Below are 59,656 nucleotides of genomic sequence, written 5' to 3'. Positions count from 1 at the left end.
ACACACACACACACACACACAAAACCTTTCACAACAGGTAGGATCATGCTGTTCGCCCACACACACATTCTTCTCGTTCCACAGCCAATTAAACAACATGGCCCAGAGGACAGAAGCACAACGAGGTATTAACCACACACACACAAATAGATTCAGACCTTTAAGGGCAGTAGTGCGTCTTTCCAGTCGTGCCTGCTTATTTGAATCCTATAGGCATCTGCAGCATGCGTTAGCCCCCCAGTGGAGCCTGTGAGGGAGAGAGAGAGACCACGTGGTTACATGAAAAGTCTCTGCGAGACGGACAGCATATCTTTACCGCCTGCCTTTGGCGATCAACAGCCAGCCAGCCAGGACTGCAGTCCCACAGGAATAAATAGAGCAGGGAGTTACATAAATGCCATTCAGCATTAATACACACACACACACACACACACACACACAGGAGGGGAGAAATAACTGGGCAACAGAATAAGAATAAGAATATTAACTGATTAACAGAATAATCCCTCTGAGATGTGCAGTCTCATGGTGCTTCTGTCTGACACCATCAGACCTCCACCCCCCACACTGCTGCTGTTTGTGCTGCTCATGAAGGATCCCATGATAAGAGCACACTGGACATGTGACGAGGCGAAGCATCACTCAGTGCACAGTGTGGTGCTGATGGGGGGCAGCAACAACTACAGACCATCTAACCAGCAGTCCAACACCAAAACATATCTCCTCACCTATCAAATGAGATATTATGTTATATCATATCATATCATATTATATTATATTATATTATAATATATCATATCATATCATATCATATCATATCATATCATATCATATTATATTATATCATATCATATCATATCATATCATATCATATCATATCATATCATATCATATCATATCATATTATATTATATTATAAATAGGCTGCAGAAGCCCACGTACGGGACAAAACATTACATCCTACATTTCCAACAATTCAACTCAAAAGAATTTCACAAAAGATGCTCAGTTCAGGATCAAGTTCACAATTACGTAAAAACAGATTCGTTCAAACACAAATTGTACATTTGCTATGTGAATGAGGTAAATATCCCTGAAAGTCAGATCTGAGGGCAAAGCATGTCCTGGTCATGTCACAGGTCACTCTCCTGCATGGCCACAGGCAGCTAGACACACACACACACACACACACACACACGTGGCCTTGGATCAGTGATGAACTAATGCATGTGCTGCACAAAGCTGACCAGGGGACAGGAGCAGCACACTGGCACGGGGAAATAGTCCCTGTGTCCTCACGCGTGGACACATTTAGCACGACATCTCGTCTTGTCATCTCTGTACCCTTCGGCTGAACATCTGCTCTGCCAAATGCCCCCATTCCTGCTGCATCATGTGCCCACGATACCTGCAGGAGGGTCGCAAGGAAGTTAACACACACATTTCATCCCTGACAGCTGCTTCTCCTGAGTGCAACACGTTACGCCACACTGACGCTCCTGTGTGTCCAATGTGAAGTTGTTCTATATGTCAATCACTAACCAGCACACACTAACGTCACACCCTGCTCAGCCGTTCTGAGTGACAACATGGCGATGGATTAGAATCCCTCTAAATTCAGCTCTGAGCGCAGCGGCATCGCCCCCTTGTGGATGAGGTTTGGGAATCAGACAGAGTTTCCTTCTCTACACAAGGAGCTGATCATCTGCAGCATGCTGTTGGACACTTCTCCCACTTTACACACAGCCTGCTAAAGAAGACGGTCCCACACTTTCATCCGGTACAAAACACAGATGCTCAACTCTTAGGAAACACTGGGAGACCAGATTACATGGGCCCTGTTGCAGCCTCTCCTCACACACTGTGCTGATCACCTTTACAGCACCTCCTGGCTCTGCTGCCAGCTGCTGAATAGCTGCTGCCGTATAAACCAGAGCTCAGTCTCAGATCCTCAGTCGGGGCTCTGTTAGCTGCTCCTGAGTCCCCATCAACACTAAAGGCTTCTGCAGTGAGCTCCACATCGGAGTCTTTTACATGATGTCTCACAATGTATGTCTTTTAAAAAGCCTTTTATTCATTCTAGCACGCTGTTTTACTGCCAGCAAGTCTTATTTTATCTTTTATCCTTATTGTTGGGAGGTTTATCACATTTTATTTCTGTGTTATTTGAATCGACAGATTTTATTTTTATGATTATTATGATGATGTTGACTATTATTATTATTAGTGCAAGTAGAAGTAGTACTAACAGTAGTACTAACAGTAGTACTAAAAGTAGTAGTACTAACAGTAGTAGTAACAGTAGTAGTAGTAGTACTAACAGTAGTAGTAACTGTAGTAGTAGTAGTACTATCAGTAGTAGTAGTACTAACTGCAGTAGTAGTAGTACTAACAGTAGTAGTAACTGTAGTAGTAGTAGTACTAACAGTAGTAGTAACTGTAGTAGTAGTAGTACTATCAGTAGTAGTAGTACTAACTGCAGTAGTAGTAGTACTAACAGTAGTAGTAACTGTAGTAGTAGTAGTACTAACAGTAGTAGTAGTAGTAGTACTAACAGTAGTAGTAACTGTAGTACTAACAGTAGTAGTAACTGTAGTAGTAGTAGTACTATCAGTAGTAGTAACTGTAGTAGTAGTAGTACTATCAGTAGTAGTAGTACTAACAGTAGTACTAACAGTAGTACTAACAGTAGTACTAACTGCAGTAGTAGTAGTACTAACTGCAGTAGTAGTAGTACTAACTGCAGTAGTAGTAGTACTAACTGTAGTAGTAGTAGTAGTACTAACAGTAGTACTAACTGCAGTAGTAGTACTATCAGTAGTAGTAGTACTAACTGCAGTAGTAGTACTATCAGTAGTAGTAGTACTAACTGCAGTAGTAGTACTATCAGTAGATTTTCACTATGTGAAAAAGCCTTGCTATAGAACCTCTGACACTGGGGGTGTCAGGCTGGGGGTGTCAGGCTGGGGGTGTCAGGCTGGGGGCATCAGGCTGGGGGCGTCAGGCTGGGGGTGTCAGGCTGGGGGTGTCAGGCTGGGGGTGTCAGGCTGGGGGTGTCAGGCTGGGGGTGCTGACCTCTCTGTCACTACACATGGACACAAGAGTGAGGAGCTTGATCGTAGCCTCAGCGTCTCCCCACTATATACAGTATCACTGAGGGTTATAGACAGATTGGATTTTAACGCGGATGCAAAGTCATCATCTCTGGCCACTGCTGGCCGCTGGTTTCCCACACCGAGGGGGGGGGGCGAACCTGAGGAGCGTGGCCGACAGACAGCGGAGGGAAGTCAAGCTAGCAGGGACCATGCAGGCCGTGGCTGCAGCGACACAGAGGAAGTGTTGTTCCCATTGCCCTTGGACTGAGAAACATTTATCCAGCGGGTCTGACAGATGAGCGCCACAGCCAGAGGGAGAGAGCTTCTCATGGGGGGCGAGGGAACTGTCACAGCTCAGCTCAAGTGACTCTGAAGCTGTAACGCAATGAAGCAACTGCAGTGTTAACATGACTGCAGCCGGGGGGGCACAGTCAGCGCCCCACCGGCTGGAGGGAAGCGTCAGTCACTACCAAAGCCAAATAAGGCACCATGGTTTCCTTACTGATGGAACTATGACAAAGCTGCTTCTCCACCAACCGGAGTGTGTGTGTGTGTGTGTGTGTGTGTGTGTGTGTGTGTGTGTGTGTGTGTGCGTGCTGGTTTCTGCTGCATCCAGAGCGCCGTACATTGTGTTCCTGAGCGGCGGCTGACAGCAGTCCTGAACGCTGCCAGAGAATGTGCGTTCCTGGCATCGGGCCGAACCTCTGATACTGTCCTACACACACACACACACACACACACACACACACACAGGTCTGTTCCCCTCTATCAAACACACACCCACTTGCATCTTCCTGATGTCCCTGCCTTCACCTTGTGGTTATTACTTCTGGCCAGAGAATAAGAGTGGCTTGGTATGTGATGCACACACACACACACACACACACACACACACACACACACACACACACACGCACACACACACGCACACACTCAAACCAAAAACAACCCTCCCTTAGAAACTCATCTGTTTTCAGTTATTTCCCATTTCTGATGTTCAGTATGTTTTGTTATTTGATATCTTTTGTCTTCTATTTCCATAATCAATTTCCTACATTTCCCAGGTCCCAGCAAATATTCTATATGTTCCTGAGGGCACAAGGATGTGGACTACAGGGTGCGGCAGGTGAGGAGCAACAGACTTGACAGCAGAGAGGACTTTAACCCTCAAATTCTACATTCCAACCCTGGACCATTCCTGCTGGTCATTACAAGACTTTTTTACTTTTGTGGGAATTTCAATTTAATAGTGGTAGTTGGTAGTGGTAGTCAAGGTCAGTGAAGTTACCATATATGGTTTCTTGCCGGTCTGTCATGTAGCCTGATTGTTGCTGACTGGCTTGGAGAAACCTCATAGTTCTGCTGCCTCATGGTGAGGCAAGGGGGAAGTTAAGTTACCAAATATGGTTGCCCTTGCCCGATAAAGGGTTTGTTGACTAGCTCGCTGTGATTGTCAGGTCTCTCAGCACATCACGCTCAGCTACGGTGGCATCTCATCTCCACCTGGACTCCAACCTGCTGCATCCCAAATCTACAGTGCTACAGAACATACAGCACTACCAGACTCCACCGAAGCTATGAACACAGCGAAATGACAAACCGATGAGACAGAACACATTGGTTCCAGTAATGCAGTAAAATTAAAATCTGATTGTCTAATGAGTAATATTTGAATCAGAAAAATAAAAGTCTAGGGGGGGGGGGGGTTTCTCTGAGGGGATTTTCTTGACTGGACGTGTAAGAAATGAGATATGGACAAAGATGAAGAATGATTCCATTAAGCTGTCACACCATACTTTGAGGTCAGCTGACACACAGTCCCTCTCTGTGTCATCTCTACATGCTCTGCCGTCTTCAGAATGACATCGGGGGGGGTGCAGCTCCGGCTGGGAGCGGGGGTACACGTGTGTTTTCCCCATGTATCCTGCAGGTAGAGGATGCCTATGAAAGGTCTAATCAATACATACATGGCTGTGTGTGTGTGTGTGAATTCTGATATTACTGCTCTCAGGTGAAAGCCCAGGGTCGGCGGTTGATCTGCACACAACAACAGCTGAGTCATAAAACAACAGATGAGCTCTGACACCCACTGGAGCACTTCTCTCATGTCTAACTGCTAAAACCACGAAAGACGAGTGGGTCACGAGAAAAAAAGGACAGTCTGGGCCTCACTTGGTCCCGTAGACCCTTAAACCTTCAGCGCTAAGGTGGGCTGTCTGTGTAGTGTTCCTACATCCTTCATACAAAGAGTGATTTATCAACTCTTAACCAGATATTTCTGTTGCATCAGCTAGTCTCTGTTGTGGACATGTGATTCTATTATTCATAGCCACTTCATTTCCATTTGGCGAATGACTGTACGCTGAGTCAGGACTAATTTGTCTTTTCCAGGAAGCTCCTGGATGATCACCTTTCGAGGGAACTCTTAGTTTTAGTTGTAACAGCGAAACTATTACAGAAATAGTCAAATGCAAGTCCAACAGTCTAAGTTCTAATGACGTGTTAGTAGAAGATGGCTCGGACCCTTCTGTGGCCTGCTCTGTGTTTCAGTCGAGAAGTATGAACATCAAAATCTTTTTTTCTTTGTTATTCCTGCTTTCTTCAGCCAGGGCAGGGAATGTAGTGGGGGCTGTTTTTTTTAAATTGAGCTGCAACGAAAGGGGGGCGCTCCATCACTTAACTTATCTTATCTGCTGAGAATAAACACATTATACAGCAACTTCCCTCATGTCCAGCTAACTCAAAGTGTGTGAGCATCACGCTGCTGTGATCTGCAGGACATTTTGCCCCTTTGAGCGGTGAGTGGGGTTTCTGAGATCATTTCTAGACACATGAAAAGAGTGCAACCCCCCCCCCCCCCCGTTTCAGCAAACTGATCCATGCACCAAGCACACTGTAACCTCACAGCCCCGCTCCCATCCCTCCCAGTCCCACCCACCTGTGAAGGGCAGAGAGACACACTCTGGCAGCAAGCGAGACGCTCGGATCTTTAAACAACAGCCTGAAAAACAGCCGGCAGGCAGACAAAGCATCCCACGTTGTCTCTGAGTACTCACTGCCGTGATGTTACCCAGACAGGAAGACAGCAGAGAGAAATACTCCATCGGCTTGCAACGTTCCCCCCCCTGTTTTCACCCCAGATCCTCCTCTCCTCACTGTCTTCAACATCACAGTGACACTCATGATGAACGAAAAAGAGGAACATGACTCACCGATAGCAGTCCCACTCACAGACCACAAACACACACACACACACACACACACACACACAGATGTCAGTAACCAAACATGCTTACATTTATGTATATGCATCCCTTTGAAGCGCCGCTTTTACCTGGCTGACTGGATGAGTCATAGCAACGAGGCAGATGAAGATGATGGATCTGGGGTCAGGGTCTGACCCTCGCTTGCACGCACGCATCACACACTTGCACACATATTTCGAGATCAACACATTCATGAGAGAGAGAGAGAGAATGGAGAGACAGAGGAGGAGAAAATGTAATTACCTGCACTTTCCTGGATGAATGTTGTTACTTCAAACTCCATAAACCCAAAAAAAGCCTTGACTACAAAGTGAGATGAAGTTTTTTGCGATTGAAAAGAAAGATCAGCTGTCTGAACTCAGGACGGACGCAGTCATAGTTTGTTGCGTCTCCAAATAACAACTGAGAGCATCCTCCAAAACCGTGACGCAAAGGGTGTCAGCAGTCACAGCAACGGTGGCTTTTGGACCCAGGAGAGCCAATAGGCAGCAGGCAGGGTGGAGTGGAATGACACTGGCTCTGCTGAACGAGCCTTAAGGTCAGGGTGGGGGGGTTCACTCAGGTCTCAGTCTAAGTAATGTTTGCTCCTTATTCTGCAGAGAACAGTCCCAAATGATTAGTGATTTTTTTAGCTCACGACAAAAGATACATAAAAGATGAGAAAGCGATGTTGAAAGTAAACGTGAATAATATTAATTGACTAAATCAAAGGGAAGGAAGAAGAAGAAAAAGGTGTGGGGCTAAATGAAAGTGATGGACCCACGATGCCTCTCTAGGGTTAGGGTTAGGAAAAGTGAGTACGGGGTCAGGTTAGGTGCAAAAGCCCATCCTGACAGCTATTTTGCCCTCCAATAGTGTTGGGATTAATCAAATGATACTGATCTGATGGTAAACCGCTGAGGTGAAGGTCAGGAAAGGAAATGGCATACCAAGATGGATAGATAAATGAAACAAGTGCAGCTCATTAATGGCTCTCCATCCGCCGACATCCGTAAAGTGGTGAAAGTTATTTGAGGGCCAAAGAGTGACGACGGCGTGGCATGAGGTGGGAGAGAACTTTTCTTAGAGGCTGTTTTCACGCAAACATCCACAAGTAGAGTGGGTTTTAATGAGCAGCCTTAGAAACAGCCTTTGCAGTCAGATACTGTCCACTCTGTAAAACCTAGACTTTAAAGATAAGTGCGACGTGTTGGGAAAGGCTGATGAAAACCATAATAGTTTAAAACTCAAGTTGGAAACACACACAGGACTGGGGTTAGGGTTCCTACAGATGCAGATTCCACTCCTCTGTAAAAAGAGTGAAGCAAAACAGGGCAGGTCTGAGCGCAGCCAAGGGTCACAAGGAGCCAGGGGGATGACCGGGGAGCAGGAAGACAGCGGAGAGCTGGCAGGAAGAACAACAGCTTCATGTCCTAATGGTCGCAGTGAAAACAGTCGAAGCACATTAACAAGGAACACTTTCTGTAGATACTACAGCCAATCGTTTCCCAAAGAATCCACAGCATTTATGCCAGTACTCGTTGTCGCTGTCCTTCAAACATGCTTCTTCGGGCTGTGCAAACTTTCCAAGCTGAGATAACCCCGATGACATCACTATGACACTATGACAACCACAGAAGAAACCACACAGCTGTGTGCACACGCTGACTACAGCCTATAACCTTAGACCTTCTGGTGAACACACACTGCTTCTAAATGACCAGATTCATCTCCCAGACAGATATTAGACTGCATAAAGATACTGTAGCTTTAAAAAAGGAGTACATCGAAATAGAAAAACATGTACTAAACCTAAACCTATAGTATCTCAAGCAAATGTCTCCAATATTTTCTAAACACAACAAAGCATGGTAGTCTGGAAAGGCAGAGACACACACAAGCTTTTCAAATTAAAGGGACTAAAAGTGTGATAAAGTTCATAAAATGCCACATAAATAAGAAATGATACCATTGTGAGGGAGAATTCCTTTCTGTGGACTTCAGCCTATCTACATGTCACTGTGGTGTCATAAACCACGCCGCCCAGACGTGGAACACCAGGTGTGCAGCCCGAGGCGGCACAGAATCTACGGTACCATGTATGCTTGCATCAACCGTCGCCAAGGGTGTGCTCAGCATTTCAGACCGACACCTCGAACCGAAAGCCACATCATAACTGACCTGGCAGCCCACGTCAAAGCAGGGTCATATCGCGATCACTTTATGACTCGCAAAGAACCGGGTTTGTGTGATAGCTTACGCAGACAGGAAGTGAGAGGTACAAAAACAGAGAGATGAGCTGACAGGAAAAGGTCTGAGGTTTCTCAGTTCTTTGCTCTTGGTACTGCATCTGCAACTGGACTCCATTTTTTCCCATCCTTTGCCAAAGACCTTTTAATATATCACAATATATCTGCCCTCCCTGATTCCTATCCTCCCTCTATATGTATACACATATACATGTGTACTGAAGAGGCTGCCCAGTAATAATAACCATCACAATGTTGGTGATTAGAAAAAGAAATGGCAGTTCTTGCTGTATTATGTGATATTGGTATCGGTAAATTGATCTTGAGAGTAATGAAATCCAGTTCTCAGACACAATCACTATTGAATTTCTATATTCATGTTAACTGGAGTTGGAGAGTATATAATATATACTCAATATATGAATAGAACGTAGAGACGTTTTCTGATTTGGTTGACGTGACATCTTCCCTCCAGTTCTACTGGACACGTTTCATCATCTTTTATTCTACGGATACTGTTTTACTATCTGTTATTTAGAGGTAATCGATAAACCTGTCGTGTGTTCTTCTCCCTTTCCCCGCACAATATTTGATTAGAACTTTTAAAAATCCCATTAACTGTGACTAAAGGGCTGAACTTCAAGTCCAAGCCAAAAAAAGCCTGCAGCACTGGGAGAGAGAAACGCTCTAGAGACTGGACCTGACTGGAGGAGCGCAGCCCACGATTTAAATCTTTTACACAGTCCAGACAATGAAGGCCTATTGATGACACATTAAAACAGAGAAAGAAACCAAATGAAAGAGTTATCAAAATAAAAGTTTATCATCTTCAAGCATCCGGTACTTTTCTCTGTCTGCAGCAGAGAGCACAGAGTGTGGTTTAACCAGTAATTACCGTTGGAGATCTTCTGAGAACAGGTTTCAGACTGACTACAGTGAGAGGTTTTCATATCAAAACGTTCTACAGTATTAAAACCCATTCTCTCATTTCTCACTGGCCCTCAGACGGAGTAGCTCTGTCACTGCTGCACACAAAAAAAAGAGTGTTCTAGAGAAAAAGAAGAGCTTCGGGCGTGATTGTTCCCATGTGAGACTGAAAGGAGTTCAACCACATTCATTAAATGATAAAACAGAAACAAGTGGTTATTCAGAGTTTTCAGAAAACGTACTGTGGTCATGAGTGGTGAAGTGTGCCACTTCAGCCACAAATACCAAAATAAAAGTACACCGTTTATTTTCAGGAGTGGCTGTTGCTCAGTGAATCAGTGGGTCTTCAGAGAGAAAATATTAGTAGTATTTCGATATAATCATATTCATCTTGCAAGTACTTCATTAAGATGAGACCGGCGATAAAGCTTTCCGTTACACAGAGCTGCAGCAGTGAGTTTAAATAGCATTTTAGCACGTTAGTATGGTAGCATTTCACGGCTCCCTTGTCTCGAAGTCAACGGGCTTTTTGAGCAGATTGTTGGTTAGATGCCTGACGTAAGATCTGCGGTTAACAACGTTTTTCCGTGAGCTTAAATGAGACTTCACAGTTTGTCGGTGACGTTGAAGCTCATCTCCCCCTCTCTAGTCCACCTTTACAGCCGCACTTCTGCAAACTGTTCTCTGACTGTACTGTGCATGTATCAGCTTGTAGCAGATTATCAGATTGTAGTGTAAAGTGGTGGTGGTTGTTTGATGCATATTGCCAGTCGGGTCGTCCCTTTACAGCAACGCTACACTGGGAGTCTTAACGAAAAAGAATTAAAAGTGGCACGTGCATTTTTGTATTATACTAATTCTACTCAAAATTCTACTTAATTCCATTGATGGCTGAGACAATTTGCATATACTATACTATACTTGATACTTTAATGTTCAGTTCTAGCATCTCTCCAGTTTATTAGGTACGCATGACTAAAACTAACACAGTCTAATACAACAGTCAATAAATGAGAAGCAATAACTTCTCCTTTTATGAAGCTTTTAACACTTTTTTGGTCAGACTGTTTTAGAGAGCTCCCGCTTCCACTGTATATAATATTAGAGGCGACATTGCACCAAACCAACAGGCGATACTGTTATTTTGTCCACACCACGTGGAGTGTATGGTCAGATGATGGTGTGTATGATTTTTGGTCAAAGGAAAGTTATTTGCTTGTCAACGTTCATCTAAGTTGAACTTTCTGTGACAGTTCCACTGAAATTAGTTGGCACACTCCACTATAAATCCCTGCTGGATGCCCATGTTAACTATGCAGCTGGACACTAAAAGGACACTTTTGAAATAATAAACTGGATGCATGATTGAACTGAGGGAGGCTCTGACAACATCCTTTGATAAATCATTTGAGGACTGCTCGACTTCAATGCCACCGCCTTTTATTTTTCGCTGGAGTTTTCAGGGAGGAAACGAAGCTGCGAATTAATATCTGGGAAAGACGAAGACACACCGCCCGCTTTACTCGCACAGGCCGTCTTCTTCCTGGAGGGCACTCACAGCCTCCCCTTTGATGAACAGAGGCGTCCCGGACACACATGAGTCAGCGCTGCTCGCGACATCTTAGACAGCGATTGATTATTCATTAGCAAAAAGTTGTTTGAGAGGAAAATCTCCTCGTGTTCCTGTGAAATGAATAAGCCTCTTATCCGCGATGGTCACCATGCTTATTCTGGTGCATTATGAATACCTAAAGAGAAAGCTGAGCAACATGGAGGTAGACAGACTATGGGCACGAGCTGCCAGTAATTCAACCAGAAATCATTGATTTGAACACTGACTGACAAGCATCAGCAACATCGGCTCTTTTAAGGATTACGTTTGCATTCAAGTGATTTTGCGTTTTTCTTCCACAAGTGAAAGACTGAAAAGCAGAAGTGCCAGAGGTCAAACATCACCATCACCAGACCGTCTCTGCAGCCACTCTGCCGTCCAAGCAGGCTCCATCTCCACAGATCAAATAACACAAATTAGAGCTTTAGAAAACTATTTCCCACAGAGTTGACAATCAACGCGGCGAAATAGTCCATCAGTCAAGTTTGTGTATTCTCATTATTTCATTGTGCCTCGGTTCAGTGTTTTCATATCAGTGACGTTACACTGTGCATCCTGTAAATCAGCTGACACCCACAGGAAGGCATGAGAGCACCCTCAGGATATACAGCAACAAGGCCTCAGATACTCACTGTCTTTGGACAAAGATTAAATGTGGATTTAACAAATTGATTTGCTTCTTTTCGTAATGTAATCAAAGTTGCAATTGCACATGCAATTACTCTGACAGCGTCAAACCATTTTTTTGACTATGCATTGAATAGTCAAACAAATGTCATTTCAAAGCTGCATCAATCAATATTCTTATTGGTCAAATGAACATGTGTAATGTGAAAGACTACACAGAGACTTATCACCACCTCTGTAGTTCAGTTCTACAGCCCTGTGCAGCATTTCAGAGTTTTTAGATGTTATGTCAGCTGTTTTCAGCTGTTTCCAGCTGTCCAGCACTACCTGTCCAGCAGCTGATCCACACATGCCATATTTCCACTGCATGGTATTCAACTCTACTCGCTTTTGGTACTTTCCTCAATTTCATTTCCCTGCAGACAGACAGTGCTCCCTCAGCATAGGCAGGATTCTTAGCTGATCATCATAGGACACTATCTTTAGTGCAGCACACACAGGGATAACCTCGTTGTTGCTCCATCTGCAGCCAAACAGAGAAACATCTGCACTGATGTGGTTCTCTTTGGTCCAGTGAATGAAAAAACTGCAGTTGGTATCCTGTGTTGTCTAAGCGACAATCTTAGTGACGATTCCCTTTGACCAACGGTCTGCAGTGTTTTCCCTCCACCTTTTGGTCTCGGCTCAGCTCGATTGGAACCTGATACCAAATAAAAGTAAAAGGTAGCAGGTAAACAAAAAAAAAAAAAGGAAAAACAAGTGGAGCAGCGCTGTGCTAATCTGAGCCAATAGCGGAGCATTTAGCAGCTAAAGATCCAGATATTTCCCTCAGGTGGAGCCTTGTTTGTCTCCACCAAACACGACTCCAAAGGAATAATAATGTTGTTCCGTTACTGCTGGATGAGTAAATAAACAACTATGTCAGTGTTGTGTTCACAGCCTGTTTCTGCTGCCCCCCCCCCCCCCCCCCCCCAGTGGCTGTCTGAAGTTTAAAGCTTGTGACTTGTGTTGTATTTTTAAAAGGATTTGTCCCTCCAGTCAGTGCATACCAAAACCTGTATTCGTCATGGCCTTTTTACCGTCGCCTGGCATGCAGACAATGTCTGTGGACAGAGAGGTCAAGCAAGTGAATGCAACACGTGCAAAAGAGAAAGGGAGGCCATTGTAAACTCTCCCTCGACGTCTCCTCTCCTCTCCTCTCCTCTCCTCTCCTCTCCTCTCCTCTCCTCTCCTCTCCTCTCCTCTCTCCCTCTCTGTCTTAGTTTAAGGCCTGTTTACATTTCGCACAGGAAAACAGACAGAGAGACAATAAAACCCAGTTTATTAGGAAATGGTTCCTGTGGCTTCACTGGCGCCTGACCCCCCGTACAGTTGCTATGGAAACACGCCATAAGAGGCAGCGCTTCTGCCTGAGAGTGGAATGAGTCACAGAGAAAACCTGTGGATCCAGGCCAATCCGAGGCTGCCAGGAGGACTGAGGGCCAATTCAGAGAGCCAATCACGTGGCAAGATCACTAAGATAGAAACTAACACGCACATTAGCTTTCACATTAGTCTTCTAGGTATGAGTGAATGTGCCAATTTCACGTCCTCTCTGTTTTTTAATCGCTGCTTCTCTTGAGTTTCTACCCTCCTTGCAACATTCTGACTCCGTGTCACGATGACTCAGGATAAATGATCCCGGCAGCAGGTTATTATAGCAGGTCATAACGCACAGGTCGCCGCCACCGCTACTTCTCTGCAATGAGGAAGTGATACCGAACAAATGGCAGTCAGTCACCCATTGTCTGAAACAAATGTCACACCAGTAAGAAGAGGTTTACACATTAACCATCAAACTCTCAGAGCCAGAAGTCCTGCATGCTACTCATCCTGCGCCCTGAATGATAGCTTGTGCTCATGTTTCAGTGCGTTCACAGCGACCTTCTTCCAGAATGACTGTTCCAATAACTACTTGAGGCTAAAGTTCGGTGCAGCAAAGTAGCTTTGTAAATGGAACGATCATGATCACGGTTATGAGTAAGAAAGCAAGTAAAGACTCAGCTTCTACTTTCTAAGTTTGCCGTGAGCTACTGGTCATACCAGACCAACTAAGGTGGCAGCCTTAGTGAAGTGTGAAGTACTGAACTGAGGAAAGGTTGTTTCTTATTGCCACGTAATTAGACAGAAAAAGAATGTGATATTTCTACGTTCACAGTTACATGTTCTCACTTTAGTAATCACCTGATGAGCGGTAAAAAAACCAAAAGGCACTTTTTTATACAACGTCTGCTTCTTCGTGTCTTTTGGCACAATAAAGTATAGCTTTATTTCTAACACTTCTTTACAGCAAAACAATGGTTTATTACAACTTATGTATTTACAGCTTGGGCCACTGGTTGTATTGCTTATGATACCAAAGTCATGTCTGAGATCTTGGAGTGCGACTACATCTGATAAGGTCAACATCTTCCAATGACACCGCTCTTCTACAAGGTGCTATCATGTTTACAAATGTCACCCTGTAGAGACTCCATGCATGACAACCTAGTTCTGAGCACACACACACACACGCAGTTAGTGCTCTGGATTTATCAAAGCTAGTTCGATGGTGCGAGCAAAACACCATGGAAGCAGTTTAGGTCATAAAGATAAGACGGCTTCCAATAACGGCTTTTACTGCCCTGCTGCACAGTCCGATAAAGTATACGTAGCTCCTCCTCCAGGGTTCTGAGGACTCCGATGAAAAGAGCTCGCTTACTGCAGGTGCTGCACACGCACACACACACACACGCACACACACACAAGCATCATCCACTTCAACGAGTACACTCCTAACCTTTCCTGAGTAAACACTTCAGCAGCCCAAAGTCTACTCTCTCGTCTTTCTCCTTTTTCCTGAGCATAAGCAAGAGCACTCACACACACACACACACACACACACACACACACACACACACTTTACACATACATCCAAACACAGGCCTAACATCCGTTAGAATCCCAACTCCTAACTGTCTTCAGTGAAAGCGCTCCCATGGGAGCGGTGGAGTGTAGTGTTTATGTACTGCTTGCATTTTTCCCTCATAAATATGAAATTAGCTCAATTAGATTGGAGCGTGCTGCGTGGGACCGCTCCTTGACATGGCTGTAATTGAAATGAACAGCAGCTTGGCCTCCCCTGCCGAGGCCTGCCTAATGCCATTAGAGGCGATCTGAGGGCATCTGTGTGTGTGTGTATGTGTGTGTGTGTGTGTGTGTGTGTGTGTGTGTGTGTGTGTGTGTGGTTCGTGTTTGACATTCCCACACACATCCATCTCACCGTTTAATCATACACTAATACCCATTCATACCTCCAATGACAGCAAGGACACTTAGTGAATAAAGCAGCACACACACACACACACACACACACACACACAGCTTGCACGTACACTTAAGCTGTAAAAACGTTAAATATGAAGGAAAGAGAGGCCATCAGCAACTAACCCTGCCCATCATCCCTCACTTTTCTAACACATCATATGCTTTTTGATACTTGCACACTGTTTCCATCTAGTGGACATTTAAACAGACTGCAGCGAGGTAAACTGAGAGCACACACACACACACACACACACACGCACACACGCAGCAGGGTGTGTGCAGCAGGTGTAATCAGTGTTAACACTATCACTAATGCACTCACATGAGAGGGGTAGTAAGATCTGAACGCTGTATGTTTTGTGTGTGATTTCCAAAGCCGTGGGGCAGCCACAGAGACACACACACACACACACACAGCGTGCACACACACACTGCGAGCGCCGCTGTTATGTAACCAATAGCCACATGTTGCCGTGGGAACAGGGAGGGAGTAGGGTGTGTGTGTGTGTGTGGGGGGGGGGGCAGACAACAGACAGAGAGAGAGAGAGAGAGAGAAAAGGGCTCAGAGAAGAGGGATCAAATCAATAAGATGACACCGTGAGACAAAGTGAGGCCGCCGGCTGCACCCTCTGAAAACACACACACACACATGAGCACACGCACAGAAACACACCTCACGGCTTGGTTGAGATGGCTCAGTTAAGGCTGGGGGGGCAAGAGGGACAGCAAGGCCACATGGACCCAGACCTGTAAAAACACAGGCTGACTAATACCCCATCAGCTGATACTACGAGGAGCACAGACAAACAGCCTGCAGCTGACATGTTGAGCTTCAGCTGTTTGTATCCGGTCATATCAATCATCATAATACATGCTTACCATTTAGCAAGCATGTTTACGTGCGGCATAAGGCAGAGGCAGTGTGGAGAGCCAGGCTGGAGGAGCTTCGTCACAGAGCGCTGTGCTGTTACAGATGACCGTTTGACATTTCACATGTGGACAGAAATGGAATAAAAAAAAAGAGAAGAACCGGTCTGGCCTGTAAAAGCAGGAACCCTGTCACTTCTATTGTTCCGTGTGTCGGAAAGGGCAGCAGAAGTTTTTCTGGGAAAGTCGTGCTCTGCCGTTACATCAGGGGAAAGGCAGAGTAAAGGCTATAAACGGCAAGTGTTCCAGGTCCATTTTCGACAATCTAGGCCAGTCACTCTGACGTAAAAGCCAGTGAGAAAGAGGGGAGCTGTCGCATCGCTTACTAACATGTACAAAGGGGGATGTGGTTGATGAGGAATGATCGAGCGCGCGCGTGTGTGTGTGCATGTCGGTGTGTAAAAACAAAGCCGCAGTGTCGGCAGCATCACCAAGAGGAGTTCTGAGAAATCAAAGCCCTCTGTGGGCTGTTTTTGTGAATTTGCAGGAACCAAAGATCTTGTATTATCCCCATGTAACCGAGGCATTTCCTCCTGCAGAGTGAACTGGTATGGCCAGTTTATTTGGTTCCAGTCACTGGGGAAACTGGTGCCATGGAGAGAGAGCCCCCCCGCCCCCCCCTCCTCGTCCTCCTCCTCCCTGTGCTGGACAAAGACAGATGACAGACCAAAGAAACTCTCCCAGAAACGGATGTACAAACAGACAGGAATAAATCCACAAGCAAACACCGCCGTGTCAGCAGCAGGAGTAACATCGATTGGTCTGTGTGCTTCTTCTGTCCTCCGTCTTCTCTTCTATTTACCGCTCTGACCTCACAACTGTTTCTCTAACCTTCCCCACCTCTTTGCATTTTTTTTTTTTTTTTTTTGCCCCCTGCCTCTTCTTCCCTCCGGGGCTGGTGTCGCCGTCCCTCCCGTTGCCTTGGGGATGTATCTCACTTTAGCGGGCTTGCGGGGTGATGTGTGTGAGAGAGTGTCAAGGAAAAGGAGGAGGAGGAGGAGGAGGAGGAGGAGGAGGAGGAGCGGTGAGAGTTTGCACGGAGGTTTCACACACAACAAGGGGGCCGGTCGGACTTTTGTTTGCAAGGGGGCCGCCGTGACGCTGAGACTCGGGTCAGACTTCCCGCGGCACCTTGTGACCTCAGATAAGAGGTGGGTGTCAGCCTTTGGTTCGCAGGAATCCTTGACTCTGCTGACCTTCAGCAGAGTGCTGAGGAAAAAGGTCAGCGTGGTCTCCGGGCCGATGGAAACCAGCACTTCCCCTTTCCAGCGGTGTGGTTGTGGGTGTCATGTTCAGACGTCAGGCGGCATGGGATGCATGACGTACGCTAAGCGCTCTCTCTTTCTATCTCTCTCTCCCCATCTGTGGCCGAACAAGACACTGGAGAACAGCTAACATAGCAGCATTGGTTCATGTGACACTCCCCTGTGCCTTTGGCCTACTTAGCAGAGCTGTAGCAGTCTGCACCTCCCCTAAAACCATCCACTGTTTAACTAGCTCCTCTCCAACCACCTCTGCTGTTATCATCCACTAGCTCCTCGGACCTTAGCTTCTGGGACACCCAGCTTTGGGTCCATCTTCACATGCTCATGTTGAGTGTCTAGGCGTTACAAGTAGGAATACTGTAAATTAATTTAAAGAAACATTTGCTCTGATGTGGTACATCGAGTCTACTTCCTGTGTTACTTTGGCAGTATAACCACTGGCGTGTTTATCTGTGACATGCAAAAATATAGTCATAAGGTCATTCCTCAAAATAACTCTAAGCTCTATTCATTTTGCTCAAGCGGGCTTATTTCTCACAACCTCTTTTTTTCTTCTCCAACTTCCCCCCCCCCAAAAAAACGATCAATCATACAAATGTATCTCCTCAAACAAATACATCCTTCTCAGATTCATATCATCCGTTCTGCTCTTGTGAACACTTCCTCATGACAGAGCTCTCCGAATCACACGCTGCAACACAAACGCCTCGCTGTGAACGCAAATCACAGCAAAACAAGGAGAGCATGTGTGCGTGTTTTCTGTGAATGTAAAGAGGGAAGAGGGAGGACGCTGAAGACGACAGAATCAAGAGCTGGCCGGTCTCTTCCAGCTAAACCACATTAACGACCCCTGACAATCGCTTTTTCTGCTCCCTCTTTACATTTCGGTGTTTATATCTCGCCTCCGCAGCCCATTTCCTTCCCCGTCTTACGGTTTAATTGCCGTGACCGGAGGACATATGGACAGTGGGCTGTTGCCAGGGAATGTTACATCTTTGTTGAAGGCAGAGCTTATGTTCTGACAGCACAGGAGCCACAATGTAAGATATGGACATTTACCGCAATGCTAACTTGTTTTTTCTAAATCTCATTATATCGACACCCTCCGTGTCTCCGCTGCTCTTGTCTTTCTCTCCTCACCTCTCTCTAATAAAAATGTGGGAAGTTTTCGCCTCCATTAGCCATGCCCTGCTGAGGTTTCACTTCATGTCCTCCCCCTGGCCGGACGTATGCCAAGCAGCTCAGCGCCCGGCCAGACTCTGCCTGCCAACTCACTCTCCGTCCTGCAGGTTGCTTAAAAATGCAATCTGCTGCTCACCTCTGAGTGGACGAGCTCCATTCACAGTCTCATCACAGCCCCGTGAAGACGGCGGAGGAGTATAGGCAGGAAAATACAGTCATGTGGTGTTTGATGTTAGACGTGGGGTGTCTGGAGTACATCTACGCGTCTCTTTAGTCCAGTGCAGAGCAGCTCAACGACCGACCACACCGACTTGAGGTTTGGTACTTATATTCATAATCCCCAGAGGATGATTTTGATCATTTTGGTGATCCCCTACACTTTGGTGCCACTGGAAGGTCCCTGACTGACGTTTTGGTCTACAGCATCCTCGCTTGAAAACTGAACTTACAGATTTCTTAAATTTTCCTTTGGATATTCATGATCCCCAAAGGATGAACACTACTGAATTCTGTGAGCTCCCAAAATCTATCGCCACCATTTTGCATACACAATGAGCTGTGTACCAACCAACAATATCAACTTTGGGCACAAGATATCCCACATACTTGTTCACTACATTCATGCTCTCCGTGGAATAATCCCTTTCCGGTTGAGCACTAAATGAGCTGAGCTTCCTTCAGCTCCCTGAAGCTAATATGTCAACTTTGTACTAAAGATATCTCATAATGTAAGATTTCCATAAATGTTACTGAGCACATTGATGCTCAGGCTTTATGCAGTGGTCACCCTGAGGTTAGAGCAACGGACATGTGACCGTAATAAAAACGGATGACATGAAACAGCGGCAATGAAAAGTGAAATAGCATCAATGATGTACCCTTGAGCACAGCACTTAACTCCCAGCTGCTCCAGTGGAGCTGCTCAGCGGCCTGCAGATCACGCTCCGCTCGTGCTGGGCAGCTTCCAGGTGTGAAACTTCGTCTAACTGCCTGAGTGGGATCAGGGCATTCCTGCTGAAGAGAACTGGGCTCGCGGTGAAACTCCTCTGAATAAATGAATGTTTAAAAAGGTGGATAAAGCCTTTCAGTTTTAGATAGTGGTGCCACGGGCCAGAATGTGGACACAAGATATCTCATAATCTAACAGGCTGACTGTTATTACATTTATTTGGGACATTCCTCCCCTCCCCCCAGGGAATGAACCCTTTGCTTTTTGGGTAAAAAATGATCTGTGTTGTCTTGCCAACCTTGGTCCACAACTTTGGACACAAGATATCTCATAATCGCACAGACACAGTCACATTCATGCTCCAAAGAGGGTTAATCCTTTCTATTTCAGACAGTCAGTGAGTTTCTCCGTCATTACCACCGGCCAAAATATGAACATTTACGGAGAACGCTCATATTGTAGTATACTACTCACATGTCCAATGTTTTCATGTGGTGCCCCGAGCAAAAAAGTCAATCTTGGGCACAATACATCTCATACTGGAGCACATTCCTGCTCCAGAGAGGATGAACCTTTTGACTTTGACTTGATTTTGACATTTTTACCACAATACTGGCGAGGCTTAATCTGACTCACCAGATGGTTTGTTACGCAGAACTGGGAGTCATCGGCAGACGGACATGGTGAGGGCAGACACGTTCAAAAAATACAAGTCAAGTGACTAAATGAGCTATCTGTCCATCATCGCCTAACAGAGGCTAAACAACCGATCAGACCAAAGAACCACAGCGCCCAGTCACATGGGAGCTGCTGATTATGACCACAGGATCACGGTCTCCCCTCCTGGGTCGGTCTGTCCCTCTGCAGCTATTGGTCCGTCCTCCTCTCCTTGAGTGATGATGTCGCCACCAAAATGTATTTTTGTCTATGTTTTGTCTTTTGTTCCTAAGAGCTTCCTCCAGCTGTGATTTTGTGTTGTCCGTGTGAATAGATTTAGTGGTTTTGGTTTTGCTTTGTTGTATTTGGCGCCACCCACGGCCCTCCGCCCCCACCAACCCGGCTGGTACCGCTGAGGTCTGAACGTCTAGGTTCATCATCTTCGTTTGTGTTGTTCACTTCATTTGTCCACTTCTGCAATGAACGGTGACTTTACAGCTAACTATGCCGGCGTTTTATGCTCTTCCCTTCCTTAGACACACAAGGACGCAACGCTCTCGTCCCACCTACACCCCTCCCTTAGCTTTTGCTGATTTGTCTGAACCAACATGGTTACAGCTACATAACTTAGAGTCCAGCACGATGGACCCGAGCGTGATGGTGATCTTGCGAATCCAGAGGCCTTAGAAGGTTAGGGAAGTCTCTGAGAATAGCCAAATACCCAATTGTGTTTTGCTCTTTCGGCTCTTTCAGGTGCAATGAACGTCGTAGCCTCTTAGGAAGACTGGCAGTGCTTTACAATATGATGCTAAGTAGCCAGTATAGTCCAGTTTCAATAATGTTAATGTCAGCCAGAGGGTGAGCATACTCTAAATCTAATCCTTGAGTAATCTGATTTTCCCTTCGCCACTTCCCTGAATAATACGGTCTGTCAGATGTTGACATGACATTGGGCTTTTTCATGAACTGCTTTGAGAACCATCTTCCCACGTCTGTTTTCCATCCCTTAGGAAGCCCAGCATTTGCTGAGGAAATATTTGAGGAGTGTCCATTACCAGCGCTGTTATGAAAGTGTCCTAACGGCCATTAAAGTCCGAGTCTACTCCGGTCTGAGAGGGCAGCTGCCGGAGGGACGATGGCTGCAGATAGCAGCCGGGGAGGTTGGCTCAGAGCTGGAGCAGGCAAACAAAGCCCGTGTCACTACTTTTATAGTGAGCAGAGGGTAAACACATTTCATAATCAAATGCGCTCTCGCCACACCTACGCGGACACTGACTCATTTTTACTGCATGTTTGCGTTTGTTTACGGTGGATCTGTCAGCAGAGGCAGGGCGGCGATCCTGCAGGCGACAGCAGTAACGAAGAAAGTGATCGCTCATTAGTTTCTTTGTTCCTGTCTCACCGTTTCATCGGTCTGTGGTTTTCCTGCCCTGTACTCTCTTCTCTCCTACTCTCTTTTTCTCTCTCTCTCTCTCTCTCTCTCTCCTTCCCTCTCTCCCTCTCCCTCCCTCTCTCTGTGTCTCTCTCTCTCCCCCTCTGCAGCGGTGTAATGTCTGCAGCTGCCTCCTGCGTCACTTCCCCTGCTGGTCGGCTGTCATGTAAACACGAGCACACCCCTGCTCGCAGGCGTGCTCTCTCTCATGCAAGCTCGAACACACTCTCACACAAACACACACTCACACATACACCCAGTCACATGGGAGCCGCTAATTATGACCACATAAATCCAGCGGAAATACAACTTTCACAGCTGGTCGTCTCAGCTCCACTCACACTGAGGTGCACAATTCACAAACAAATAAAAAAGCTCCATTTACTTTAAATATGCAGCAAATGCACACCAGAGATTAAAAAAAAAAAAGCGATGGACTCATATCTGAGCTTATCCTCCGAGGCTGGGGTGTAACAGCACTGGTGGGGAGGAAGGACTGAGAGCACAGGACAGCGATTTAGAAAGGAGAAAGGAGGAGGATTTGGCTGCATAAATTGCGGAGAAGAAAGGAAGAATTGGTTTCAGCACCAGCATTTACATGAGGTGGCGAGGGGAGAGGACAGAAAACAACACATGCTCATTTACATCCACATGAAACAGATCTATTTGCTGAGACAAAGCGAGCATAAACATCTGACAGACGTCAGGCGGAGTCTGTGACGCAGATGGGAAAGTCTGCCTTCTGTGAGCACATGCACAAACACAGGAACGCACACAGAACAGGCGGGCCGTATCGTCACCGCTCGACTCCTCTGACACGCTCCAGCCATTTCAAGCATGTCGCTGATCTAAGTTTCAGGTTCATCGGTGGAATTCTGTGCATATAGGTTTGCCAAGGAAAGCTCTCGAGGCCGGAAATAACAGCTTGGAGCTGAGAAACGTGCTTCAAAAGGCTGATGGATTTGTTCTTGGCTAATAAGGCCAAACACGGCAGGATTAATGCCGGTTAATGGTTAATGCTGCAGGATTATTGCAAATTTCATTATCATGCCCGTGCTGAAGGACAGTAATGCTCATGTTCTACCCTGCTTGTACTTGTCAGGGTAACACTGTTGATTTGTTTACCAGGGGAAAAAAACACACAAGATCGCAGGGGCGGAAATGTTTCACAGGTTCACAGGTGATGCAAAACTGCAGGTTTGTGCTGAAGCAGGAACCAGTCATAACATGGAACATTCAATACATCAGCTCCCTGGACTTCTCACAGTAATTCACACAGAGGAGCACTGGTGTCAGAGGTCTGTGCCTGTTACATAACGTCTGTCCTGGATCCTACAGCTCGCACTAAATATTCCACCGCACAGAAATGCACTCAGTTTAATGCATACATTCATTATGCAAGCAACAACCAACAAGGGGGGGGGTGTGTTAATACTTTGATCATCTAACAAGACATGAAAGCAGCTCTATGATAACTACATGTCACGTGAAGCGTGTTGCTCGTAATGACAAATCCACAGAGAGCCACCACCTGACTGCAGTTCAGCTCGGCTGTGCGGAGCGTGGGAGCTTCTTTTAGCTCACCGTTTTGGTTTCAGGGCCGACAAATTCACTTGATTCACCGCTCGCGTTCACCTCGTTCTCAGCAGCGGCTGTTTTCGGCAGAAACGCTCCCATGAACACATCGTACACTACCTGCTCGTCAAATAGCAGCTACCTGGTGAAGGGTGCCGCACCACTGTCCCCACAGCCCAACAGTCAGAAGAGTGTCCCACTGGACAGCCCCTTCTTCAACAAACTTAACCACCAACTACTACGGTACAGATGAGTGCCCTGAAGCCGGCATTTACCGACTTGGGTGACGGGGCCGCGACCAACAGAGGTAAAACTCTCATGGTTTTATTCCCACATTTGAAATTTGCCCGTGACAGTAAAATTGCTTGAAATGTGGTTTGGTGTGAGGCCAGACAGAAAGCCTATTAAGCACAAAACCCCTGCTGATTCAGCACCATGGACAGGGCCTGAAGTCACTGAAATAACAACTGCAGGGAAAGCGGGGATTTTCAGAGCAGGGGGCCTTCGGAGCAACGGCGCTCGTTTTTGGGATAATGGACATTTTTCGGACTATTGGGGGTTTTCGGAACAATGGGCTGGCAGAACAATGGGAAGCTCCACTAGAGAAGCGAGCGGAGCATTTAGCAGCTCAAACGCTAGATAGTTCTCTCTGGAGTTTGTGGAGACCAAAAACAGAGCTAAAAGGAACGTGAATATTGGATTGCTATTCAGCAGGTGGCCAGAAACACGACTTCACGTGGCACATGGTGCGTGTGTCTGCTGAGTGTGGAAACAGGAAGCAGTTTAACACATTATTAGCTATTAGAAGATAAAAAATACTTCTAATGCACATCTAATCTAATCAATTAGATTTTTACCCCACTGAAGAGTGCTCAGCAAGCCAAACCCTTACTGTTTGGATCACACAAGGTTGGGTGCTGGCCCGTACGCGTCACTAAGGCAAACAATGACAAGCAAAAGATTTTCCAGGTCATAACGCACCACTTTGAGTGTCATATGGTGCAACTGTACGTCACAAAGAAGCTCTGATGGTTTCCTCTCCGGTACTTTCCTGCCGAACAGACCGAATTTCTAGATGTCCGCCAGCCCTTTTCCATCAACTGGTGCCTCCTCCAGTTGGCCCAGTCTGAGAGCCGATGGCCTGTGCCGAGGGTGAGCGTCTCCGGAAGAGCCACTTTTAACACAGTGAATTACTTCCCCTCTCTGCTTGAGACTGAAACTGCAGCCAGAATTAGAGGCTGATTGAGCTCCCCGTGCCACACACACACAGATGAGACTGCCCTGTTATGAATCAGCAAAATGCTCACTAGTGTGTGTTTGTTTTGTGTGTGTGTGTGTGTGTTTGGGCAATAGCCTGAGCAGCAGGCAGGTGGTTTTCTTATTTTCCTCACTGGAAGAGTATGAAGACAGTGTGGCTTTATTAAACAAATAGGGCCTCTGCTTAAAAGCCACACACTCATAAATTCTGTCCTCAGCCAGAAAACTGCCACACTCACGTTTAGCACGCAGCCACGGAGGCTGCTTCATAAACATTTAATCCAACCCCCCCACCCCCCCACCCCGACGGAGCTCATCTAATATTAAATTGTACTACATGCTTTATTATTAATCTCGCTTTAGATGTTATTGCTCTATGATTTATCTTTGCTGGAATTGTCACGCAAAATCATCAATAACTTCACTTGTTCTTGGCGTCTGGACGCACGGCTCCAGGGCTGGGCTTGGAAAAGAGGGGCGGGATGTTCCCAGTCCAGCCCGGAGCACCGTGCTCAACCTCCGAACACTGTTTTCAAGCTCCACAGCGAGGCCCTATTCCCACTTGTTTACTTCCACTCCAATTTCTATGTGCGCAACACCACCTGGAATGCGGTCACACGGACGAACACAGTTTCGAGGACACGCACATGGCACATGATCAAGAATCTTCCCCTGCAGGAATGTTTGCGCCTTCTCTGACAAACACACTTTTCCAAAAAAAAAAGAGAGAGATGCTAAACACAGCGGCGCACTAACTGGCCACGATACGAAAGCGCGCAAACGCACCTGCGGCAGCACCGCCGAGCCGAGCAGGTACGAGCCGAGCCGGGAGAAATAACTTCACTCACGCTGACAGCCGCTCCTCTTCTGCTCCGGGACCGAGGACAGCTGTCATTCTCTTTTTAAAGTGCGTGTCATAGCCGGCAGGTGCGACTGCGAATACAGTCCCGTCCGATGAGGCGCAGTGAGTCCGGCTCGGACCGCCCCGGCCAGGATCGGCCGGGCTCGGCAGGGGCTCGGCTCGGCCCGGCTCGGCCCCGCCGTCCCTCTTCCCCGCAGTCCTCTGCCGGCTGTCGGCAGAAGACTGCGTCCACTTCGGCCCCTGCTCCAGCATCCCGGAGCTCGGCGCACTCTGCCTCTCCGTTCCTGCCGTTTCTTTAGATCACGTCCATGTGACACGCGCAGGCCTCCGTCAGTGGAAACTTAAAGGGACCTCCCACGTGATGGTGCTTCGTGCGCGCTCACGGCCGGCAGTGCGCGTCCCGGGGAAATAAGATGCTGCGCCTTCAGTGACAGTGAACCAGCAGGCCGTGAAGCCCTCAGGCCGGGTTACCGTGCTCTTACCGGAAGGATGATGGTGATGATGATGATGATGGTAACTGTAATGACGATGAAGAGGATGTTGTTGGGATGATGACGACATGAGTGACTGTTAGAGTGATGAAGAGGATAGTTGTGAAGATGATGGTGATCGTGATAACTGTTAGTGGCTCTGGTGGTTTTGATGAAGATGGTGGTAAGGTAATGTAAGCGGTGATGATGATGATGATGATGATAGTGAGGAAGATGGGGCGGGCGACGCCTCTTTTTTCGGCTGTTTCTTTCTTTTAAATGAGGTCATGGGTATGTGACATCATCATGGGCTGACTAACACTGTGGGGAAGCACAGCTGATCTCATGTGAGAGACAGCCACACACACATTTTAGTGTCGTTCGGCTCATCATTTTGGTTTACATCATTCTCAAACTTTGTGACTGGTCGGTGGAACTAAATCCAAATATCAGATTTAATGCCAATCTGTGCAATGGATGTTGAAATGTTTCACTGCATGGTTGCAGGACACAGCCTGCCTTGCAAGTGTTACTCAGTAATAAAACTATTCTCGCTTGTATTTTCAGTGTATGGGTTTCCATCCGCACAAATGAAACGTGAGTAGTGTCCTTCCATTTGCAGTAAGTGGAAGCAAGGCTCTGCCAAGCGGAGGACGTGCACTTCGAAGGAACACAATTATCGTTTGGTTCACGTCATCGGCCCTGGAAGACGTCCACATGCAGATGATTCATCAATAACTAACACTTTCACAGAATCTTACAAAAACATAAAATCCCAGGTAAGGTGTAAGCAGTCTCCACCATCTATCCTCTGAGTGCCTTCACACTCCATTTGAACGAGTCATTTAATGTATTGTTATATCCCCAAACCATAAATTCAATGCTGTTGTTTCCAACACTGTTGGAATGTTATTTCCTTGGTGCTAGCACAGCAGAGTGGGTATTCTATTTGAAGGGGGAAAATCCTGTTTGATCAGAAACTAAAGACAAACAGCTTCCACCTCTAATACAAACTGTATATTTAAGCTGCTGGCAGGATAAAGGACACGCATACGGAAAAAGATGATGTCAATAAAAATCATATACTCTTTCATGAGCATCGTTTGACTGGAGTTTCTCCTCGGTGCAGTAGAAGGTCTCGCTGGCGGCCAGAACCATGCGAAGGTTCTACAGGTCTGGGGGTCTGTGAGGCTTGCAGACGACGGGCCACGGTTTGAATTAGAGCAGAGTCCAACTCTCACCAACGACAGACACCTCTCCGCTTCCTCTGCCCACTTTTTGAGCTAACTGCTCATCCGACCGAGTGACACTGCCAACTAAAAGTGGCAACTCAAAGCACTTTTCCATCACATCCTCATTCACATATCATTCATACAGGAGGAATCTAAGGTGGAGGAGACTGTTCATTCACACACTGAAGCTGCTTCAGGAGCAGGTTGGGGTTCAGTGTCTTGCTACACCACACTTCGACATGCTGACTCACAGCCGGAGATCGAACCATCGACCTTCCGATTGAGGGACGACCTGCTCTACCTCTGAGCCACAGCCGCCCATGTGATGTTTGATCCATCCATCATCTCCTCCCTAAGCACTCTCTGTCGTACTGTTGGTCCTTTGCTGCGGTCTTTATGGCCCTGTGGTGGTATTTTACCTTCAGACATATGTGTTTTTCACATGCTTAAGCGAGGCAAAACGTGATGCTGACACAGTATCCTCCAGTGGATCGAAGGGTGTATTCCACGCTTTGGCGTGATACTGGGCTGCACCACAAGCTCACTTTAAATGCTCCCCATCAAATTAAGTCAAACCAAAGGGCCAGTCTCACAAGTGCAAACTGGAAAATGCATTTTAAAATGATTGCTTTTTAAGTGATTGCCCTTTTTTGCTAAAACATTTCTATTTTGACCTTGAGAAAGTGTTGCATCTTTTGTAGCCACCCTATTGGTGTGGCTCTAAGGGTGCTGTCTGTCACTGGATGCATTCAAACAGTATACTGCAGATGAAGACGTGGAGTAGAGCGCAGGGTGGGGTGAAGGAGCTGGGGTTTAAAGGTTAGAGGAAGAGGAGGAGTTGTGTTTAGCACTACAATAGGTTTCGGTAAAAGAGGTCCAGTTAACTGGAGTAAAGCCATATCCACATTACTCAGGGGATGATTCATCCACCCTGTGAGCCCAATGACTCGACATGGAGCGAAACACTGAGATCACCCAGACAGTCCACAGCAGTTTTCTTGTCTTTGTTTCAGAAAGGAACCAGTGCAATGTTAAACAGGTCAACAATCTACAGTCCGATAATGATAATAAATATGAATCATATTTATATTTTTGGAAAGAATATTAATAAGGAATATTAATTTCCTTGATAAATTGCCTGGTAAATGGTAAAACAGTCCGTAATGGCGCCTTTCTAGTCATTTCAACTACTCAAGCCCTTTTCCATCACATCCTCATTCACACATCATTCATACAGGAGGAGTCTAAGCTGGAGGAGAATATTCTTTCACACACATTCACACTGTGATTTAGAGGCAAGTTGGGGTTCAGTGTCTTGCCCAAGGACACTTCGACATGTGGACCGGAGGAGCTGGAACCACCAATCACCCAATGGATGGCCAACCCGCTCTACCTCTGAACCACAACCACCCCATGATAGGACGCAACGGGGGGTGTGACTGGACAAAAAAGAAAAAGAAACAGAATGAGGCAAGACAGGGCTAGCAGTGTTAATAGTGCACCTGATGGTGAGCAAACAGGAACATACTCTTTGTTACCAGATATCCATGTGTACATCTACAGAAATTAAGTTTTTATTTGTCACATTATACATTGTGCTTTGTTACCCCTTCCAGTACTATGCTTAAAAATATAAAAGGCACATATTCACAATTACAATATATACTACAAAAAATATATATATAGGAAAGACATTCTGTATAAAACAGAGTGGGAATGTGTGCAGCAAAAAGAAATATTACATATATAGTAAAGATAAAACATTAAGGGATGCAGGGGAAGGATGGAGGTAACCAACCAGCATCAGAGCTGTAGTCTAGCAGCAGCCCTGGCAGTGTCCAAGTTCAGGACTATGCACATTCCACATATTTGAAATGACACAGATGTGGTATCAACAGATGGTTTGAAGAAAATCTGATATTTGCTGCATATTGGTATTTTTTTTTAAATCTTGTTTTCATCAAGGGACCCTGGAGCTCATTTTGCTGTAGGGCCTCCAAGTGTCACGGTGAGGTCTGTGGTGGTCCCAGATATGTGGACATTGTTTCTTGAAATAGGTATTATTGTTTGATTTTTATCATGTTATTTCTATGTAAGCTGAACTGCCAATCCAACCACAGCCCTGCGGCCCCACAGTCTGGATGGAGCCTAATGACATCAGAAACAGGACACAGTGAGCACCTGACGTTCATTACGATGGACGTGTTTTAGGGCACTGTCTCTTTAAGGGCTGTCACCGCTCGCGCTTGCTAGCCTCCCTCTGCTTGTTATTTTCTGCAACAAGATGGCTGTCGTTCCTGAGAGCAGGGTCCTCACTTTCAGCGTTTTTAAATGGAGCTCTTACTCCTCTACATATTTACCTGAGTGAGTAACGCACACGTTAGCTGGCCTGGCGTGTGCGCTAGGTTTCGTGGGTACAGGCGGCCTGCTGTAGCCTTAGTGCACCAGTGTTTGTCCCAGCCGGCCCGACTGGCCTAGCTCGTCTGCGATCCGACCCTGCTAACGTTAGCGTTAGCTTTGTCGGCGGCGATAGGGGCGTTAGATTTCCCTACGTAGCTGCCCGATGGTGATGTTGCTGATGATCTAATGAAGCGTTTGTGGTAAACAGTATAACAAGCATTGTATGTACGACGATGCATCATTTAGATATGTCTGTGGAATTTGTAGATACCGACCAGTGCAATGTGGATCATTCAACAGATAAGAGTTTGTCTATTATTTACTGTCTCTTCGTTGTAGGTGCTATGTGTACGTCACAACTTATCTTTTCTTCTCCTGTAAAGCGCTTGTTTTGCGCCAGTAGCCCTCAGTACTTCATACTCCCGCTAGTTCAGCAAAGTACTAGCAAGTGTAGACCAGTAGGGCATCAAAACGACACCGTGTTGTAGAATGATGTTCAGCAGTGTGCTGTCCGGCACCCTCTCATGTATGAAAACGAACCTCTACGTTAGCTAACTGGACCCCAGAGCTAAAGTAGGCAACTAGCTGCTGTTATCTAGAAAAGAGCTCTGCTCTAGCAACAGTGGCTAACCGCCCTGACCTCTTGAAACTGGTGTTGACACACACTAATAACCGCTTTTAGCTGGTAGTGTTCATCAGTGAAGTCTCGCTTAGCTTTAGAGCACTCGCCTGTTGCTGGTTCAGACTCCACATAGTTCAGCTGTAGCAGACGTTAATGTTAGCCAGCTAAAAACAACAGCCTGCTAGCATATACTAACGTTGCAGTTGTAATTAAATGGACTCATTGCACCTGCTAGCACAATCCAGCCTGTCCGCAGAAACAGTGGTATTGTTAGGTGATTTCTTTCCCGTTAGATGGAGTTTAAACAACCCCCCCCCCTCGTTCATCCTGCCCAGTGGTGAACTGTGTTTCCTGTGCCATAACTTTGCTGTGCAGTTGACTGGTTTGATGTCCCACGTGGGTAAATAAATTCAACAACTTTTCTGTGCGTTTTCTAGGAATATCTTGGTGGACAAACCTAATGATCAGTCTTCCAGGTGGTCTTCTGAGAGCAACTACCCGCCACAGGTAGGTTCCTGCTGTTTAACCAGACTGGCTCCTCACTGGAACCTCTCCCGGATGGAGCTCGACATGAGAGTTGATAGTGTGCATGGAGAACAAACGGTGAAGTTCAGGGAGACCTGTGATTTGCTTGTTTTTATACCACGTTCTGGGTGACTGCTCGACTCTGACCGGCTGCAGGGAGCATTGACATAAAGGACACCTACTTGGTAGTTCTAGTGAAACTGTTCTAAATGAATGCATAACCTTAGCAACAAGGGCCCAGTCAGAGCCTCTTTACAAGTTATTCCAACACGTTAACAAGCTAGCTTATTTCCAACAGTGTCCCAACATCTGAACACAACAGGATCGCGACTGTGAAACACAAACTGCAGGACGTACACTGCCCTCCTGAACCTACTGAGAAGTGATATCTCGCGTCCTATTCGACACACTACTCCAGGCTGCAGTTGCAGTTGGTGACCTGTCATTTGTTTGTGAAAATCTTAATATTCATTTGGGGACAGTGACATGGCTGGTTAGCTAGCTAGGCTCGCTGGTAAACGTACTGTCAAATGACATTTACTTTTTGTGAACTTTATACAGCGTTACTGACTTTGCTTCTTGCAAGCATAATGTTAGCTCTCTGGCACATAGCTGAGCCAAAGGTTTCTATGAGCAGGACAGACTAAAGATGGTCGATCTCTTCCCATCATCTATTGATTCCTGATAATGGACTTATCATCTGCCATTATCCCTGACATACTGTACGTATGTAATATGTCATTGCTGTTCAAGTCAACATGAGTTGAGTGTGTCAGATTTTTACAGAAGTCTTTACAGCAACCCTGAACAGAGCCCATGCTGCAGACACAGCAAAGCGTGTTATGTGAGATAAGCACAACGTGGTGCAATGAGGCACTTACCTTGGTGATGGAAACTGAGCGTTTCCACAACAACGCTCATTAACATGGCTTAAAAACGGAGAATTAGATCACCTAACAGGTAGTGAGGCTTTCTCTGCTACGTCATCCAGCAGCATGCAGGTCTGAATGTCTGCGTTCTTCATAAAGTGAAATGGTTGTTCCTCATTGTATTGCTTGAACTCATTGACCGACTGCAGCAGCAGGCACTGCTTGAGGTTAAACCTGAAAGTTAGTGTTGTATGGCAAGAGGAAATGAAGACTTTCAAAACAATGGTTAACCACCCCACCAAGTCGGGTTTAGCACGCCAGTCTCAACATTCTCTTGTTTCTGTGTTGTAAAACACATGGCTGGAATAGTAAAGCTAGTAAACAATAGAAATAAGCAAAATTAGAAGTTTGGACACATCACCTCGGGATTTTTGATACATTTTCAGTGATTTCTATTTCATAGACTAAATAATTGATCAATTAATAGGAGAAACAAATGAATGAATTAGTACTGAATAGTTGTAGCACTGATTGGTATCAGCTGAGTGAAGAACTAGTTGTAATTGATCTCTGCATGTTCACACGAAGCAAATACAGTCATAATCTTTGAAAGTAGCTCATTTCCCTTTTTAATCTGGAAACTCCCAATGTTGTTCATATCAGACCAGCCCAGTAATACAGGCTGTGCTAAACAATAGCATAGACGCCTTGTTTCAGTCTGTCTCACTGCCCCTCAAATGGCCAGAATAGCTTGTTCTCCTCATTACCTAATTAAAGCAAAGTGCGGGCCAAATTACAGGCAAGGATCTGTAAATTTCAACCCTGAGAGTATGAGTCATGGCAGGAGCTTTACAGGAGTATCAGGCCTTATGACAAACTGTGGTGAAAGAACAAGATCAATGCCTGTCAGAAGTGATTTCTATTTGGTTTTAGTCGAAATATGAAAGTGAAATGTGTTTATTAAAGTTTCATCCCAGATTAATACTATTAGAGAGGACATTGTTAGGACATGTGTCTTTTATGAGTGGATGTGAAAACGTTGGTCTCTTGGGTTTGTTAAAAGCCTGCTTTCCAGTGGCACATTTAATCAATGTTCTGGCCTGTGGTCTCCGCTTGTTCTGGCCTAATGGCTGCTGGTGATTTGTTATTGGATGTCCTGGCTTGTTAGGGCACCAGTGACATGTGGATGCGACTCATAGATTATATGTGATGCCACTTACCTGACGCAGTAGATTGACCCTGCTATAGTCGTTTAGATAATGAGCAAATCTTTTCACAGTGGCTGGGCTGCCATGAGTGGAGGCAATTCTCTGCAGTCCTCCACACACTGCATAACTCTGCTCTTTGCCTTCAGTCTATTTCATGTCTCCTCTCTCTTTTTCTCTCTTTTCTTTAGTTTTTAATTTTGAAATTGGAAAGGCCGGCAATTGTTCAGAGCATCACCTTTGGGAAGTATGAGAAGACTCATGTCTGCAACCTGAAGAAGTTTAAAGTGTTTGGTGGGATGAGTGAAGAGAACATGACAGAGCTTTTGTCCAGGTGAGATGTTTTGCCAGTCCAACTGCTTATGTTTTTGTCATTATTGCAATCTGAAAATACTGATTTTTCTGCAACATCAATGTCCTATTGCAATGCCATTTGTGGCATGCGTTTGTTATTTTATGAGAAAAATTGGGATTGTATGGAGCTTGATTGGATGATACACAACTGGGAGTAAGCTCTACCTCAGAGGATAACTTAAAGGGAAATAATATCCCATAGGCAATAAAGAAAATTGGATTATTGATGAGCTGATCTGATAGCATTGGTTCTGATTCCACAGGACTGTTATTGCTTCCAGTACTAACCTTAAAGGCATTCTTTCACCACTTGAATTTAATGACCCGTTGAGGTGTTAGTTGGCTTTTTGCTTTCCCAGTTTTTTACAAACTGGGACATTTTGGACACATTTTGTCACTGAAAAGGGTGGCACTTGGACAAACATCATTTTTATGTGCTGTTTGGTATGTGGGTGGAGTTCAGTTGTGGACAGACAATGCAAAAAAATGTGTCTGTTATTCAATAATGATAATAACTTAGATGTGTATATAGTGCATTTCAAGAAACTCAAGGACGCTTTACACAGAGAGCAAGAAGAGAAAGGAAGAGTTCTGAACGTACTGGAGCCTGTCTAGGGACTCCATTGCAATAACAAGACGGGAAGGAATGGATGACGGTTTCTCCCACAGAGTCTGAGAGTGATGATCAGAGCCTGGAGATGTTTTTTGAGGTGGAAAAAGGCAGACTTGATGATGGATTTGATGTGCGGCTGGAAACAGAGGGTGGAGTCCAGGATGACGCCAAGGTTGCGGAACTCGAGGAACAGGCAGATGAAGCACCCATCAATATCCAGAAGCAGATCTCAGACCTTCTGAAGTAGCACCTTGGGGGCCACAACCATGAGCTCTGTTTTGTTGCTCTTGAATTTGAGGAGGTTGGTTGTCGTCCTGGCTTTGATGTCTTGCAGGCAGTTGACCAGGGAGCGGGGGAGAAGCTGAGTGGATGGATTTGTGCTGAGGTAGAGCCGTGTGTTATCAACGTAGGAGTGGAAACTTAGACCATGTTTGCGGATGATCTGACCAAGAGGGAGCATGTAGATGATGAAGAGGAGGGGTCTTTGGTTGACCGGGGCTGGGGGGGGGGGCATGAGTTGCTGATGGAGTGTTTTCTGTTAGAGAGGCAGGACTGGAACCAGGAGAGCGCTGTGCCTGTGATGCCAAGGTGGTGAGAGAGGCGGTTGAGGAGGATGGAAGGGAATGTGAGGTACGGAGGCAGGTGCCAGGAGTTGCTGATGGATAGCATCAACCTTCTTATGGAAGAAACTTGGAGCAAAGGTTGGGGTTGCCGTGGGGGAGACGGAGGTCAATGGGGCGAAGTAGGCGTCTGACTGTAGAGAACAGTAATCTTGGGTGGTTTTGCTGGCTAGTGATGAGAGTGAAGAAGTACTGCTTCTTGGCTCTTGAGAGAGAGCCTCCTTGTAGGAAGACATGTGATCCCTGCAGGCCTCCAGGTGGACAGTGAGGCCAGATTTCTTATGCAGTCCAGCTGGCAGCCAGTCGGGCAAATTAAATATGAAATTTTGGTGCATTTCTGGCCATTTAATGGGTTTGTAAATTGATAAACTAGTCCAAGGGGGTCGATCGGATCCACCTCAAACTTGCTAACTGTGTAGAAAAGACCTTGACGATGAAAAGTTGTGGATGGTCTGTACAAAACGCGAACAGCGTGCCCGTGGCGAGCTGTCGAATTTCCATGTTTCGCCATGAAACAGGAAGTCGTTGTAACATCAGTGTACGTTGTCCAATCTGCCCCAAATTTCACAGGTTTGATAAGAGTCCCGGCGTGAAGACATCTACATGCCAATAGCAAGCACAGTCATTACACCATCTACTGGCAACAAGAAGTAAGCCTTCTGTGCCAGTCATCATTTGATTTACATGAGATTTTCATTTCACTTCACTTCATATACTGGAATATAAAACGTGATTAGTGGGTGTTCTTGAGCGCCACATAGAGAACACAGGAAGTGACGCATGCTGTGTCTGAAACGTGTGAAAATTCAAAGCTACGTAGAACGGTCGCGTCCAGCAACGGGATGTGGCCGCTGCACCCCCAGATGGGTGCAGAGGTGCGAGGGCCCACTCATCACAGCTGGCAGCTTTAATTCTCAGTTATATTCATTCAGTCATAGTAGGCTGGCCACTCAATATTAAGTGACTGAGCAATCACTGGTGTATAATATTGACTTTTATTAGGCATATACAGAGCACCAATCTCTTACCTGGCATATTTATGTAAGTATTGAAATCTGGAGGAAAAAGTTGGTTTGTATGGTGGCAGTGATGAGCAAAATTTCCAAGCCTTTTTCATGTTGACGGTTTTGTACAGAAATTTTATGGGAACTTGGCAAAATTGCAATCTTTTGGTTGAATTTGTATTCAGTTCTTGTGAATGCAAGATCAGATATTACTGGAAGGCTTGTATTTTATAGGAAAGTCATCTCAGTATTTGGCGCATCGCAGCAGTCAGCTACATTCACTACATTACCAGACTGCCTGTTTGTTAAAGAGGAGGACAGATCATGACTGCCAACTGTCAAACTGACAAATGAAGTTTGGTTAACTGCCACATTTGGACGACTATCCAAAATTTACTAGCACATGGATACAGTAGGCATCTTAGCTCAGAAATGTGATTTGTGAAACGACTTTTCCTTCTCTTCCAGTGGCCTTAAGAATGACTACAACAAGGAAACGTTCACTTTAAAGCACAAGATTGACGAGCAGATGTTTCCTTGTAGATTTGTCAAAATAGGTAAGAGCTTATTTGGTTCGTCAAGTGTCTGCGGTTTTTGTTGGTCTTACACAGTGAACATTTCTGTCTTTTTACACTATTTTCTTCTTTCTCCATCTTTTTTTGCCACAGTGCCTCTGATGTCTTGGGGTCCAAGTTTTAATTTCAGCATCTGGTACATTGAGCTGCACGGTATCGAAGATCCTGATGTGGTGCAGCCCTGCCTTAACTGGTACAGCAAGGTAAGCACACAACCTTGGAGTGGCTCAGACTAGAAAAGTGGATTATGTAATCACATTGGTTAATCAGCTGCCAGGAGAACTAAACTTCTGCAACAGACACCTCTGAAGTGTCCCTTAACAAGACAAATGTCCTTGAGCAAGGCAGCTAATGATACCATCACACCTAGAGTTTGAGCTGATTTCTTTGTAAATTGGTATTTTGTCTAAATTACAACCAAAGCAGGGATTGTAAATGAAAGCCACACTGACTCAGTAGTAGCACATCAACTGGGAAGCGTTTCATTAAGTTGTCATCTTACATTCCCATTTACATTCCCTTTTTTAAATTCAGTGGGTCAACATGAACTTCATCTGAACTCCTGCGTGTGATTTATTGATACCAGAATTCATTCATTCATTACAAACTGCAGTTTGACTTCAGTTCATGTTGTGCTGCACTTTCCAAATATTGGCTACTTTCGTCAAGATGAATGTCGACATCCATTTTCTTTTGTCTAATACTAAATGTGCTGGCTCAGTTTTTTTTGTTGTGGGAGTGAATTACAATTCCACACCTAACAAGCAGCTTCATGACTAATGGAAGAAGTTTTAGTAGGGCCAGGCGTTGTTTTATTTTTAATACAAGTGCAGTGAAGTTCTTCCTCTTTTATTTGGATTTATCCTTTAAGACAGCACTGTTGAATTTTTGCAGCTTGGATAAAGTTTAGTTTATTAGAACTTCGGTCTTATTTTCATAGTACTGGCCAGCATTCCTATTGGTTATAATAACATTATTCCTGAGTTCTAGGAGCACATCACTAAAAAAAAGTCTAATGACACAAGAAATTCAAACTGACCCAAGAAGTATCCTTTATAGTTAGTAAGAACTTAATATGAATGTACAATTTAAATTCTGATATGCTTGAGCAAGTATACGCATCTAAAAAGTAAAGCATTTGGTGCCAACATTAGGTGGTTGATACAAAAAAGTGTTGAGGTTTAATAGCAAGCTTTTGGTGTTATTTCATGTCACCCAAGTTCAGATGGGACTGTCATCACCTTTGAGTAAATGGCTCCAAAGGTGTGGCCGCCAGCTGTGGGTTTAGTTTGTGGTCTGATTTGAGCCCAGATCTGTTTCTACCATGCCCTTGCAGTACAGAGAACAGGAAGCCATCCGCCTTTGCCTCAAGCACTTCCGACAACACAACTACACAGAGGCCTTTGAGTCACTGCAGAAGAAGACTCGGATAGCATTGGAGCACCCGATGCTCACTCACCTGCACGACCGGCTGGTGCTGCAAGGAGACTTTGATGCCTGTGAGGAGCTCATAGACAAAGCTGTGAGAGGTACTGGGCCCATGAGTCTAGAGTTAAAACATTAACATGAATTAAAGATTACTTCAATATTTTCTTTTGAATTATCAAATAGTTGTAAATCAGATCATATGTGTGTGATTTCTGCATGGGCTAATGGTGATTTTGCCATATTTGATCCTCTTCTCTCTTGCTAGACGGTTTGTTTAACCAGTATATCAGCCAGCAGGAGTACAAGCCCAGGTGGAATCAGATCATCCCGAAATGCAACAAAGGTACAAGCGCCCAAGAAATCAACAGAGACGACATGAACAGTGAGACAACCTATTCAAGCGGGAAACACTCCCGATCCGTCAATCAAACATTTCAGCACGACCTGAGATCTTTGTGGCCTTGTAACTGAAACCATGCCGTATTCCCTTGCCTCCCTCCCTCCCTCATGCCCTCTGCTCCTCCTATCGTTCCACCCATTTGGCAATATCCTCTCTGTCACTTTCCTCTGCGTCATCTTCCACCTCCCATGCTCATACACCATCCTTGTGCCGTCCTTCCTCTCTCTCCTCTTTGCAGGTGATGGAGACGACAACAGGCCAGGGATGAGGGGAGGACATCAAATGGTCATTGACGTCCAGACTGGTGAGACACGCAGTCAGTGTTATGACTTGGCTGTTTAACCAACTCTATGACTCATATCCTCCTACGCAGACTTGGAACGCAAATTTCTATTACTGTTTAATCAAATTAACCCCCTCCTCCCCACCCTCTCCATGTCCAGCCCTTCTCCTCCAAAACAAAATAGTCTTGAAGGCATTTCTTTGTAAAAGCACATTAATCAGAACTTTTGTTTTGACAGAAACACACAACTATTGTTTTTTTCTGTATCTGGCCACATTGTTGGTGGTGTACTTGCCCGCTGGCCATCTGAAAAACAAGCCTGCATTGTGAGAGAGAGAGAGAGTGATGCAGTGTCTGCAACTTGTTTGAGACGTGAGAGAAGTCATTGCATCCCTCTGTCTCAGACCGCACATACCGCCTTCAGTGTTTTGGTAGCAGTAGCTGACGGTAGGAGTTGATACAGGAGATCCCAAATGATTTTAGTCACTTGTTCTTTCCGTCCCGATCCTGATCCCATTTTGATTCTCTCTAATTATTTTCTCTTGATTATGATGGAGCATTTATCCAAAGAATTTGTGTCTCTCAACACAAGGCATGGCTTTTATAAATGATTCCACCTGGACCAGTCTTGTGTTGTCCCCATCCTGTCACTTATTTTCTCTGATCCCATTTTCTCAATTGGCAGTAATTATTTTAATTTGCATTTTGATTGCTATGGAACTTGTCAAAGGACGGGTATATCTCTTAACACAGGGCTTGTCTTTTAAATGTGTTGGCCTTGAAAATGATCTCTCTCTTTCTTGATGTCACCTTTTGGCGCTTTTCCATCACACAGTTTTAGCTCTACTCTCCTCACCTCGGATTGGGTCGTTTTCCATTACAGTAGCGTACCACCTCAAAGTGGGTGGGGTCGTCATAGCAAGGCGGGCCGAAACTCCGGTGGCGTAATTTGTATGCGGCACAAACGCAAACACAACTAAGGACGTGGAGTGTTTGGTTTGCGTGTATCCGTTTACCTCGTTCACAGAAATAATAAAAACGCCCGGTCGCTGTTTCCAGGGTTTTAAAAACGGCGGGTTTGATTCTTGTGAACGAGTCGCTCTCATGACTCATCCAGTGGCGTCACTCCCTGGCCAGTCAGTGGCCTGCAGTCTGCTTATGTCACATTTTCGGCTCGATTCAGCTCGCTTGGAACCCCGGCCGAGTAGGTACTAAAAAAGTGCCTGGTAACAGGTGCTATCGCCTAGTGGAAAACCCTACAGGTCGAGCCGAGGAGGTGCTTGTGGAAAAGCGCCATGTATCACCACCTGACCCCCTTTTGATTCTCAGTGCATGCCAACTGAGAATTGAACCTGTTTAGATGATTATAGAGTGTCTAGCCCAAAATGCTATGTCTGTCTTCACATGAGGTATGGCTTTAAATGTCATGCGGTGTTAGCTTGTGTAAGGGTTTTTTTCTTTGTCACCATTCTTTTCACTGGAGCACTCCAGATCCCAGTGGCTTGTTCATACAGGTATACAAAGTTTGGGTTTACCTCAGGCCCTATAGGCACACATATGGTCACAGTATCCTTACCATTAGGATGATGACCCTGATACATCTTAAACTGATGTATTAAAAATGTATTTTTACTGATACTCAGCCCAAAATGAGCCTATTGCTGATCATTACCAGTGACTCATTGAATACATTTTGGCTTTCACAACTCATTTTCTGGCCTGTACTCTGTTTTGGAATTGTAGCAGTAATGGCACAACTTCTTCCCTCCTACACAAGACTCTGATACAATCACAACTTCCCACAGCCCCCATCTGCCTGAGCTGCACTGGCCTGTATTTGACCCAAACAATGATGTTTGCACAGCATAGACTAACAAGCGTATTCATTGGAGACACAACACAAGTGTGTTATAAAGAGGTAGTACATCACAACTCATCTGTTGGTTTTTTGTAACGCCATGTCATCTTTTGCAACCTTGTCACTGAGTAGTTCTCAAATGCTAGACAGTCCCAAATGTCTTAAAATCAGCAGTTGTCCTTGTTACGATCACCGTCCTCCCTACAGCTGTGTTATGGTCACTGGTATGGGTACCAAAAGCTAAATTATTGAAGACCGTGGTATTGGTAAGCTCCGACAATATTGGTTCTTTTATCTGTAACGTTTTGGTGTAATCTATTATCAATGTCCAAACTCTCTTCAAGAGAAGTGCTGAATGCTGTTCAAGCTCTCCCCTGTTCTCTCTCACACACACACACACACCCCCGGAGTAAAGTCAATGAACAGTAGATAACTCAAAGATTAATGTTACCTGAGCTGACAGCTACACTTGCATCTGCCCTATCTGCCGTCTCTCTTTCAACATCACTGTGTTTTACACAAGCGCAGCACACTAGCTCAGCTAATAGTGAATTATGTTATAAGCAGTCTGTAGATGGGCTAAGCGTAGTTTGCCATGATTCTTCAAATTTGGCAAAATCCTGTAAACCTGGCTGAGACAAAGCTGAGTTCCACCCTTAACCAGTGGCACGTGCATCAGCAGAGGACAGGAGGAAGAACTGATGGTGATCAGACTAAAGCCTAACTTTCACAGGAACTAAGCGTGTGACACTTTCTACTGAGTGGAGGGATGGTAGAGTGTAGCTAGTTGACGGCAGTGCTTTCCAAAGCAGAATGCACGTGAAGAGAAGTGTTGAATGCTGTGTAGTTGCAGTTTGTCCACTCGTTCAGCAATGTTTGTTCCCTGCAGAGACCGTGTACCTGTTTGGGGGCTGGGATGGCACACAGGACCTGGCTGACTTCTGGGCTTACAGTGTTCAGGAAAACCAGTGGGTCTGCATCTCCAGAGACACTGAAAAAGAGGTGCGTCAAACATTTAGCAGAAAATACAGATTTCACCAATACATACCAAAAATCTTATATTCATCTAAAAAAAGAGTAAAAAAAAAAAAAGTTGTAGCAATGTTTACTTCTTAAAGACCTTAAACTTTCATCATACTCCAGTGTTTTGAGCTATATTTATATTTTTATGGTTATAAAACCAGATGACATATTAGGTATGGTTTGGCTTTATGTTAGTTCTTTAGTTCTCCTCTTTTAAACCTATCGAGTGTTCAGAGTTATAGCAGACAATACCCCACTCATCACGACTAGTTATTGTTGTAAAAGTGTTGAAAAGCTATGCACGTGTGTCTCGCTGCGTATCAAACAGAGTGGTCCGAGTGCCCGTTCATGCCACAAGATGTGTATCGACTCTCAGCGGCGTCAGATCTACACGCTGGGCCGGTACCTGGACTCAAGCGTCAGGAACAGCAAATCCCTCAAGAGCGACTTCTACCGCTACGACATTGATGCCAACACCTGGACGCTCCTCAGTGAGGACACATCAGCCGATGGCGGACCAAAGTTGGTGTTTGACCACCAGGTAGCTGGAAAACGTTTCCATTTGTACCTCCCTGACGCCTCATTTTTCATTCTGTCTGAACCCTCACACCTCCCGCTTCCTCTGTCACTTGTTGTCTTTGTCCTCGGCCCCCGCTCTTCCCACAGATGTGCATGGACTCGGAGAAGCACATGATCTACACGTTTGGTGGTCGCATCCTGACATGTAATGGCAGTGTGGAGGACAGTCGGTCAGAGCCCCAGTTCAGCGGCCTGTATGCCTACCACTGCCAGGCTGGAACGTGGAGCCTCTTGCGAGAAGACTCGTGCAACGCTGGGCCAGAGGACATCCAGTCCCGCATCGGGCACTGCATGCTCTTCCACACTGTGAGTCCAGCCTGCCAGTCTGAAAACACCTTTGGGGTTTACTTGTATTGCTGTGAGGATAATTCTGTCTGGTCAATTGGATAAGATTATTTCTCTATCTTTTCCTCTTTGTTTCCTATACCTCGCAATCACTTTTCTCCTTCACTAGAGAAACCGTTGTCTGTACGTTTTCGGAGGTCAGAGGTCAAAGACGTACCTCAATGATTTCTTCAGCTATGATGTGGACGGAGACCATGTAGAGATCATATCTGATGGCACCAAGAAGGACTCAGGCATGGGTAAGATTTATCCTCCATGATACAGTTCTTGCTTTTGTGCAGGAGAAAACGTCTAGCACATAATTTGGAAAGATTATTTTAATGTTGGACAAGATGCCTTAAAAACCTTTGTGGTTGTGCCATGCAAGGAAATTCAGTATAGAGTCAAAGTTATTTAAACTTTTCACTAAGAATGGGTGTATTCTAAACCTATGCCAATGCTTTGTCAAATTCTGCTGTTGATCAAATCCTAAAACTCTTGAAGATGGGACCAAGTGGGATTTAATCCAAAGTGTTCCAAACAAGTTTACAACAAGTGATTGATGTTCTTTATTCTAAACACAGTGAAGGCTCCTAAATATTGGTGTTGCGTTAAAAAGATGAAACTCACTAGATTGATATTCTCGGTTTGGGTGCTTTATCAGTTTCTCAGTGTGTAATGTAATGAAAGGAAAGAAAATGCCAAAGCAGCACTGCCTAGAAACTTCCTCCCAAATGTACATGTGCGGTGAAGCAGTTTAGTCCCAATAAATTTGGTTTAATCAGCAATTTGAAGATTAGTCCAGGCTAATTTGATTCCCATTAATTACTCACAAACTCATTATATGCATATTTTGTTACTCAGTTCTCTACAAGGCATCATTACTTTGCTGTTCTGGCCTCTTGTTTTCAACCCAGAGCTCCACCTTTTATCTCACAGCCACAATCACTCCAGTGTGTGTTGACTGTGCATTTGTTCTTGTTTGCATGGCTATTGTTTAACTTAAACTTGTGGTTCTATCAGACAGAACAACCAACCTGCGATTATGACATCTCTGCTACTGCAGTCAGAGTGTGTAGGGCTTCGTGTGTTTGTTGGCTTCTTTGCCTCTGTCAGAGAAAATGTGACTGATTCAGACACTTCCTGCCCCGAAAGACAGATTGACTGAGGCCGCTGCTGCGCTCTCAGCTCCACATCAAATAGACTTCACTCTGCTGGCCACTCACCTCTGTCCTGCCAGAGCCAGGCAGGGAGAGACAATCTAAGTCTGGTGATAATATGGGAGAGAGAGTAGGAAAATTGAAATTGGTGCACAAGAGAAACGGAGCAAGAAAGAACAGAATGTATTTTGGCAGGAAGGAAGCAGCAAGCCCAAACAGTTCTGTCTGTCTCATAATCAGTGTTACGTGTGGATGTGAGCCGGGCTCAAGCAAGGCTCAGAGCCAGAGAGGCATCTCATCCTGGTAGTCCTCATGTGCTGACCCAGACTCTGTGTGGGAGGACTGACCTCTGTCTTTCTGGTCTGGTCTGGTCTCAGTTGGGAGATTTGGTCAAATAAAGATCATTTCCATGATATCTTGATATCTCTGTAGTTAATGAAATGCAGTGGGTTATGCCCTCCAGTGGCAGCACAGTGTATCATTAGAAGGCTACTCTCAGATTTGCCTCTATGTTAAAAATAGTGTCGGCACAGGGAGATATTCTTTGTGAATCACAATTGCTGTTTGTCGTCAGGGTCTCTGAAGCTTGCTTCATAAATCTCACGTTCTGTTTTCCCCTTCAGAGAAACCTCTGGAAAATAGTGTGTTAAAACTACCAGTTAAATGTCTCTTTAGGGACAGTCTCTACATTGAAACTCTTAGGACTGCATTGTTGAACCAGTTGGATCAACCTGTTAAACAGAAGTTAAAACCTGGCTATATCCAAACCATTTCAATTTAATTTAGTTAAAATTGATTTAAAATGTGGGTTTTAAATTGAGTTAAATAAGAATTATACTAAGAGGTTTTGGCTTCCAGCTTAACCACTAACACTGGAGTATATGATGGATGTTTGCAGTTGGGAGAATAATTTAGGATAAATTGAGCCTTCAGCCTCAGAGAGTTCTGTACTTCTGTATACTCTCTAATGCTGAGGCAGTTGAATGTCGCACTGGCTGCAGCTTATCATGAATGAATATGAACTGTGTTCACAATTTACAGGAAATATATGTAATGAGGTACCTAAAATGGAATCACTGTTTAGCATTTTAGTGCTGTGTCTTACTGTTGGTACAATATTTATCAGAGATGACAAGGATAATGAGGCTGGATGATGTTGAAACACAACAGTATATCAATCAATCAACCTTTGTTAATGTAGCACCAATTCATTTCCATAAGGAGCAGGTCTAGACCAAACTCTTAATTAAGAGAGAGACCCAACCATTCAGGAATTCAGGATTTTTATATGATTTCACTAAACATATTTATGAGGAAGCTTGTAGTACTGAACAACATAAGCGCACTATTACCCCTGCATGCACCCATAACACAGTTTAATCAGATCTGTCCTGTGATAGAGGCTTCCACTTCCAGGGATGATGGAAATGTTCTAATCGTTTAGCCTGTCCAGGGAAATGAATTGTGACTTGTGGTGCTTGGCTCCACCCAGAGCAGGTCTCGCTGTAATCACAGGAGAACAGTGTGTGGTAGTGTTTCTGCATCACACCCAGCTGAATTTGCATGCTGTTCACTCTGTCTGTGCCGGACCTTGTTGCCATGGTGGCATGTTGCTGTGTTGTGTATCAAGCAGTTTTCTTTAGCTTTACTTTTTTAACTTTTATTTTTATTTTATATTTTGGGTTGAGAGAGTTGTATTATTGATGGGGCTCATCAGCCTTGCTAACAAATACTGACCTGGATAACATTGTCATGTTCTTGTCTCAGCTGAATCAGGTCTACTTTAGGCTGAAATGTTTATTTCTGAGTTGACCTCTCTTTTGATTTACTGTTGTTGTTGTTGTGTCCCCACAGTGCCAATGACGGGCTTTACCCAGAGAGCCACCATCGACCCTGAGCTCAATGAGATCCACGTCCTGTCTGGACTCAGCAAGGACAAGGACAAACGTGAGGAGAACGTCCGCAACTCCTTCTGGATCTATGACATCGCCCGCAACAACTGGTAAGAGAGAACATGAGAAATAAAAACACACACTCTCTCTCGCAGGAAGTACTTTCACACACACCAGCTCTTTGTGGCCAAGATGTTCACCTCAACTGATCAGAGAGAATGCATGCATGCAAGCAACACACATGCTCTCACTCCGAATGTGTCACATTTGAAAGCATTTCCTGACCTCTCAGCCAACCACCAAGGAACTGCATGTTCCCAGAAACTATGTGATTCTGTGAGTGTGTGCGCACATGCACATGTCATGCTTGGATCAGTGTTTGTGAAAGAACAGACTGCAGCCCTCACTGTTCTAGTGCACTGGTTGTAGAAAATGTTCTTATACTCTTTGCCCAGAGACACTTCCAGTATTATGTTGACCTGTCCTCTATCCTCTGTTGCACAGCTTCAAAAAGTGTTTTTTTTTTTTTTTTTTTTGTCATCAATAATTGCTCTCTCTCCCTCTTTATTTCTGTGCGCGTGTGTGTGTTTTCCTGATCAGGTCATGTGTGTATAAGAACGATCAGGCTGTGAAAGAAAACCAGAGTAAGGCTCTGCAGGAGGAGGAGCCGTGTCCACGCTTTGCACACCAGCTGGTCTACGATGAGATGCATAAGGTAACACACACCGCTTAGACTCTCACACACACTCTCCTGTTTAGTACACCAACACTCAGATGTCATGATAAACATTAAAATAGTGTTTCTGACGGCAAGCTACAGCTTCACTTCAAGTTAATGTCTCCTAATGAGCTGTTGATTCACGCTCCTGGCACTGCTTCCTGATCACAGCTGTCTTCTTTAGCATCACCAGCTAAAATATGCAACATTTCGACTGCAAAAACGACAGTCAGAGAATTAATCACTCTATGCAAAGGACAAGAGCTAAGAGAGAGGATTGTAACTCGAGTTGTGACTCAAATTCTCTAAGAATGTGAAGTCTTCAGATGTGTAAAAAAAACAGAACCAATTCAACCACTACAGTGTTTGTAAAACATAGTTGTTTCCTTCGTTCCTTACAATATTTCCTCTAAAACGATCAATGCAGAAGAACATTTACAAATTTGCCTTTGAAATAATCCAATTTGCTGTTATAAATCCAGGTTAAACAAAACCAGGCCCCAACCTCAACAACATACTGTGTGTGTCAAAATAGTTTTCCTATATTGTTGGCTTTGATTGCTTGATATAGCTGTTTGCTTCAGATCACTTTTCAATTACATGGTTGTACGCATTAAGACTGTTTCATACTTTTAGCACTCTCTAGGACTTAGTTTTGTTGGTTTAGTTAGTTAGTATTGTCTTTGCAGTTCTTAGAGGTTTGTGTATTTCCCGTGTGTTCCCAGGTGCATTACCTGTTTGGCGGAAACCCCGGGAAGTCTTGCTCTCCCAAGATGCGCCTAGATGACTTCTGGTCCCTCAAACTGTGTCGGCCCTCCAAGGAGTACCTGCTCCGCCACTGCAGATACCTCATCAGGAAATACAGGTCTGTAGCTTTGTTAGTTCCAGCAGCGGTGTCATTTATTGATCCACACTCTGATATATTTTTATCAGCGTCAATACTGATGTCAGTACAGATTACCCCATCATACAGATGCGTCGTTACTAATTCACATTAAATGATTAGTCGCCATCTTTCTAGACTCTATCACTAAACCTGCCAGGACACTATCATTTACAGTGTTGTCGATGAACATCTCCCCTTGGAGCAGAGCAGTGGTTTGCAGTTAGTCTTGCACATATAAGAACATTTCCGTCAGTCACTGTAAGCTAAACAAACGCAGTGACTAAGTAATGACAAACTGAAGAGTCCCATGTGGGACCGTTTCTGCTTTGTGTCTGTTGCCATCTATTGTTTTCTTGCTGTAATTGCAGCCGTCTGTGTGCATGTAACATTTATCATCAGTGTTTTTGATTTGCCAGGTTTGAAGAGAAAGCCCAATCAGAGCCACTGAGTGCGCTAAAATACCTGCAGAATGACCTTTCACTGACCGTGGACCACACAGACCCTGATGAGACCAAAGAGGTACTGGACCTGTCTTTAGGGATTGCTTTTTAGAATATTTCCCTGTTAGCTTGCGTGTCAGCGTAGGGTTTGTGTTTGATCGTTTTGGTGATATTCTTGGCAAGAAAGGAGCAAACACAAATGACCGTGTGAGGGGGGAAAGGAAGATAGAAGGCAAAGATAGAAGAGAGATTAAAACGAGGAAAAGGAGCAGCATAGGGGCAGGTGCATAAAGGAGATGGAGTTTTGATGTCAAATGGGTGACAGTATGGGAGAGGTTAATAGACACAGAGAAAGTTTGGATAAAAGACATGAATGTCCAACATGCCTTCGTTTGAACTATGCAGAAGTCCCATTATTTTTGAGCCGGAGCTGTAATCTCTAACGTCCATCTGTCCAGATGGATGTGTAATGAGAAGGTGCATTCTGCCCTCATTTGTATGCTGTATGGCTACAGTGGCTGCGGCAGCAGGAGCTCCATCTGCTGCGGCTGTGTTTGTTCAGCACCGTCTAACATGGAAGTGTCTCAGACCTTTTGTGTTGTGCTTCAGTTCCAGCTCCTTCCTTCGGCTCTGTTCAAGTCCAGCTCTGACTTCATCCCTCTGGGTAAGAACCTGATCTGTGTTCATGTAACAGCGCACATGCTGTATGTCCAGGTCCACTCAATGTCCCCCCCCACCCCCCAGGTTTCTCAGACGTGGACCAGACCTACGCTCAGCGGACGCAGCTCTTTGACACGCTCGTCAACTTCTTCCCAGACAGCATGACCCCACCCAAGGGCAACCTGGTAGACCTCATCACGCTCTAGCCCCTCCCACCTCTGTCACACCACCCCTCTCTCCATCACCTCAGCCACTGGACCGACCGAACACCTACCCATCCAGGCACCTGATGGGACGGAGGAGACAGAGACCAGTTATTTTTCTACTCCTGAACCCCACTGGTGGACACCACTCGCCTGGACCCTCCTGCTGTCACAATCTGCGTCGGTGAGAGTCGTAAACACGCACATAAACAACACTGTGGTATGAGCGAAACTCTACGACCATCTGAGATGTGTGTGCTTTTCTTTTTCCTTTGGTTTTCTTGCTGAGGAAAATGTTTTTGAGCATGCAAAGCTCCTCCAATCTCTGCCAAACATCGCTTGTGTTTTCTTATCTTTATTTGGTTGTTTTTCCTAAAAAAAATAATAATAATTAAGGCCAAAAAAGAGAATTTGCACACACTTGTTTGCTACCTTTTCCTTTTTTTGTGTTGGATTTGTGCTTTTGCAACCACACAAACATCCAAACAGTCCACCACATGTGTCCCCACATGGTTAGAGGAAAACAGATGAGGAGATGACATCTGTTTAGGCCAATTGTTGAGAAAGTTGAGTTAAACTTGACTGGTTGTTAATTTATTTGAAGATGGGACGGTGTTAACGACACAGGAAACCACTTGACTCTCCACAGCTACAAGCTCTTCTGTTTGTTCTCAGCATCTCTCCTGCAAAATTTTCTGTAAACGTTTTAATTTTGGTGGTTTGGTGAGCTTGCGTTTCTGTAACACATGCCTGCATTTATGATTGTGGCAGCCGTGCAGAGCAAAAAGAGGCTAAAAATGTAACAATGTTGTATGAACAATAGAGAAATGATTCTATGAGATAAAGTTTAATATATATCTAAATATTATATTGGTTTTGGTTGTTATCCCTGTAAAACTGGCTGGTAAATTAGCATTTACTGCAGGAAACACAAGATGAAGTTTAATTTTTCTCCTCAATAATTAATGTAACTTCACTCTAAGGTCAAATGATGTACAGAATATGTAAATATACATATAGGACTTTTTTGGATTGAACAGATCCTGTGCTGGATCATGACGATTCTTTCTTGTCCCTCTTCATCAAAAAGTCAGGGTCCACATATAGTAGCTTTTTGGTTCTAAGTTTAATTCGCGCTCAATGGGAAGAGGTCAAACCAGTTGGTGTGTATGTGAATGAAGTGCTGGTGCCAGTAATTCAGTTTTACAATTAGAGTGGGGGAAAAAGTCCGTTTTTCATACTGCGTTGAGAAGATGTTCCTTCAGTGTGAGGAATTAGTGGGTGAAGTGTTCCTTTTCCTTCTCGAAATCCCCAAATGTGCCGCTGAATACACTTGTGAAGAGGACAGCAGGACTGAGCAGAGTCAGCCGAGCCTCCGCATCCGTTACAACCATTTAACCTACAAACCTGTCAGGTGTCATCCCTCTTCTACCATGGCCCCCCCGCCAACAAAACACTATATATGTTGTCAAATGGTAGCATGCTGACGGGCTAAACTGAGACCTTCTATACCTGGAAACACCAACAGGTTGGCAGCATGAATGTTGGCATGTTAGCTTTTAACTTTAAGTACACCTTCACCATAGTTTTGTTGATCGGCCTCCTATTGTGTTTAATATCATGAGCTCTAGTCCCTGTACCCCCAGCCTGCGGTGCTCAGCATCTCTTTCTGCCCTCCACTGCTGGTTAATTTGGACTTCCAGAATCACACAAATATCAAACACGTTTCATTTAACAGTGGCGTGTTTGTCACTGAGTAGCAGCATATCTCGTTTTAGTAGTTAAATAAACAAAGAAGCCCGTCTCCAAGCTGTCAGCGTGGCTGTCCTCACCGACACTCCACGTGTGGCATTGGTGTCCGGTTCATTTGCAGTCACCGTGTTGTAGGATGTGCAACAAAGACTTGGTAGTAGTGGATTATTGCTTCATCTTCTTTACTTCCCTTGAGAAACACTATTCAGAAAGTGACAGTGATGGGGGGGGGGGGGGGGGGGGGTTCTGTGCTCATCATTCAAAGGCCTATAATGACACTGACAACATGATGCTTAATTTGCTCACATAGGGGGGAAAAATAACTGCTGATGGGCACTCACCACAAAGGTTCCTCACTGTGCAGCAACTTTGGAATGTCTGTCACAGTTTTAGAAAAGCTTCCTGTCACGTGGTGTCACGTATCGGTTGTAACATCACCAAAAAGAAAGACACCGAGTCAAAACGGTGTGCTAGACAGGCGAGCTGAGGTCAGAGACGCCTCCAGTCTTCCACAGGAGGCCGAACGTCAGGCTCGGCTACTTAGGAGTAGTGCTGGAGGTTCCACAGTGCTGCCCAAGGCCACTTCAGAGGACGGCCAGACTGGATTGGTAGCGCTGCTCAGTTGTGTGCTTTTAGTTTGACGTTGAACAGTTTACCTCTGCTGTTACCAAATCGTTTTGGGGGTCAGTGTTCATTGGTGCTTACTGCTCACCTCAAGTCCCACAGTTTTCTTGTTTATTGTCTTCCATGGTCTCAGTCAGACGCTAATGAATTGTTTCCAGTGGAAATGTGATCACTGACATTGACTGAAAGCCAGTGTCCATCAGTCAGACGAAAGCTACAAGTGATCGCCTCTCCCAGAAATACATTCAGAACAACTGTGATACATCGGGCACTATGTAACGTGACATCTCTGGCACATCTGCTACGACTGTTAACCACAATTTGTACATAATGTGTGAGTGTGTGATGTACAGGATGAACACCGTTTGTCTGTGAACATAAAGAACATGAAGGACATCATTAGGTCAGTTTAACAAGAGGGTGAAAAGATGGATTGTTCCTTGTGTAACTTATTGGCATATTTAAGAATCACATCTTTCATATTTGACACTATTTTGACATGAGGGTTACATCTGTTAACAGTGGAATCTGGTATTTAATGAGACTTTAAGATCAATCTTGAACTAGTACACTTACCTAGACCCCCTTAAGTGGTGCTGTACACACACTTCTTCACAGTGAGTGCACTCATGTTGAAATGACAGGGCCGTACCAGCGTTGGCCAGGTTAAAGGCCATACATATCATTAAGTTATGGACTGTCAAAGGAATGCAAGTCCGTGTAACATCTGCTGAACTACAGCCATAAGTAGCAGTTTCCAGGGTCACCCCCTGCCCGTGAAAACACAAAGATCTTTTAACAATGCTTACTGCTCTTCCAGACTCCTCAAAGACTTTTCTAACCAGCTGGTTAAAAAAAAAAAAAAAAAAAGAATCAATACAAATAATATTTCATTTGCTACACATTTTTTAAGCTCCTCTACAAGTAGTGATTCCATTTCCTAATCCAGACAGCTGGAAGAACAAGACAAATATAAGACGATGCTTAAATCATCCTACTATTCATCTAGAGCTAGCATCTTTATCTAGATCAGGCAGTAGTTTTACAACTGGAGAAATGGGTTCAATCTTTTTTTTGTTATTTTGCAGACACCTTTTTCTTCTTTTTTTACCTGGACAGACAGACAGAGTGATGAGTACATACTGTGAAAACAGCAGAAGGTATTAATAAACGGCCTGTGTATTTCAAAGACCAGCTCGGATTTATTGATGACAGATGTCACAGATGACTGTGTGTCAGTTCCACATTGATATCTAGCTACAGTTTGCCACCATCAGGGACTTTATCTTAGCTTAGCATCAAAACTGGGAACGTACTACCTGCTCGCTGCCCCATCTGAAGCTCTTCCATCAGCCCAGTGGAGTCTCTGCTGGTTTCTTGGTCACCGTATGGTCACTTTACTTTACCCTGTGGCTTTGTGCAGTCCGGCCTTTGTGTTAAGCTAAGCTAACCACCTGCTGGCAGTCCCTTCATATTTAGCATACAGGTTTCAAAGTGGTGTCAACTTTCTCATCTAACTCGGCAAGAAAGCAAATATGCATTTTTCCCAAAATGGCTGACTATTCCTTTAAATATACAAGCTTTGTTGGAGATGGGTGAGATTTTCAGAGGGGAAAAAAAACAGTGGTATGGTCCTTTTTAAGTGTCCGATATAACCGTTTTATCACACTGACCCTCTGAGGCAGCATTCCTCTGAATGGAACTGTCTGCTTCCCACTGAAAACATCTAAGAGAGGCTCCGCTCGCTTTATGGCCGTGTGAAACTGCTGATGAGCTCTTTGCTGCTACAGCAGAGCAGAGCACTGTTGGAAAGCTGTCAGAGCCACTCAGGTATGTGTTTACTGTGATTGTGGCTTCCATCACTGTCTGGCTAATCTGCCTGTGTTTCACTGACACAGGGGATGAGTGGTCCCCCCCCCCTCCCACACACACACACACACACACTTCTGCTGCCCTGGTAGTCGCTAAATGGAAACCGATCAGTCTTTCAAAAAAACAAGACGACGTCAGAGCAGAAAAAAGCATCCATCTTAGTGAATGAAAGTGCTGTCTGAGGGATTATTTTAGTTTTTTTTGGTCCAGATTTAAGGCTCCTCGTGCTTTCTGTAGCATTTCTCATTTTGTGCCAGAAAAAAACGTATTTAAGAGAACTAATTGAAAGCACCCCCCCACACACACACACCCACACACACACACAATGCCAAATACTACTTTTCTTTTTGCTATTTTAGGGTAAAAATCCTCCACAACAATGTTTTACTGAGAGAATGTTACTTTTAATTTTCTTTTTTTTTGTTCTTTTCCACTTTGCCCTTCTCTCGACCCCTGAGTGGGACTCAGGAGTTCTAAGGCTGGTACTCTCAGATCAGTGAGCACTACTCTGTGAATACAGTGAATGTGTAGAAAGCCTTGTAGTATTGCATTGTATGTAATGTATATAACGAATAAAGATTGTATTTTGTTCAGGTTTTCTTAACGTCTGTCTCCGTGGTGTTTCTGCCCCCTGGTGTCCCTGATGGGTACTACTGACAGCTGGACAGGAGCCGTGGAAAAACACTTCCTTTATTTGGAAAAGGTAGAACAGCATGACAGCAGAGGCGATCATCAATTTACAGCTTCCAGTGTGTCAGACCCCTGTTGTTTGCAGCAAACAAACCATAAATACATAAAATACTGATAATGTACTTTGGTGAAAATGGCACTGTTATAATAAAAGTGAGATTGTAGACACACAAACACAATAAACAGACTAAAAAACACACACGATCGGATTGTGAGTGGCCAAGGTGAAGGAGTGACTTGTATATTAAGTAAGTAAATATATATTAACTTAACTGGTTTAAAGGGAAGTAAATTGTTAATCTGAACAGAATCCAAAATGAGAGAACATGAAAAATGTGCTCAGGTGCTGCTGGGGGTTGGGGGGGGCAGTGCGGGGATTAATATCAGGTAAGGCATCTGAAAATGTCACATGCCTCCAGCCCCCCAGCAACGACTGAGGGAAAACATGTATTTACAGTTGACTTCAGAGGTGTGACGGCCTCTCACTGAGCATCAGTCCTCACTACTAACAGCTGAGCAGCTGTAGCGTGACGTTTCTTTTCAAACACGATCACTTGATGCAGATGTCAGAATTGTAAACGCAACGTTTATTCTTTCTTTATTTGGATCCCCAGGAGCTGCTGCTGGTAGCAGCTGCTTTACCAGTTTACCAGTTCTACAGTTTGACTGAAATACAAATTTCTGTTGTGGTAAAGGATGATTCAGCCTGGCTGTCACTCATCAGTACTAATGACACTGTGTAGTCCCAGAGGCCAGAGACGTCAGCAGCCAGCTGGAACCATGAGGGGAGGGTAACATTCTAACCTAAACTAACTGCTTTAAACGTCGAGGCTTACAAATCAGGCTGCAGTGTGCAACATTAGCTCATTTCCCTCGTATCAAATGGCATATTTGAAGTGGCAGGCGACGACCTGCAGTCTGTGTTCCCAGACCTCTGTTCGGTGGTGAGCACAGTGAAAAACTACTAATGAGCTGTAATAAACAACGGCTGTCTGTTAAGTTTCAAAGTGAGCCACTTAAACAATGTGACTAAAGGGAGTAAAGCTCACTGGGTGATCATATCCTCCATGTACACAAAGCCAGGGGGGGGGGGGCAGAAGTGAAGTGAATTGCTGTACAATCATCATGTGATCACATGAAAGCAGCTTTATTTAAGTCAAGCTCGTGTATCAAGTGAAGAGAAAAAAACCAACACAGAATACACTTGTGATATGTCCCCTCTGGCTTTCCGTCCACGCAGGTTACCATGTGGCTTTTAGGATTATAACCCTTAACTTGTCTTATTTCTACAGACCTATCTGCCCTATGCAGAGTCTGAATAAAGTTAGTGCTCAGTTGCAGCAGTTGGAGCCACTGGCAGCTCCCCTGAAACCCACACACACTAGTGGAAAATCACCAGGACGCTTTGAAGCGTCCCGAGGTCGTCTATCTATGTTAGTAACTCTAGAACTGCCGAGGCAGCTGACGTTGCCCTTAAACCCTGTGATCTTCTTCCTCCAGGTCTCCTCATCAGTTTTCACCTGGTTTTCCATCACCTGGCTCTTCCGCACTCTAAAAACTCTATTTACAGGTGCGGGCGTACAAATCAGATCTTTATGAAAAGAGTAAAAAAAAAGAAAAAGGCACATTCCTCTTTGGGTTTGGGGCACTTTGAGTTTTCAGAATCTTTCAAATTGCGCTCTGTAAGAAGTGACAGTTCTCAAACACTTGTACACAAACACTGACTGATATAGTGGACTTCTCCAACATACGTTTAAGGTTCCAACACCTCTGGAACCTGAAGGGAACCTCACGTTCAGGAGTGTGAGGTGAGTGGACATGGAGCAAGACGTGGGGATGCTTTTGTTTTGATGTGGCAGGAACTGGCTGTCCTGGCTCCTCCTCCTCCCTCCTCCTCCCTCCTCCCTCCTCCTCCCTCCCTGGCTGTCTCTACAGGTGAGTGTCCTCCTCGTCAGGTATGTCCTCCTTGAGCAGGTTGTCGATGGGGACGATCCAGCTGTCGTTGAACTCTCCGTTTAGCGCCATCTTCTTCTCCTGCATCTCCGGCTGCACCTCCATCACCTCCAGCGTGGGGTTGTCGTGGTAACCGTTCTCCACCGTGTGCAGCTCCTCCGTCAGGTGCTGCTGTAGAGATTCAAAGGACAAAAAAACCACTAAAAAACGCAAATTCATACCAAATCACTTTTCCTGTCCTTCGACAGAGAAGTGCCTCTCACAGTTGTTCAGAGTGTTACAGCTCAGATTTGAAAGTGAGACTCTGATTGGCTGTTTCAGTGTCCCATGAAATGGTTTCTGTCTTGTGTTTTGCGATGGACTTCCTGTTCAAACAGGATGCAGGGTGAGGTTTGGGACATGACTGAACCGTAAACCAAAGTCATATCAGTTAGGCTGTTGGATCTGAGGGGAATGGCTCGTAGGTACGTTTAGCAGTGGATTACAGTGGATCCCCTCGGACGCAAAATGAGCAATAGAAATGCAAGACCCTTTTTGTTAAACCACTAAACTGTTCTATCGCTCTCTTCAAAGCTCCACTGACGGGATCAAGGCAGTGAAAAAGTAGCTCCTGAGTCCTGCAGCATACAGTGATTTTTTTCCTTCCCGAAGAAGGAGGGTCATAAAGGGCAGGTGATGCCTCGGACTGATCCACCGGACTGATCCATTGGCCTCATCGACTGCTGGACTCTTTATTAGATTGTTTGTTCGCTTACACTTGTTTATTTCAGTGAACTTTGTAAAGCACTGTGAGACTCTGTTGTGATATTGGGCTATACAAAGAAATTGAATTGAGTTGAAATTGATTCCAACAATGTGATGAATTGTGGTTTTACATTTGGAGTTTTACAAATGAATACTTTGGTGATAAATAGTGATTGTGCAGGAGAAGTAAGACACCCCAGGGAGCTCATGTGAGTAGTGATGTAGTTTGCTCATGAACTTGAAAGAAGATGAAAATATAAATGACAGAGGAGCAGCCTGCTGGACGGGTCAGGGGAACACAGGGGCCGAAAGAGAAGTGCCGGCAATCACACAAGCAGGAAAGCTCCCCGGCCACGGTACCTGGTTCTCGTTGTACGGCTTGCGGTGGTGGGAGGCACAAACGGCGAGGATGACGATCATGATGAGCAGAGCTCCGCAGGAGGCCAGGATGGCTATCAGGGTTTTGTTATCTGTCGGTTTCTTTCAGTGGGAAACACAAGAGAGTGACTTTTCGTGTTACTGTTAACTGTGGAACTGGAACTGCAGACGATTCTATAAACCCCTACCTTTGTGATTTCTTCATAATACTGGTTTGCCAGGCTGGTTTTCACTGTAAGATACATTTCGATTTATTACAAGTCAGATAGAAAATTGTCTTTGTCTTAAACGTGACTTCCCCGAGGGGTGCAGGGTGCTTTACCTTTGCCATTTATCTCCACGAGGTCAAACTGTAATTTGCCGTTGTGGTGCCGCCATGTCAGGGTGCAGTTTCCATCCTTCAGAGCCACCATCAGGCGCCTGCACACCTCCCCCAGCTCCTTCTTCTCCTCCTCTTTCTGAGGGTGAAATGACACATCTAGGAGTAACGCCGCACCGCACATTTAACTTGAATAACTCACGAGATGAGACACTTCTATTTGAACAGGAAGGTCAGAGGTGACAGCTGAGGTCATATCTTCCTGCGCTGTGATGTGTGGATTATTTCTGGTGTGTTATGGAGCAGCGCAGCTGTGTGGGCGGTTGGAGAGAGAGGGGGAGTAAATGAAAGAGGTGTGGGAACGTAGGAAATTGGTGAAAGGCAGGAAGGGTTCCCACTAAGATACTTTTTCCACCCAGTGACTACAATCACTTTTTTTTTTTTTTTCTGGCAAGCTTCACTGCTTCCTCTCGCTGGAAACACAGAGTCTGGACAGCTCGGAGATCCACCCAGAGCCTCTGGGGGTGGGAAGCACTTTTAGTTGTACTTCTGTATCATTGGTTAGTTTGAAGATTTAAATTTTGCATCCAAACTAAACCTAAGAGTTGATCGAATGAGTTGATTGATGTACAGTGTGTTTTAAACAATCAATCGTCAGCTAAAGTCCCATCAGTCCTATAAAGTCGGATCAATCTTTGTCCCGTTTTACAGATTTCATTCATGAAATGCACCATGCAGTAACTCTGCTACGCACCACTAAGCGGGAACAGGAAACAACCAGCTGCAGAATATAGTGAGACAGACCAATACTTCTCGGAGGAGTTCGCGGAGGCCCAAAGTGTCCAGACACACGGCTGAAACAAATCGCTGATGTTGCTTCTTAAATTAGTTTTTTTTCTCCTTCAGTGCATGCATCTGATGTAAAAGTCTAAAAGGCACAATAATAAAAAGAAAGAACATGTCTTATTGTTCTTACTGTGCCTGCAGGATGTTGCAACAATAATTCGCCATCTTTAAACTGAAGGAACGTTTGGGAGTAAATGTCAGTGAAAGAAAGGAGTGGGAAGGGTGTGGGCCTGCCTCCCATGGACAGGACAATAGCAGAGGCTTTGATGAGAGTCAGAGTGGGAACCGTGTTTATTATCACATGTAGTGTTTATGTGAACAGAAACAATTTGTGACAGATTTAAAGATACAAAAACTCAAAAGAATCTCACCTCTTGGCTGCTGTTTAGAGAATACTGCAGGGAAAAAGTGAGAAAAGGAGTCCGTCAGTCAAAAGCATGAGTGTCTGTCAGTGATATGTTCATGTAAAGGCAAGCGAACAGCTGCGACGCCGTGGCTTACCAGGAACGTCTTTGGCTGAGCTGCTGTGACGGTGGTGGTGGTGGTGGTGGTGATGATGGAGGAGGTGGTGGAGATGGTGGAGGCGGAGGCGTTGGTGGTGACGGTGTCCTGTGGGGGCGTGTTTCCAGCTTTGTTCCCCGAGGTCCCTGGCGCAGGAGTTCCTGCCTTGGTCAGGGTGAAAGGGGGGCTCGTGGTCCCGGTGTTCCCGGCTGACTCCGGGGCCTTCGGCGCTGCGTGCTTTGGGCTTGGAGTGGTCACATTTGTTACCTCGGTACCTTCAGTCAGACAGAAACATGTCATCCCCACATAGCCAAACAAATGCTGCTGTAATTGACTAAACACAGTAACTTAGTGTCACCGTGCAGGTCTCTCTCTCTCTCTCTCTCGTTAGTTGAATCGGAGTTCAAACGGACAGTTCAGGTTATTTGAAGAGGGTTTACATGAGCTACTTTTCCATAATCAGTGTATTCCCTACCGTGGATGGCAGTCGCCATGTGTCCAGTTTAGACACTAAGCAATGTGCTGCTGTTTTAGAATATTTTCACCACTTTGCACTGTCATCAGGCAGCTGCTCTCTTTTTCTCTTCACTTGCTTCCAAACCACAGGAAAACAGAGGGTCATTTTACCTTGCAGAACACGGGAGTTTGACATGCTACCACTGCCTCAATCTGCGAACTAACATGCCAGTTCAGATCCCAGATAACCAGTGAACACACCGCCAAAGCCCTGAGCAGTAGGCCAGCAACTCCCACATTCTGCGTTAAAATGACTGTTTTTGTGAATGGAGTTTGGTGGCTTTAATGCGAGCAAAGAGAAAGAGAGGAGGGCTTCCCTGCTGAAAGAGCCGTCTGACTGCAATGTAAAGCGGAGAAAGAGTTTGGAAACATAGCGTACGCTTACACTAACGCTTTCCTGCGGCCCCCGTTTACAGCAGTACCTTGATTGATCTGTGCCGGGACCCCTGCTTGCCATCTACTGTAGGTTATGCATTGACTATGGATTAGAGCGTCATATAACCCCACTTCGAAAAATGTGAACCAACCCTTTAAGGCTTCCCTGATGTTTTGGCTCTGGTGCCAAACCATTTTATTTGTTGGGATGTTCAGTATGAAGGAGTGGAGAAGCCTAACTACGACAGGGGGTCAGTGTGTGAAAAAGATGGATTGTATGGTGTGAGAGAAGATCTGTCTCTCATGGTTGAATGGCAGCATGTCAGGTCTCACCTGTGAACCTTAAATACAGCACTGTGGCACGATGCTTCATTTTAATCTGAATGTTCATGTTGGCATCGTGGGGGTTCAGTGGGGGATTTACCTCCTTTGCTGACCTCCTGGCTGGTGTTTGAATTGATGGTGGTGTGAGTCATGGACTGCTGACCCGCTGTAGGGGTCGAGACCTTTGTGATGTTGGTGGTCCCCTCGCTGCCTACTGGCGGACTGTCGGGTGTTTTAGTCCCAGAGGTTTTACAGGACACAGAGGCGTCAGGCATCTTTAACGTGATGGTGGTGGGGGCCACCACCGAAACACTGCTGCTGTTGGTTGCTGTGGTTGGGACGGCAGCGGCGGGAGTGGTAGAAATTGTCACGGCAGCGGGGGCAGCGGGAGAGCCGTTGGGTGGTGCTGGTGAGTTGTTGGTGACATTGGATGCTTGTGGTTGGGTGGGGGTAATCTTGTCCGCAGGCTTGAGAATAGCCACCATAGTAGTCATGGGACCAGATGTGTGGGCCGCAGGAGTTGGCTTTATGGTCGTTAGTTTTGTCACAGCCACAGTCGGCGTTGCTCCAGTTATATTCCCAGCAGGTACAGTCGTGGTACTGTTGGCAGCTGTCTCAGCCCCAGATTTGCCACCAGCAGTCGGCATGATCGTTGACGCAGCCGTGACATGAGCGTCCTTCACCACAGGAGTAGGATTCCCACTGACATCATCTGAAGAGACGCTATGGCACAGGTAGCCTAGGGAGATAAGAACAGGATTATTCTGTACAGCATGCTGCCAGTCAGCCAAAGGTTTACCTGAACCTGTACCAACTGATTCTTTGGCCACACAGAGCAACAACAGCATTCATTTGCAACAGCGTTTCTGGCCACCTATGTTCAGTCCGTCTTTACTGGAGCTTCTCTCTGGTCTCCACCATCTCCTGAGAGAGACGCTTGGCTCTCTGAGCTACATGCTCCACATTGGATTAACCTGAGCATGTTTGCTTTAACCAAGAAAAAAGCAATTTATTTTTTATATATTTTATTTCCTTGGGGCACTAATTACAAAAATCAATGTTTTTTTATGAACAGACCCCACATTTTTTGAAATATTGGCCTCTACCAAACGGTTGAGATGTCGTAAGTAAAACATATCAATAAGATATAGTGAGTCAAAATGTGCTCTACCATATGGTTGAGCAGAAGGTTAAAGGGTTAAACAGCTGTGCG

At 45.2% G+C, this 59,656-nt stretch overlaps 3 protein-coding genes across 4 annotated transcripts; 2 read left to right on the top strand and 1 right to left on the bottom strand.

Annotated features, from left to right (window-relative positions):
• Positions 1-2,204: 2,204 nt before the first annotated feature.
• Positions 2,205-3,476, top strand: LOC139222272 (uncharacterized). The gene is made up of 2 exons (XM_070854242.1): positions 2,205-2,844; positions 3,379-3,476. The coding sequence occupies exons 1-2, from the start codon at positions 2,205-2,207 to the stop codon at positions 3,474-3,476; spliced, it is 738 nt and encodes a 245-aa protein (XP_070710343.1).
• Positions 3,477-29,192: 25,716 nt separating this feature from the next.
• Positions 29,193-48,767, top strand: mkln1 (muskelin 1, intracellular mediator containing kelch motifs). Of its 2 annotated transcripts, none has more exons than XM_070853585.1 (18): positions 29,193-29,272; positions 30,368-30,437; positions 32,721-32,863; positions 35,589-35,677; positions 35,789-35,898; positions 37,032-37,224; positions 37,389-37,466; positions 37,762-37,827; positions 40,554-40,666; positions 41,016-41,228; positions 41,354-41,572; positions 41,721-41,850; positions 44,605-44,752; positions 45,243-45,357; positions 46,086-46,225; positions 46,663-46,765; positions 47,296-47,350; positions 47,431-48,767. In XM_070853585.1, the coding sequence occupies exons 1-18, from the start codon at positions 29,193-29,195 to the stop codon at positions 47,550-47,552; spliced, it is 2,187 nt and encodes a 728-aa protein (XP_070709686.1). In that variant the 3' UTR covers positions 47,553-48,767. The 2 variants fall into 2 exon arrangements, with proteins under 2 accessions (XP_070709686.1, XP_070709685.1); XM_070853584.1 differs by having other exon boundaries at positions 37,389-37,505.
• Positions 48,768-52,473: 3,706 nt separating this feature from the next.
• podxl (podocalyxin-like) lies at positions 52,474-59,090 on the bottom strand. The gene is made up of 7 exons (XM_070854241.1): positions 58,544-59,090; positions 57,229-57,503; positions 57,099-57,122; positions 55,885-56,020; positions 55,751-55,794; positions 55,545-55,664; positions 52,474-54,611 (listed from the first exon to the last, which is right to left on the bottom strand). The coding sequence occupies exons 1-7, from the start codon at positions 59,088-59,090 to the stop codon at positions 54,417-54,419; spliced, it is 1,341 nt and encodes a 446-aa protein (XP_070710342.1). The 3' UTR covers positions 52,474-54,416.
• Between the last annotated feature and the right edge of the window lie 566 nt (positions 59,091-59,656).

This window comes from Pempheris klunzingeri, chromosome 22, assembly GCF_042242105.1.
Source record: "Pempheris klunzingeri isolate RE-2024b chromosome 22, fPemKlu1.hap1, whole genome shotgun sequence".
NCBI classification, from domain to species: domain Eukaryota; kingdom Metazoa; phylum Chordata; class Actinopteri; order Acropomatiformes; family Pempheridae; genus Pempheris; species Pempheris klunzingeri.
The sequence above is the reverse complement of the archived record's forward strand: the minus strand, read 5'-3'. Positions and strand labels throughout refer to the sequence as shown.

What these genes read in the sequence shown, in the direction of transcription:
- LOC139222272 (XM_070854242.1), top strand. Translation starts at nt 2,205, where the DNA reads ATGTTGACTATTATTATTATTAGTGCAAGTAGAAGTAGTACTAACAGT. An exon ending in TAGTACTAACTGCAGTAGTA is followed by an intron (nt 2,845 to 3,378) that starts GTACTATCAGTA and finishes ACATTTATCCAG; the next exon opens with CGGGTCTGACAGATGAGCGC.
- podxl (XM_070854241.1), bottom strand. Translation starts at nt 59,090, where the DNA reads ATGCCGACTGCTGGTGGCAAATCTGGGGCTGAGACAGCTGCCAACAGT. An exon ending in CCAGGAGGTCAGCAAAGGAG is followed by an intron (nt 57,504 to 58,543) that starts GTAAATCCCCCA and finishes GTCTGACTGAAG; the next exon opens with GTACCGAGGTAACAAATGTG. An exon ending in CTCTAAACAGCAGCCAAGAG is followed by an intron (nt 56,021 to 57,098) that starts GTGAGATTCTTT and finishes TTTCACCCTCAG; the next exon opens with AAAGAGGAGGAGAAGAAGGA.
- mkln1 (XM_070853584.1), top strand. Translation starts at nt 29,193, where the DNA reads ATGGCTGTCGTTCCTGAGAGCAGGGTCCTCACTTTCAGCGTTTTTAAA. An exon ending in ACTGCATGCTCTTCCACACT is followed by an intron (nt 41,573 to 41,720) that starts GTGAGTCCAGCC and finishes CTCCTTCACTAG; the next exon opens with AGAAACCGTTGTCTGTACGT. An exon ending in CTCTGACTTCATCCCTCTGG is followed by an intron (nt 47,351 to 47,430) that starts GTAAGAACCTGA and finishes CCCACCCCCCAG; the next exon opens with GTTTCTCAGACGTGGACCAG.